Below are 70,310 nucleotides of genomic sequence, written 5' to 3'. Positions count from 1 at the left end.
GATAACCTGACCAAAAGAAACAAACCAAAACAATAAGACTAATAATAAAAATGTCCTGTCTAGCATAAACAAGAAAGAACTGTTCAAAATAAATTGCAGCTCAGCCCTGGTCACACCTTTAACCTTGAACACAAAACACATTGCAGAAGTTACACATTAGCACAGGCGTGGCTCTTTGGAAAGTGGAGATGTGAATCATCCTCTCCCTTAATGGTAGCCACCTTGGCTCCTTCTGTAGGGTGTGGTATTCAAGCTGAATCCAATCATCTTTGAGTTATATATGAGGCACACATATTGCTGCCAGGCACCTTCACTTTCCTTTAACGGAAAGAAACACGTTAGACAGAATGGCACAAAAACCATGACAACAGTTTTAACAGTGTACTCTACCTGTATTGTGGTACTGAGGTATGTTTTAAAGTAGATTATTAATTTTCAAACAAGTGGCCCATTATACAGTTATATTAATTGCCTCTTGCAGAACAGTTTTGGTGTAAATTGGGTCTTTCTGAGTGCACAGTGTGCAAGAGTGCACGAGGGCATGTAAGGGGCATAAATTTCCTTTCTTTTTAAACACTAAACTAAGTTGAACTAAATGCCCGCTGTCAGAGTTGGTTGCCTCTCCAAATGATATGTTCTGGTGCCAAGCTTGTAAGATTTATTCACATTGCTTTTTCCTGTGGCACCACACAACACAAGTTGACAGTTTTGAAAATTGTGACTCCACCAGAATTGGTGATCCTCTCACTTTTCCTTTCCTTTGGCCAGAATGTCTTTTTTTTGTTGTAAGTTCAATACCGACTGCAAAAAGATTACAAACCAAACCAAAACATTTCCTATAGTCAGAGGCCATGTCTAATAGATTTTCCTTTGAAAACGCATCTTTTTCTCTCCGTTTTGGCGTTCCGTCCACACTGAGACTGTGTTTTCGATCAAGGAAAACGGAATGTTTTGAAAACGCCGTTTTCGGGTCGCAGTGTGGCTAGCAAACCCGGAGCCTATTAAACTAAGATAGCGGAGGGCATTATACAGCAGTTGTTTTGTCTGCTCTCAATTTTGACAGCCCCATTAAAGATTAATATCTGTTTGTACATGCTTCATATAGCTTTTCTTCAAATTCTTTCATTCTCACTCGCTTTTGCAACTTTGTGCTTTTGTGTTACTCACAGCAACAACTCCACTTCATTGTTAGTCAATTTAAAAAAACTTGGTGCCTTTCCTCAACATTTTGCTGTGACGTTTCAAAGAGCTGGAAAGTAAATAAACGGCAGACAGAAATGAGGCAGGTCGAATCGCTTTGCGTTTCACACATGCGCAGTACTGGAACATAAGCATTTTCGGACGTTTTTAATGTGAAAACGAATTAAAATGATAGTGTGAACGCAGAGCATCATTTTCAGACGTGTACAAATTTCAAATTTATCCGGGCTAGTGTAGACGTAGCCATGTAGGTCATTTGTTAGCTTTTTGTGTTTGACTGGTTGTTCTAAGTGACAAATGGCACCCTTACCCTTTCACAGTTAAAAGTAACTGTATCACACAGTGTGCTTGATTTTAAACTGACACAAAAAAGAACCATACTTTTAGCTAGCACGCTGCTAAACTGCTAAAAGATAGCTAAAAGCACGCTGACATTATCACTGTGAGCATGTGAGCTTGATGATGGTGGGGATTTATCTCAAATTACCAGTCTCACAGAGCTGCTGGCTCTAGACTTGTTAAGAAATACTTTAACACAGAAAACAGCTTTATGTATATGAACAGGAAGATTGCATATCTTTGGTGCCATGACTAATTAACTCCTGACAGCTGGCGGTGACATAATCCAAACTTGTTCAATTGACTGTACACAAGCATGAGGTTCATGCCAAGAATATATGACGTTAATATTGCTTTGCAAAAAAAGGTCTTCTGTTTGAGAGGCGCGTGGGTGGGCGCGGGGCAGCTTGGAGCGGCAGATGTGGTGTGTGTGAAGGGACGAGTCCAGGCATGCTTATGCAAGTCACCACCACGTAGTTCATTTCATGTTTTGTGCATGTTAGCTTGCTGAAACATTGGAACACATAAAGAAAAGTGCTGTGATTATTTTATACCACCAAATGTTTGCTCTGTCATGTTACTTACAAGTGACTGAAGCAGAAATATGTTGCAAAGTGCAAACAAGTGCAAAACTTTTCATCTTTGCTTTTTAATCTTTCACGCTTTCAGTAAAATGACTTTATTGTTTATGTACTTCATATTGAACTTACTCAACAGTTTTCCTACTGACACCTGAAAACTGAGCTGCTTTAAACCCCTGAGCCGTCAATAGATCGGCTTGGCCCCCCGAGTGCCAGCTACTTTCTGCGATTGTTATTTCCTCTTTTTCTCTCCTCTCCTCTGCGACTGAGGGTGGGACATAACAATTTATTCCTTCGCTAACTGTTGAATCTGATTGTTGGTGACTTGAGTGCCCCAAAGGATCTGAGCAGTCATTTTTAGCTGAAGCATGTTTTTTGCCAGAGAATTACTGTAAACAATCGTTTTCTAATAAGTAACAGACTTGTTTACAGTGTACACACTGACAGGCCTTTATCAAGCTTTATGGATGGGGAAAGAAGTGACCCTCGTACCCTCACATACCCCTGAGGGGATCTCATTAGCTGGTCAAGACCGCTTTTGTCCAGTTGAGCCAAAGGTCTGCCAGAGGCTTAGGAAAGACATTAACATTGTGGTGTACAGTATTTTTCTGTGCACCCTCCTCTTCCGGCTCATGTTTATGCTTTTTAACTGCATGTTGTTGGACTAATGTTTGAATTGAGCAAATAAAAAACTTTTATTAGGTTATTTCTGAATAATTTTAGCATAATTTTATGTTTTGTGCACGGAAATAGCTATGTTAATTGATGGTTTATAATTAAATGTAGTTGCAGTCGGGGGGCCTAAAACCGCTATCAGATTCCTGAGTCGATCAGTGCGTTAGGGCCTGTAAAACTTAGTTAAGCAGTTAAGAATCTAGTCAGGATTCAACACAACAAATAAAATTGTATAGAAGAAGAATAGAAGAAATGTGTATGCCATCCAACACTTTATTTATAATTAAGATATAGATACACTGAAACTGATTGTTTAAGTGGTATAATGTGATTTCTTTTAAATATGTGTCACACCATGTGCTTGTAGGTTATCACTGATCCATTAATTTTTCTTCTTTGTTGGTCACAGGAAATGTAAACTATTAACTTTACACTTGTTTGACACTATCACACATTAATTATGAAGTCATTCTTTTTCCCAGAGGCTGTGCTGTGTGAAATGATGATACAGTTTATGCATTCTCTTCCTTCGAGCTCTCATTTCAAAGAAAATCACATTGTGGGAGAAGAATTGTCTGCAAAAGCTCGATCAGCTCTTTTGTTTTTATTTCCTCTTTCCCACTAAACAGTGCTGGCATGTTCAGGAGGGTACGTTTAATACCAATACACTTCACATCCAGGACAGACAAATCCTACAAGTGCTGTGTCCAAAAAGCATACCTGAGGGAAGGAAAATAAGCCATTGTATTGCAGTCGTATTATTTCCTTAGTGTTTCAAAAATGGATTAATGTATCCTGGTGTTGCTGTATTGTTCTTATCAGGGAGGTGGGGGGGCGGTTACTGACTTTAATGCTGAATTGTAGATTATGTCGCCCAATGTGAGGAAATGCAGACCCGAGTCTTTGGCTCCTGCTTTCCTGCAGTAGCAAGGTTAAAGGAAGCTGAGGGTCTAGTACCAAGAGTATTGTTGGGGTAGTTTGGAAAATGTCTTAATCTTTGGAAAACTGCGGCAATTTCATGTAGAATTAGAAACAATAATGGCATCTTGGAATTTAACCACCTATGTTTACCTTGTAAATGATGCATCATTTAAAAATGACCTACAGTGTAGGTTAATAATAGGGAACCATGGTTTTCCCTCAGAGGATAGAGTATACACAGGTGAAATGTGATATTCTTTAACCCTAAGCCTAATTTAAATGCAAATTGTGTACTCTCCTAAGTACTCAGGCTTTCTTGAGCTTAGCTTAAATGTCCTCAGTACCGGATTGGTTGAGCAACTACACCCAGTTCCTGCTCATTTCCTGCTGTCTTTCTTTAGGGCCTGTGTTCCAGCTTGCTACTGCAGATAAAGGAGATGGAGTAATAAACTAAGCCAAACCACCTGTGCTAAATTAGACTTCTGCTCCCTTGCCTAATTCTCTGGACCACTTAGAGCATACTTACACTATGCTCTCTGTACCAGTGCTCTCAGTACGGTTGACCCCTAAAGTCTAGTTTATTTGACTAGTATGACTACTACACAGTGCCCACAAACCTTACAGTGTTTTCATTGTTTAGCCAATTGTTCATGTAAAAATATGGTAAACGAGGGAGGATGTGAGATGAGATTGTGCTTAAGCAATCAAACAGCTACTCATGCAGTTGCCTGCAATGGAGTATAAGCTCCACTTAAAGGAGTGGTTTTACTATGTTGCATGCATCTCAGAGCTGGAGACACGATGGCTGAGTAGTCATTCCTGTTATTACGCTTTGAAGTCAGCTTGAAGTCCTGACCAAGGATGCACGTCTGTGTTTTCACAAACAAATTATGAGACATGCACAGGGATCCTTGCAGCACCATTATGATCGCCACATCACCCATATTATGTGCAAACAGTGGCATCACCACAACTCTGAATGTACTGTCTACCTTACAATATAAAGCACCAAATCACAACTGTTGTTGTTGAATAAATAAAATTGAATTGAACTGAACGGAACCATTTGTACCAGTGCAGAGGATACCAGCGCCTACTGGAATAATCTCCTGAATGATAGTTATCTCTACTCAGACAAAACCTCCATCCACAAAGCCAAAACAGGAAACAACGAAACTGTATTTTCTGTGTTTATATGTATGTATGCTAAAAAAAAGTCAAAATGATTGTACACCCCTGTTTTCATCAGTGGCACATGTGAGAGGTTAGAATGGCGAGTGTGAAGGGCCGATTACACTCAGTGTGTGATAATAAAACTTATGTGATGTGAACCCAAGTAGATTTAGACTTGCAGATGAAGGTGTATAACTGACAGAATGGTCCAACTAACTAAACTTTGGGGGTCAAACAGATTCAGAGAGCATAATATGAATATGCTCTACTCTTTGTCCTGCAAGACTGATTGCAAATACATAAATATTAAACTTTCTAGTAAAAACAAGAGAATGTAGGAGGACAAGAGGACTATCCCACTTTTCATCCAAGATGCAAGGGTGAGTAAGAAAAGTTTCACTTGTAATTATTCACAGCGCTCTGTGATAGAGCCAAGTAGTGTAAACATGGATCTATACCACCCTAACAGGGATCTTACAGCTGGTAAAACAGAAAGGTGATTTGTTCTGGTACATAAATGATTTGTTGCTCTTTAGCTTTCTTGTTATGTTCCTTAGATGTGTTCTAACAGTGACTCTAGTATCCCAGGTAGAACAGTCAGCAGTTTTAGTTTTACAACCATGCCGAACGGTCTACATGTTCAACAATATACAATAAGGAAACTCAATGCTTCTGATACCTATTACGGATATCAACCTATCAAATCTTCTGACCCAGTAAGTTAAAACACCATTTGGGCCATTTCCTCTGCTACTGCCCGTTAAGCTAATTACACTAATGGTAGCTGTTGAATGGCATTAACAGTTTGTCACTTTTATGTCATCTGCAGCTGCTTCCCAGTATTGTGGTGGCACCCTGGCTACGTAAGCACAATGTGCGGACAGCCAGACGCAGTGGGTCAGTGGTTCTCTGGCCCAGAATGAAGAGTCGTGGGAGGTCCAGACCCCGGTTCTGTTTTTGGACACACAGTCACAAACAGGAAGTCCTTGCAAACCAGTCACACAGCGCCACTTCCTCCTTTTGTTTACAATGGGGGTTGAATTAAATTCCCAAAGACAAAGTTGTACCAGTGTTTGTTGCTCCAGCTCCATTTTGGCCCTGCTGCTTTGACTCTGATTTTTCAGCCTGCTGCCTTTGCTTCACAGTGAATCTTGATTGAATCTTGTTTGTTTTCCTTTACCCATCATCTCTTTTGAAACTCAGGAACCTAGGAATGAATGGGCTGTTTAGTTAAGAACATCAAATTCAAAGTTTTTTTTAAATGGAATAGCTCTTTTTTAAATTAAAAAAAAAATCATTTCTAACTTTACCGATCGATATAGACATAAGCAGAAGATTTTCAGAAACAAATCTAATTTCTTACCTTTATACTTAAAACATTTTAGCAAGTAACCAGTTAGCTCACAACTGTGTTTTTTTATGTAAAACATCACGTGTATTCTGTATACCAGGGGTTTTTCGACTGTTTTTTTTTACCCGTTTCCAATGACTCCCTGTAGGTTTGACAATAAATAGATGAATAAGTATAATGATTGCTTTCATCTGATTCATAAAAGGCTTTCACGTGGTTGCATTGGTAAACATTGTTTATTAGTACTATAATTTCCTAAATACAACAGAAATCTGGTGTTATTGTAATGACAGGAAGTTAAAGCAACAAAATAATGTTGAATAAACATTAATAGCTCACTACGGAGTACCTTTGTGGATCCTTTCCAGATATTCCAGCAGAAAAACCCTACAAACTCCATTACTCCAAATACAGTTAGTGGGGTTAGGTTAACAGGGGATTCTAAATTGGCTCTAGGTGTGAATGTGAGTGCGAAACGTTGTCTGTCTCTCTGTGTTAGCCCATCGACCGGAAAAATGTATAGGGTGTACCCCACCCTATGGAATGGCTCCAGCCCCACTGTGACCCTGAATTAGATATGCAGAAGACGGATGGATGTTTCAGAGCATGGACAGGGAACAAAAGGCATTGTACCAGAGAGAAATGACATCAAAGTATGCTGATTTGAAATCTGCAGAATTATAAATCACTAAAAATGGTGGTAGAAAAACTGAATATAGTGCAAGTCAGCAAACATTTTTAAAATTTTTAATCGATATATCTGATGGCTCTGTTATGTAGGTTTTATATCCAGGTGAAATTATAAAGGAAACTACCCTACACTAAGTGACCAGAGATATTTCCGGAAGGCTGCCAAGCGGTAAGACTTGCTTATGGGACCTCCTCTGCATGCTGTGGGATTTTAATATGGGATGTTTGGGTTACTTGGGTGCCTTTGTTGTGATCCTGAACAGTTTTTGGTGATGAGGCAGGTTTTGGTGATCAGCTACAGGAGGCTGCTGCTACATGAAAGTGCAGCAGCTGTGCTTACAACCATATTTAATATGAGATTTTACGTGTTATGTGACTTTGAAGTAAATGCAGAAACCTGTGGATTCTCACAGAACCTTGCACTGGGACAAGGTGAACAATATTATACACTTCATCTGTCACTTGTGTAAATGTTTTGGCTAATCACTATACATCCAGATGGACCTTATGTAACTGTTGCTTTAATTATGCAGGTGCAGTCAGTGCCATAATGCCCTACACATAGCGAGTCTGTTGGGAGCAACACAGGAAGTTCACTTGATGATCGAGTCACAAAGTCTGCCGAGTGAATAGCTCAGGGACGTGAGTCAATAATATGCCTGACTATAAGAAGCACATTTAATGTTTTATTCTCTGTCTTCAATAAATGTTGATGTTGATACATGGGACCGCGAAGGCTTAAGTAAAGACAGCGCTCACAGCTGCTGCTGAGGTGACAAAACGGGGACTAATTTCTTGGTTGAACACAGTTTGCATTTTACAGATTCTACAGAAAAATGGTGATACCGCTACCACAGTGCAGATTTCTTTCCTTCAGCAGTGCATTTATCTTGTTGTGGCTGAAGACTTGGTATGAGACACCTCTGAGTGTGCTCAGGCAGAAAATACAGTTCCTTTGTTCCCTAAATATCTGATAATTACCGCAGGGAACTCTGCATACCACACTATGCTACCTTTATGGGAAAGGCCTCCACTGTTTACATTGTGTGAAGTCTCTGCAATAATGAGTGAAAAGCATGTAGAATAATGGAAAAAGTAATATCAGAGGCTGTGTTCAGAGGATGCAAAGGCTTCTCAAGGGGATTATATGTTACTTAAAATGTTAACTTCGCAATATTAGTGCAGCCAGAGGGAAAAAACATGCTGTGTTTAAGTGAGTTTGGGAACTGTGTGGCCTTTCGCTTATTAGAATTTCCCAAGGGAGTGAAATTCCACTTCTCCCCCAAACTTCTTCACTTCTTCCGTATTTCTTACTGGGTTTCTCCCCCTCACTTAAAATGTATTTCACCTTTTTTTCTTTCCCTGTCTCTCCTTCTCGTTCTGTCTTTAAGTCTTCCATTCTCTGTTTTCTCCCTTAATATTCCAGCTTTAGCCAGGAGCATGTCACTCCCACACAACACTGGCCATGCCATGTGTCAGAGGTCCAGGCCTGTGAAATTCCCAAAGGTGGTTTAAACAATTGTAAAATGAAACACAAAACTAGTGAAATATATGAATATGTTACAGATGTAGTAGAAGGCCTGTTTTGGTCCTTAAAAATTTCCAAAAAGAGCAGTGACAACGTGCCATTAATATCTCTTGATTATTGTAAAACAAAAGAGCCTTGAAGTCACTTACATGTGCCACACAAAACCCCATTTATTGATGCCAGATTTGACACAATGATGTCACTGAACGGTACCAAAAATCTGCACCATTGAGTCACTTCCTGGAGGAGAACAGCCGCCACCTAACATCACGGTTAGGTGTGTCACCTTTTCCCACTCACAGCCCATTTGGGTTCAGTTTTGGCATTCCCACTCTTCTTTTTATGGAGTTACACAGCCCAACCTCTCTCGTGCTCACATTTCTGAGACATTAAATGGAGAAAGGAAATGGAGCGAAAAAGGTATAGCATGAGTCGCCAGTGAAAGCTCTCTGCCTGAAAGTCAGGGTGTGGTTCATTACTGTAAGTTAAGGACAAATCTGGTCAGAGTGCAACAGCTTTCCTTTTAAAATCGTATACTGCAGTTTTAAAAACGGAGGTTTTAAAAAAGCCTTTTAATTATTAGTATTGCTAAAATGAAAAAGAATGAAAAAATGATGATTATTAGTTCATCAGCGACAGCGCCCCCTAGCAACACCAGTACTTTTTATCTATACCAACTAATAATGAGAGCGTTCATTGTATAAAACTGTATCCAAAAGATGGATGTAGTTTCATGGTGTGACAAATTTAACTAATTAAACTTCAGCCTCCATTTTTCTAGTGTCCACCCAGGGGCGACTCTCTTGTTTAAAAAAAGTCCATTTGTATAGAAGTCTATGCTTCATCCGTAACCTCTGAAAACACTTTACTGTAGGTTTTATGGTTAAGTCCTTCATTGAAAGTGTGACTGACTAAAACAGGATGTTCACTTTGTAATTTATGGTCCTTATGGTCATAAATAACGATAAAGCAAGGTATTCATTCATGTTTTTTTAACATCTGGTTTTAAAGATATACTTTTACTGTAAAACCAGATGTTATATATACAGAATACTCAGCTCGAGGCTTCAAGATCAGATTGTCAGCTGACCTCACAGTGACTACTACATCTTTTATTTACAGTCTATGAATGCAATATGCAGTGCAGTAGGTGTCTTGGGCATTAAATTTTGCTTATAACATTCGAATCAAATAGGCAAAAGCAATGCCTTTAAGGGGAATGATTTCCATAGCAATAGCTATATACACCCAAAGCTATGAAATATATGTGGCATTTGACTTAAAGTAGATTCAGTCATCTGCTGTCATGGAAAATGGTGGTATTCGATGATTAAATGTTGATAAGGAAAATACTGTGTTTCCCCCTTCTTTTTTTGGATAAATGAAAACCATAAATAACACACCAGCTGCATTATTTTGAATGTTTTCCTTCAGTCTGCATCATGCCATCTTTTCTGTCAGCACCTGCCTTCCACTCACTGTCAAATCTGCTCTCTTGTGATGTAACTTTGATAAGAGGGATGTGATGACAGAGGGCAAAGTTGTACCGTGCTGTTGGCACAAACGAGCTCCATGATCCTGTGGGATTGTGGGTAAATATCTGCAGCCCAGTCATGGGAATGAAATTGCTCCATGTCAAGTTTGTGAGCTGGGGTTACTAATATAGATTTAACCAGTGCAAGGTCACTTTGGAGGACCAAGGGACTTTGTACTCCTCTCATCAAGGACTATTTCTTCCCCTGTTTCTAACTCTGTAGAGACAAATTTACTCACTGTGTTCTTTTTACTCCTTTTCCCACTGTATATCTTCATAAGGAAAATATTTTCTTGAAAATAGCTGTTTACACGGAACTTTGATGTGCCCCGGGATTATTATTGTAAGATTTAATGTCTCCAAAAGTCCTCAAAGTTTGGACAACACAGTGGCAAGGAACCAATAACGTGTGTGTGAGTGTGTGAGCTGCTTGTTTGTGAACATAATCACATAATTGTAGTTTGTGTAAGAGAGAAGGAAGGGTGAGGATTAGCGTTCCTCTGTGTGTCGCTGTGTGATGTTTGCATGAGAACACTGTGGAAGCTCGTGACACAGTGCCACACAAAGAGTAAGGAAACCCGCTAGCGTGTGGGACAATGAAGCACCTGAGGAGTTTAGCTCAGCACTTTGGAGGAGGATGTGGCAGTAAGAACAAATTCACACACCTCTCATTTACGTATAACAATGACACTAAAGTTCTCGGGGGTCTTTGTTTCTTTCCTTCTTCTTTTTGTTTATTGGTTTCTGCCATGGAAAAAAAAATTGGAGGATGAAATAAAAACATAATTATTTTTATTCCCCTACAAAAATGTGGCTTGGTTTCACATCATATATTTTTTTCTCCTGTTTATCAGTGCTTAATCAGTGGGAACTCCCCACAATTTGAGAGCAGCTGTGTTAAACAGCAGCACCTTAAACAGTAAAAAGCTATTAAAAAAGAAAAAAAATTCAGCCCTGTGTGTTTTTCATGAGAAATATCTACAATATCTTGCAGCAGCTTGCTTATCCTTGGTAGCTGAAAATAACGGCACACCACAGTCTCTGATGTGTCTCATGCAAATATAGCTAAGCACACAGAATTACAATATTTCTGCTGATGTGTTGCATAAAGATTTTTTGCATGAAGTTATGTCATTCATCTATAAATATAGAGAATATATTTCAGGTTCAGGTTAAGGTTACTTTAGGTTTGGTCTGTAGTAGTGAGTCATGCACCCTTACATTAACATTTTCAGTACAAACAAAGACAGCAGGTTAGCATAATGCAACATACTGAAGAAATAACTAAATAATAACAAAAGAAGATTCAAACACCATCATGCAGGATGGAAAAGCTGTGATTTGTCTGTCAGAGAACTTTTTTTAACCCACACTGTTGTCCACAGCATCATGGTTTTTGCAAAGAAAAACATTATTGTATGTAAAGTTTTGCTGAAAACTGTAACTGAGTTCAATTGTTTCTTTTGGCAAAATGTACAGCAATCAAAAAAGAACCTGCACAAACATGGAGAACATACTGTGCTGCTTTTCCCAGGAGCACGTACACATTTCAGAGGAAGTAAATGTTTTGTTTTCTGTGATTAAGGTCCTTAGCGTCTAGTTATAAACAGGCTTTCTGTTACCGTCTCACCTATACGCCTGCGAGATCAAGGATATCTCTGATTTATGTTCAGAATTCCCCTTTCACTTCCCAAAAAATTTAGAAGGACTTTTTTAAATTACAGGCTCTGTGACTATTTGCTTATCTACTTAATCCCTCTCTTTAAAGAAAACAGCTATTTGAGTCTTCCAGGCAGTTCACAGGCTACTAGAGTATCCCTTCCGTCTAAACAGAGATAAAAACTGTTGTCTTCATATTTAGACCTATGTGTTCCTGACTGGCTCCCATGACAAGACAACGTCACGACGGTGGGAAATTCATTTTCCTGTTCGGCTAAACAATTGGGCGGCATTAATCCTGAAACTGCAGCTGTGAGAAAGTTCTGGAAAAAAAAGAGTTCATTACACCTTCTGACTGATAATAGGTGTGAACTGCTTTTTACTCAACCAAACAAGGAATAATGGGAAAAAAAACAATACAATACATCTTTAAAATCAGGCTCAGACTTCAGGCTCTCATCCTTCATTTCTCACATTCTGAAATCTTTCTTTTCACCGGCTGCTTTGAGTTCAAACACATCGTCAGTTAGAGACTTTAATGGATGCGCTAAGACTTCAAAAGGATGCATTAAATAAGACTGTTAATCCTATTGTTTGAGGTAGGTAGGCTGGAGCCTACATCAGCTACCATAGGGTGAGGGGCAGGGTAAACCCTGGACAGGTTGCCAGCTTGTTGCAAGGTCAACATAGAGAGAGACAAACATTCACACCTATGGGCATTTGGTAACCTAAACCCACTAAGTGTGCCTCTGGACTGTGGAAGGAAGCTGGAATACCTGCAGAGAACACACAGAATAACAGGGGGCACTAACCCAATATTTTTAGTGGCGCCCATATTGCCACCTCTATTAAAAAAATAATAATAATAATTTGGAGGCACCCCTGCATGCAACCCCCCAGCCAGTTGGTGGATTAAAACCCAGGACCTTCTTGCTGTAAAGCAACAGTTCTGACCACCTTGCCACTGTGCTACCCAGCAATTTGTTGATAAAACAAAAACATCTGTGTTGTATATAATGGTAGAAACGTGTCCTTTTCTCTCTGTTTCTACTGGAAGATCATCAAAGTCATCAGTCAAAATTTCCTGTTTGTGAGTGCACTTCACTGCAAACCAATCAAACAACCATTTTTTCCTCCTACAGTCAAAAACCTCTCTCTGTAATGGCTTGATTAAAGGATGAAGCATGAACATAGTATATGGATCTTGTCCCTGGCTGACTAACTGAGTTCACATCACTGGTGCAAAAAGCTGGAGGTGGAAATCAGATGCCTGGGCTGCATGACAGGAAGTGGCCTGTTTTTCCCAGCGCCATAGAGCGCAATACATGTGGAGAGAATTCAGCTTAGGAGGTTCAGTCCAAAATCATTCCAATATATTTGATCTTTTTATGCATCTTTCAAGAATATATTACCAGTTGGAAAGTATCTAATAGTGTGAAATGCAGTCTGCAGGCTTAATATATCAAGACTCCCAACTTCCAGTTCCAGGAAAAGGTGACTGTGAGATATATGCCTATAACAGCTTCACAAACTCTTATCAAGCTGTTCATCAGTTTCCCACACCGTGTCCACAGCAAGCGATGTTCCCTCTCTGAGACTGGTTTGCAAATGCTGATGCTGTGTGATGGAGTATTTCACAGCCCGCATGAAACTAGAAGTTCTCGTTATTTTCTCCAGGTAGACTCAGAGACCGTTTATCTGACACCTGTCATCCTGTTCCATTCCAGCTGACGGTTTGTTTCCCTGCTTCATTCCTGCAGCACAATGGGAAAAAAGCCTGGGGGTTATTGTCTATTGTTTACCAACTAACCCCATATCTTTTACTCTCCCTGCGCACTGTTTTTGGTGAGATTTTCTTTTTTTGAGCGGGAAAAAAAATTCTCTGGAGGCAGCTTGGGGGAAAAAAATAAATAAAGGAAATGATATTGATGTTTGTGTTCACACAGTGGTTTTCCTGATACCCAAAGAGGTTTTACTAGGTTTGGAGTACCACTATTGTCCTCCCGAAATATTTACAGTTCATTTTTTTGCATGACAACAAGCAGATGTTTCACACTGAACAAGATCATATCACGGTTTTTACACAATCCATTACTGTTTCTGCTGGGAAAAAAACCTGTTGACAGTCTCATCAGGCAGCTCGTATCATTTTACATGATCATGTTTATCCTTTTAAGTGTGAGGAAAAGAGGAAAAAACATCAGCAAGAAATTCTGGATAACAGAATTTTTTAAGTGTTCAGCTGTGTAAATATTTAAGTTTTTCTGTGTTTATGAAAGAGCAGAACACACACAAAATTTTTCCAATCTTCCAGATCTCTATTTACAATATAAGCTGCATAACTGTAGGCAAACAAACTCATAAACAAAGAGCTATATTTATCCTGTTTGCTCATTCAGGATCACTCAGCTCTGACGGCAATCTCCAACTGACAGATCCTCTTGCTCTCTGGACCTACACCTCAACTAAGGGAGTTAAAGGCTCAAATGACCGGTTTCATACTACTGAATATAACTACTGTGAAAACTACTGTGAAGTACAAAGCAGTTTATGCTTCTTTGCTGTAGATTCAAATAACTGTTTCCTTCAGCGATTCATTGGGTAGAATTCCCCCTTGGAATAGCAGGAAAATTAACAGTACAACTGGGTTATAATCTATGACTAGTGACCCCCAAAGTGTTTTTTTCATTGAGATAACCATTTTCTATCTTCCATCTATCCATTCTCTGCCACTTGTCCTTTTCAGGGTCGTGAGGGGCTGGAGCCTATCCCAGCTGTCTTAGGGCAAGAGGCAGGGTACAGCCTGGACAGGTCACCAGTGTCTAAAATTGTTGCATACATTCAAAATGACTGAAGAAAACTATTTATATGGATTATTATACGTGGACTAATGTCAACTTGCTAATGTTAAGACCCCAGTTATGGTCTGTTAGATCCACATTGACAATCAAATGTGTTTTTCAAACGACAGTTTTTGGGTGGGTATGAATAGTGCAGCTCAGGGTTATTTCCATAAAGAAGTAAAACATGTAATAAATAATATAGAGCTAGAAGTTCAAGTGACAACGATAGTGATCACAATTGTAAAAGCAGATTGCAAGTTACTGCTTCCTCACATCAGAAAGGTGCAGGGGGAGCAACCGACGTGCAACTCAGACTGAACAAAATACAGCTGATGTTATATTTTTTTACATAATGTTTTATTTTATCCTGTGACCCCAAATCAGATCATTAAAAAAAAGAAATAAATGGATGGATATTTTATTTTGTAGTCCAAACACTGAGTTGAGGTTCTTGGACCGGATGCAATGTTGCATCAGGAATTGGGTGTAAAATCTATGCACAGTGTATGGATCCATCCGGTGTGTCTTTGGGAAATAAGAGAACAATCAAAATTACCTTTTCTTTGGTGTTTTTCTCCTCATGGATACCCTGTAGATAACTAATTCAAGCTTTTGGCCACCAACATCTTGGTGTTTTAAAATCAGACCTCATGAGGACAGACCTGCCTTAGAGGATACCCTGCTTTAGCATCTATCTTAACTCTGTATTTAACAAAATGAAGATCCTGTTTATTGCTTTTTAAGTATTATTAAGTCCATAAACTCATCAGGTGTGGTGCTTACGGAGGTCATGAATCATTCTTTACGGGACTTCTTTTTGCAGCCTTTGTGATTTTTTTTTACTGTTCTCTGAAAATCTATATTCACTCCCTGATCACAAAGTTCAGAAAATATGTGGCTTTTTAGCTGTTAAATACTTACTGTAACTGTGTTCAGTGAAGAGTGTTTCAAATAAAGTATGCATGATCAGCATTGACCAACCTCATTCATGTAACTGACACATTTCATATTTGTCATTAAACAACCAAGGTTCCTATGTAACCTTTTACACATACCGTAGCTAAAAAGCTTCGTTTGAATCAGCTGCAGACAAAAATACCCATTTCACTCAAAGGTTAATCCTTGCGCCTCATAAAAGCTCTGTTTTTCACAGTTCACAGTCCTATTAGATATCTTAAACCCTGTTTAATGTCTAATAGCATTTGGTCACAGTCTCCTTTCAGCTCCAACTGTCATAACCAGTACCATAACTATGAGGGCTTTTGCAGGGCAGCCCTCATATGGTCTGGGTGAACTGGTCATTGCCTCTTTCTGTAGCTGGTCTCCTCTGGGAATAAAGGCTCTTACTGTGTGTGGTTGGACACTGTTGATAACAACGAAGTGTCTGGGTCTGACATAGTCAGGCCAACGGTGACGAGGGCCACACAGGCTCTCGTCCTTTCATCGCAATTATGTGCAGTCCTTCTGCTAATTGCAGAGAGCTGGCTGGAGTGAGGCAAGAACAGGCTGTTGGGATTTTATTGAGCGGAGGGACGGAAGGTGGAAGAGAGGGACGAAGCCGGGTCATGGAGATGGTTGCTCATTAGAGATTGAACAGCTGCCAATCTTCCAGCTGCCTCTGCTCGACACGGGGATTACTGAGGAGGCAGAAATGCAGAACATGCATGTCTGTGGTATACTTTTCCTAACAAGTTTTCTTTACCTTTCTTATTCTTTTTATTCTTTTCTGCTTTCTTTTCTGTAGTTTCACTTTGTTTCTTAAACTCCATCCTTCATGCTTTCTGCTTTAGTTTTGATGGGTTTTTTGGTACCTCTGTTGTGTTTCCCCCCTTTTATCATTTTGCTTGACCCTTCTTTCTGTGTGGGCAAAGAACAGGCAGGAGGACATGACTGAGATCAACTCTGGCTCCGGTATCATTTATCACTGATATCAGCACAAGACCCATCTGCAGAGTGATGCTAATTAACCAAACTTTAAAGAGAGCTTCAATCAGTTCTGATCTCCTGGTAGTCAGCACTGAATCCCAGCAGGTTTGTTAGGGCAGCATGGGAAATAGTGTTTAGCTGCTGTGTCCCCCATTAAAGCCCTGGGAAGTAGGAGACTTTTGGAGGGTGCTGGATTCAATTTGGCAACAAATGAGAGATTTCCTTTATTTTTGTGTGAGGTAATAAAAAGTTAGTAAATGTCACCTATTCCAAAATGAAACACAGGGGGCTACAAGTCATTGAAAGGTCTGGAGATTTTGCAGTAAAGCTGTATCAGCATAAACATGGCCAACAGACTGCTGAATTAAAAAACAAATAAACAGACAATTTATTGTTCTTGTGAGTTTTAAGGTCTTCATTATGTGCACCGTTCAGAATGCAGTTATTCCCAAATAGAGATCCCCAGTCTTTGCTTATTTGTGGTTCTATAACTATATAGTAGTGAATTCACATTTGAACGTTTTGGTTCAAATTATCATCAGTACACATGGAAGAGGTCAGGAGAGAGTTACAACAGTGGGTGGGTACAGCCATCTGTGAAACAGAGTGGAGGCTCTGTCATCATTTGAGCATTTCAGCCATCGTTATTTGGAATCTTGACAAAACTGAAGGGGATTGGAATTATGATCCCCGAAAAGAAGCACCAGATTTTTGCGCAAGACTAACTGAAAAACATCAGTGGCTCCATTTTTCAGCATGGAAATGAGCCCAGACACACTGCCAGAGCAGTCAAAGCCTACCTGGAAAACACACAGCAGAACACTATTAGTCATGGATTGTCCTCCTTAGAGCCTGGATTTCAACATTACTGAATGTGGGATTATTTAAAGGCAGCCAATATTCAAAGAAAAGCTTGAATATCCTTCAAGAACTCTTCCTGAAAACTACAAGAAATTACAAGAAAGCTTGGCACAAAAAGGCAGGGGTTAAAACTGCACACTGTTTTGCAATTCTAACCACTTACTTCAAATGCAATGCCCCTGGAGGCCATTACTAACTGAAATTACTTTGTGAAGTTTGAAAACTGACAAAATAAGTTTTCTTATTTGTTTGAATAAGGTGTTTATTGAGCGAGTCAACTGCATTTAAAAGCCTCTGTGTTTTTGTTGTTATACTTCCACTGATCTACTTCTGGCAATATGTCCATACAATAATAATTACAAAGACTAAAATTATAATAAAAACGAACCTCTTTCAAACAACAAAGTGAAACAAAACTGCATTGAAAAACAAAAATTAACCACAAAATTACAATAACTCTCAAAAGTAGCGAGTACCCACACATTATCATAAACCTAAGGAGAGATAAGAGATAAAATTAGTTAAATACATTATCCTGACAGCTACATAGGTATACCTGTACCTATGTAGCTGTCAGGATAATCTGTGTGTGAACCGGTGGCTGTTTATGATTGTGACCTTAAGGAGACCATTGTTCCTGTAGTGATGAGGTGTCATTCCAGCTCTATTGTCTACATGAGTGCAAATCTCCGGAAAGTATTAAGCTTGTTCCCTCCATTCAGCTTCTGCCAGCCAGAAGGCAGCAAAGTTGATTTCACTACAAAATGCTGGATGACAAACAAATAAACAAGGCAAACAGCTACAGCTGAAGCTGTTTGTACAAGGTCGCTTTTAGTTAAAGTTACAAACAAACAGGTGACCAAAGCTCAGAAGCTCATGTGCTTGCTGGTGCCTGGATGATAAAGTTTATACCCTGGACTATGTTTTTGAAAACACCAACCCTCCATTATAACATAAGCTATATAATATGAAGTCAGATGTTTTTGGATTAATAAAGATTAAAACATCTGTTGACCGTAGATTAGAAGACATACGACAGGAACGAGCAGCCACATATGTGTCCTCTGGCAGACTGACCGAGGATTTGTCCTGATTTGTGCTAAATTGGTTTGGCTGAGCTTTGTATGAGAGCTTGTAACACATTTTAGTGTTAAAGGGTTTAAAGAGAATCAAGTCTTTAAAGTTTTAAATACTTGCAAAAAAATAGAAAGCTACCATCATGTAAAAAATAAAATTAGTTAGTGGACTTAAATTTTTGACAGGACTGCACAGAGCCCTGTGAATCAATACCTTGTGGAACCTCCTTTAGCAGCAATAAGTAACTTGAAGTAACAGTTTTTTGTATTAATTTCAGTCTCTTGCGTCACTGTGGAGGAGTTTTAGTTCACTTCTTGCTTTAGTTAATTGAAGTTTGCAGGCATTCATTTGCACAGCTCGCTTAAGATCTTGCCACAGCGGTGTGGATTTTGACTGAGCCGTTGCAACACCTCGATTCTTTTCTTTCTTAGCTTTCAGTTCAGCTTTAGCTGTCGGACAAATGACTTCACTTTGAGTCTAGAATACCAGAGTACAGTTTTGATTTTGGTCATGTCTGTGCAAAGGACATTGATCCTTGTTGTGATTTGTTAAGATGCAATGCCGCAATCCTAACCTGTGCAAAAATACCTTCTCCCTCTCCAAACATGCTGTACTTGCTCAGTCTTTTTGCACATTGTACTTTAGCATTTAACATGCTAACTTAGCCCTGTATAGTCTAAGATATTCTAAATACTTCTAAATACTGGGTTTTTTTTTTGTAAATTCTCTGAGCAAATGTGCTTAGACATTCATTCCTGGAATTATTCTGGCATTGCATAACACTGAATGACCACAAACTGCTCAAACCTCTGCTTTTATAGAGTTGATCACAGTTTTTTTTATGATCAATTAATCAAGTGCATTTAATTAGCAGGACCTGGCAACACTTTACCCTCTTATTTCTTATGGAAGCAGTAGGGGTATACTCAGTTTTTCACAGGAGTCTTAAAGTCCTGTGAAATCTCCACCAGATTTGCCAAGTCCAATAACAATCCATCTCACAGATACAACTGAAAAGTCTGGAAAATCTACTAAATGGACCTTGAGATATGATATTATATCGGCAACTTTCTAAAATCAAGACTGAGCTTGACCTTAAAAATGTGAGTGATTATGACCATGTGATCCACATGTAGCATGTGGAGTTTTTAGAAGTATATAAGAAAAAATAAAACGTGAAAAAATGAGCTGATAGATTTTCTGCCATGTATTCTGACTGTGTACAGTTCTTTAGTCTTCTTTCTTAGATAAACAGGTTGGTTATCTGAATACAAGCCACACTACGGGGAGCTCTGTGCGACAGGCTGCTACAGTAGTTTATTTTAGGTGTATCTTGAATGTACGAGCCAAGTTTACATGTGCCAGATTTTCTCAGACAAAAAAGAAAAGTATTTGACAGTTACGTTACTTTGTGCTGAACCTCTAAACATCATAAATCTCAGTCTCAAGAAAACAATCCTTAGCAAATATCTAAGCCTTTTGTTGACAGCAAATCACAGATGACTATTCTGGAAACAGACATGTCTGTGACAAAACACACATGTGAGGCATGTGAGGCACTGACAGTTTAATTCCCTGGTGGTGTCGTGGATGAAACCTGAAAACCTGAAACCATGTCAAGTATGCCTCAGCTGCTTGATGTTGAATTGTTGTGGGTCCAAGAGGAAACACAATACGCTTTATGAAATATCAGCTGTGATGGTCTAGCATGAGGTACACAGCGTTGGGCTTGGCACAACACAAAGGCTCCCAAGGCAAGCTGAATTTTGTGGATTATGATGAAAATAAAAAGTGGAACCTTTAGCTGCAAGCTTTTTCTTTGTCAGTTAATTATGAGTCTTATAAGAAACCTCACGGATGGACCCCAACTGAAAGCAACAGTGTTAAATGTTATTGGAACATTTAACACTGGGATTTGGTGCCATATGGATAAAACTGAACTAACTAAAAGTACAAAGGGTGATGACTTTATATCTTGTCCATCCAGTCATTCCGAAACTGCTATCCTTTACTTTTATTTAACTTCATGTTTTCTGTTTCCTTTAAAGGGTGCTCTTTACAGAAAGTCATGTCATTGCATTTGTAGCTATCTGTGGCAATCCTTAAATATCTTCTCCTTTTGTTTTCAGTGTGTTCACCATTTGACCTTAGAACTGAAGAAGCTTCTCGGATGAGAGGTGAAACGTCTTCAAGCAACTTAAAGAAGTCCAGACGCTTTTCTTTGCAAGCTCCTTTGACTACGATGACCTGGATGACTGAGAACCTTCACAGACATACTGTGTTTATTCTTCTTCCCCTCTGTCAGTTTATTCCCTTTTTATTTTGAAAGTTCATGTTTTACTTGCCTCGTTTGCTCTCTCTCGACTAAGTTCGCCCGGGCCTTATTCCCCATCTCCCTGGAGTGTGTCTGTGTTTTCTGCTTCAGCCTTTGTCAGGTCTTTGTCTAATCTCTCACTCGTTTTTCCTTTGAGTCATCTATTGTATTCACTTCCTACTTTTGGTTTACTCTAGTTATCTTGTTGGATTTGGTTTAGTTTGCTGGTTTCCCTCAGAGCAGCACTACTTAGTTTACTGTCAGCTATTCAGTTCCCTCAAAAACTTTCTGAGCTGTAACAAGTTGACTATATTATTTTTATGCTTCATCACAATTTTAAGAAATAGTTTTTCTTTTAACTCTTCTTTGATAAGTACTCTAAAGGATAAAAGACAGTTTGTCCATTGTGCTCAGCATATCCATCCCATATTATAATGATATTTTTGGCTGAAGCGTGAAGTCTGGAATGGGTATTGTTGTAAAAATATTGACACAGTCTAAAAGAACAGCAGTAGTTAGCTGTAAACTTGTGAAGGCTGCTGCACTGCTGTGAGCTTTGGGAGCAGCCGGCTGCTGTGTTTTGGCCGCTGACTGGAAGATGTACATGCTGCCGACAGCTGCTGCACATGCATGCACGCACACTTACTCACAGAAAGCCTTCATAGAGGTCTTTACACACACAGCATGCCATTGTTAACAGCTGGCAGGGGTTTAAGTGCTATTTTACTCTAGACACGCAAAGGAGAGGAGATAATGTGGCATGGTAACCTTGACTGTCAAAACTGGGATGTAAATGTAACACTGTGACACAAATAGCCATTTTGTTCGCAAGTGATTGCGAAACCGTGTAATCCCTGTGTAACTGTGAAGGAATGCTGGGGCACATTCATAACAAACGCGATTATAGTGAAACATCCATAATATTTGTAAAGAAGCCAGTTTGCAAGAAGCCACCTTTGCAATAAACACAGCATCAAATTGTGAGTTTGCGCTTGAATGTCTTAATATACAGAATATGAATAAAGATGTACAGGACACATTTTAATGCATGCAAGGTCAAGCAAATTTAGGTGAATCCATGATGACTCTTAAAAATAGTTGGCCCTCCTATTTTATCTGCTATTAACATCATTATATATCTTTACATGGCTTAGAAAACAATATTTTTCCTTTAAAAAAAAAGAAATTGCACCAACAAATTATTCCTCTGTCTGAGAGCAGGCAGTCAATCTGACGAGTTTGAAACCTGCTTTAATGCTTGTATAAAAAGCTTTAATTTTCCCAGATGGCAATTTCTGGAACTGAAAATTAAAGCCAGCCAGCCAAAACGTCAGTTCTTAAAACTTTCACATGAGACTGGATCTAAAAGCAAGTCAGTTAATGTTAAAATGGTGTTAAAATGGCTAAACCGGCTAGATAGTGCTAGTGCTACTAAGTTTTATTCCTCATGTCTAATTATGGTCATTGACAACTATTAATTTATTTATTGTCTGAAAAAACAGGAGCCAGTTGTGGTGTTTTGTGTATCTGACCAGGATGCCTCTAGGGTACCTCCTGGGTTAGGCGCTCCAAAGACTTCCTCCTGAAATGGAGCCCTGGGGCAGACCCAGGATCTGCTGGGGAGATATATGTCTTGGTTGGATTGATAACACCTTTGTGTGCTCCTGGAAGAGCTGGAGGGGTTGGCCTGGGAGAGGGAGGTTTGGGCGTCTCTGCTCAGTCTGGTGCCCCTGCCACCCAAACTCAGATAAGATAAAGGTTCCAAAAAGGTTCTGCACTGGGCCCACAGTTACACTGGATGTAGCTATGTATATGATGTCACCCAGTGATTTCTGAAACCAAGTTTTGAAGCCTTGAGATGAGCGTTTCCAACACAACCTTGGTTGCAAAAAGTTGCACATGTCAAAAAAAGGGTTAGGTCAAACTGTAAAACTGCACATTCATTAGCTACGGTCTTGTGATCTACAAGAAATCAGCCAATTAACATGCAGTTTCACACCACAGATAATGCTCCATTTTGAAACATAAACTGGATGTCTGACATCTTGCAAGTTTGTCTTCAAAAGAAAATTTGAACTTCAACAACTTTATGTTGCCACATAATGTGCCATCTCCTCTAACTGGATGGGAAAAAAACTCTAACTGAAGCTGCACATATTTGTTTTACACTGGATCAGCTAATGGGTCACATTTAACAACCAAACAGCTGTTTTTAGCTTTGGGTGAAATTCTAATTGTCTATTTTCTGAGTAACACTTTAATTCTCCCAAACTCTTCATTTCTTATGAGCATGTGCATAAAGCTACTGTATGCCACCCATCTAAAGCAAATGGGGAATCAATATAAATGACCACAGGGTGACAATAAATAAGCGTATACCTGCTCCTTGTTTGAACACATGCGTATTGAGTTTCAGATAACGCTATAGTTGTGTTTACAGCTGAACATTAAATCTAAAAGGAGGCCCTTGAACTTGATACAGTGATTTCAAATTCAGTAAAACCAGTAAGAATGAGATCATATGTAACTGTGTATTTATGGGAAGACTGCACTCAGTGTATGCTTGGATTGTGTACAACCATCCTTGATGCCATGACATCTGCAGAGGATGGTGGAGCCACATAGAGAAAGACAGAAAAAGACAACGATTAGGAAGCAGGAAGAATATAAAAAGCAAAGACTGTAGCGTGATGGAGTTAGGGAAATGAGTGGGAGAAGCAGGGGTCCCAGTCAGCCACAGAGAGTCCATGTTCAGTGGCGGGACCAGAGTTGGGGGAGGGTTGGGTGGAGATGTGTGAAGTTCCCATGCCCTGTAGTTCCCTGGGGAGTAGCGGTGGCAGATGTGACGTCTGGAGCCCGGCCTCCCTCCCTTCATCTGTGTCGCTCTTCCTCCCTAGCCTAGATGTTCTGGTTTCTCTGCTGCAAGTCTACTGAAGATAATCAAAATCTGTCACTCTGCCTTCGTTTACTATTTAATTTTTAAAAAGACTAGGCGAGAATTCTTTTTGTGCATTGTTACATGTCCAGTCAGAGATGTTGTGCCAAAGGAATGGACCACAAACGTCTTTTTAATGGTCTTACTGACTTAAATTTGTTATTTTTCAGAAGATGAAATACTTACATTATTATTTTTAAGCACTAAATTCCCAAGAAAGAGACTGGATTCCCATACAAAAGAAATGTTCCTTTTAATTTACAATTTAAGGGATTTAGGAAGTTAATATTTTCAATAAAGTTTGAATTAAGGGGACTGTTTTCATACTGGGATGTGGTACAGAGAGGACCCAAGTGCAAAGATGGAGCGAGTTGGAGTGCAGACAAAATGAAGCGGTTTGTTTAAGCTGATATTGATCCATAGATAAGAAAAGGAAACAAAAGGATAACTATGACAAAAGCAATACTTGGAGACCACTTGGAAGGAGCTTGGGACACACAGGCTGAGTACACAGAGAAGGCAGACACACATCACAACAACGAACAGACAAAAAGCGATGGTTTAACCCTTTACAGCCGATCGGAGCGGGCACGCTCTGTTTTGCGTAACTATTTTTAAATCCCAGTAGCTCTGCAACCACGTAAGCTAGCGCAATAATTTTTTTTGCATATGAAACTGGAGGAGTTGTACTTACATCTTATGCCATCAGCTTGTCCTAGGTCACAGTTTCCTTCCACATATAGCTTTGCAAAAACTGCATAAAAATCACTTGCAGCAACAAAAACATGATATTCCAGAAACACGCTTCGCCGATCCATCAGCTGTTTGTAACACTTCCTACGTCCATCAGCGCGAACTATCACATGACCGCATGACCTGCCCGAAACCGGAAGTGACGTCATTTTGCGGAAATGTAGTTTTTTACGATCGGGGCCTTATGAGCTTGTGTTTTACTTGTTATGTGTTTTAAAAAGTTATGTTTGACTTTATGACTTTCTGTGTCGTTTCTGGGATGCTTAAGACTCATATTGCACTGCTGGAAATAGTTTATTTTGATGCATATGCTGTTATTTTGCAAATTTGCACTATAATATTTATTTTCGTTTTTCCTGCAGTATATAAAAATTGGTGTATTTCAAAAATAAAACTATGAAGACACTCAAAATAAATTTCCTGTGGTGGGAAACTAGTTTGTGTAACTTTTTTGTATTTACAGTTTTGAGGGATAAGCCTCTTAAATTTCTCTAACTAGAAATATATGTTAAAAAAACAAAAACGATTTTCAATTTTTTTGTAGTTTATTGCACTTTTTTGCAATTTATGTAATTACTATGCACCTAATGCAGACATATTATTAAAGTTTGGGCTATAATGGTTGTATTGATGTATAGCAACTTGAAATGGTCCCAAAAATGGCTCCACAGCATGTAAAAATATAATATAAGCTCTGGCGAACTTGGTTCTATGGTAGGTCTTAAAGGGTTAAATACGCACAGATACAAAGGAAATCAGCGAGGAGTGGAAACAGAAAGGTAACACAGCTGAAACTAATCAGAGACAAGACAAATAAAACTAAATATAAAAGCACAAAAGACAAAAAGACATAAAGGCAAATAAAACAGGAACATGAAGACATCAAACAGGAGATGGAAATAAAAAACACAGGGGAGGCAGCCATAAACGGAAACTCCAGGAATAAAATATAAATTAAACTATAACCATGAACAGAAACTATAATGCAGATAACAGCAAAGTGAAAACGTAAGAAAACTGAGAGACTAAACTGGGAATATAATCATAACCAAAATAAACAATACATCAATACAATACAAATCTCAAAAAGGTTTTAAAACATCAAAAACACAAGAATCAGAAAATGAATGCGAAAACTCAAACTTCAGCAGAAAACCCAACAACTGTCATAATGTGTGGCTGCACTGAGAGGTTTGTTGGACAAGGACTGGGGGCAAAAATAGCTCATTGCTTGCAGTTTATGCATCAGAAACTGTGAAATAAATTTAAATTGTTTGCCCTAGTTTTAAGAGATACCTGCAGACTGCGACGTTAAGATAGCAAACACTGCAAACATTGGAGAGTCCAGTTGTTCTTTCTGTTGTATGCTCACCTTATTACTAAATTAGGCAGAGCACTCTGAATTGAATCAGGACATAAAGCACGGTCTTTATGTTGCTTTATTGAACACTGTCCATCTTACAACTAGCCGCTTAACGGGGCTTCCTTCCGACCACATCCGGTTCAAAGGTCATCACCTTAAGACATAGCCATATCAATACATGACATCCCCCTTTTCCTTAGACTCAAACTTTAGTTGTAATAACTTTGATGTCTTTTTTTTTTTTTTTTTCAACACTGAATATTCTTCTTGTCTTACTTTCTAACAAGTATATAATCTAACTGTCTCACCACACATGTACCTTTCTTTTTTCAATATATACATGTCAAAATACACATATGAACTTGAAACTTGCCAACTTTAAGTTACCTCTTCACCTTAACATATTATAGTTCATTTCACCACAAAATCACGAAACCTCTCGGGTATCTTTTTAGCCCTCTGTGATCTACTTGGTCTCTCTGGCCCCTGGGAGCCCTCTTGTGGTGTTGGAGTGAAGGTGTCAGTCTTTGTGGGTGTTTCACCTTCCTCCCTTTCAGGTATTGTGTCATAGTGTCCTTCTCTGGTCTCATTCGTCTCGTATTTCTTCACATGTGTGGTATTCCGGTGATAGCGAGCTCCTGTTGGTGATTCAATAATGACTTGGTTTCCAGTTCTGCTTACAACTTTGTGTGGTGTTGCGTTGAATGGTGTTGTAAACTTGTCCACTTTGTCTTGTTGAACCAGCACTGTGTCTCCCGAGTCAACTTTTGAATACTCAGCTCCCCTTCGTTCATCAGCATAAGTCTTTGATTTTCCCTTCTGTTCAGCGTCTCTGTCACGCACGTCCAACTCCGTTGTTTTTGCCTCACTGATGTTCGGTAACTTTCCTCTCATTTTGTGGTTGAACAGTAGTTCTGCCGGACTTTTACCCGTGGTTGGATGTTCAATGCTGCGATACACTGTTACATATTTTCTTAGCTCTCGCTTCCAGTCAAGTCCTTCGGCTTGTGCGATCCTGATTCTTTTCATCAATGATGCATTTTGCCGTTCCACTTCTCCATTTGCTTGAGCCCATTTTGGTGTAGTTCTTATATGTTTGATTCCATTAGTTTCACAATATTCTCTGAACAGCTCAGATTTGAACTGTGGGCCGTTATCAGATTTGATTGTAACTGGTAGCCCATGTCTGCTAAATATACAGTCAATAGAGTCGATGACTTTTTCAGCAGTTGTAGATGACATTACATCATACTCATAGTACCGACTGTAGTAATCTATCAGTACAAGTATTGAGTGGTTCGAAGGTAGTGGTCCCAGTAAGTCTACCGCCACATCTCGCCATGGTCCATCTGGTAAAAGTGTGTTTCTCAGTGGTTCAGGTGGATCTGGTCTGGCTACTATTTGACATCCGTGACAAGCTTTACAAAACTTTTCTGCAGCTTTGTCCATCCCTGGCCACCAAACTTTTGTTCTGAGATGCTGTTTGGTTCCAACAATTCCTAAATGTCCTTCATGAGCTAGTGACAGTGCTTGAGCTCTGAGGTTTTCTGGCAATACAATGCGAGTTCCCCGCAAAACTATGTAGCCGATGACACACAGTTCATTTGCAATGGGTGCATATGTTTTGCATTTTTCAAAGTGTCCGTTTTCAATAGCTCTTCGCACTTCTGTTAATTCTGAGTCTGTAGCAGAGGCTTCTTCAACCTCTCTTGACGTGAGTGCTTTTGGAGTAGCATTAACTGCAACAAATCTCACGTATTCTTCAGATTCATGCTTATGTATCTCTTTTGACGTGGTGTCAGCCAGCAGTCTTGACAGTGAATCCGCAATGTTTTGCTTTCCCGCAATGTGCACTACTTTAAAGTCATATGGTTGCAGTCTGAGAACCCATCTTTCTATGCGTGCACAAGGTTTAGATTTCTGGCTGTATATGACCTCTAATGGCTTGTGGTCTGTGATGAGGTCAAACTTCCTGCCATACACATATGGATGTAGTCTCTCACATGCCCATACCAGTGCTAGGGCTTCTCTTTCTGTTTGAGAATATCTTCGCTCACAGTCTGTTAAACTCCGACTTACGTAGCACACTGGTACCTCTTCTCCGTTCTGTATTTGTATTAGCACTGCGCCCAAGCCTACAGGGCTTGCATCTGCTATGACTCTGGTTGGGGCTTCTTTGTCAAAATAGGCTAGGGTACCTGCTCTGGCTAACTCAGTCTTTAGTCTTTCAAATGCTTGCTTTTGTTCTGGCCCGAATGTAAACATAGTTTCTTTTCGAGTTAAACGTCTTAGCGGTTCAGAGAGTGTAGCAAACTGTGGTATGAACCTGCTACTGAAGCCTACCAGTCCAAGAAAGCTTCTCACCTCAGTAGCATTCTTCGGTTCTCGGGCTTCCACCACAGCTCTCACTCTTTCTTCAGTCGGGCCGATGCCTTTCTGTGTCAGCAGTATTCCCATGAACACGAGTCTGTTCATGGTGAACTGACACTTCTCTGAGTTTAGTGTCAGGCCACAGTCAGAGAGTCTCTTCATCACAGCATGCAGGCGCTTATCATGTGTTTCTTGGTCTGGCGCGTGTATGATTACGTCATCTGAAATGTTCTCAACTCCTTCAATGCCAGCTAGTGCATTGGCAATCTCATGCTGATATTGCTCACTAGCTGATGAGACTCCAAATATTAGCCTTTTGTACCGGTATACTCCGTTGTGCACTGCAAATGTAGTTATCTCTCTTGACTCCGGGGTAAGCTCTAGTTGATGGTATCCCCACTTGAGATCGAGTTTGGTGAAGATTGCAGAGCCGTTTAGTCCTTGCAAGATTTCATCCACAGTGGGTATGGGGTATCTTTCCCTGATTATTGCCTCATTTGCTTTTCTCATGTCTAAGCACATTCTGATATCTTTGTCACATTTCTTTGGGAGTACCACTACAGGATTTACCCAAGGTGTAGGTCCTTCTACACGTTCTATAATGTCCATGTCAATTAGTTCATTGATCTTTTTCTCCACTGCATCCCTCAAATGATAAGGTATGCGCCTCAGTGGCTGTGCTACTGGTTTCACATTTGGATCAATGTACAGGCTGATCTGTTTGGTGTTTAGTTTTCCTACTCCTTTGAACACTTTTGGATACTTTTCTTTAAGAGTGTGCTTTAAATCTGTGACAGCCGCCACATTTTCACCTATTTTCAACACTCCTAACTTTATGGCAGTCTTTTTCCCCAGGAGTGGTTCACCATTACCTCTAATCACAATAAATTCAGCCTCTTCAGTCCTGTCACCAATCTTGATTTCACATCTGAATGCACCTTTAACCGTGAGTGCCTGTGCTGAGGAATATGCATATAAATTCCTCTGCTCTTTGGGTACATATGAGTGACATTTTATCTTTTCAGCTTTTAGCTTTTCCCATATGTTTTCTCCCATCACATTACTTGTAGCTCCAGAGTCAACTAACATTTTCAACTCTATTCCCCCAACAGAAAAGGTAAGTTTCTCAGGTATATTATCATCATTTACAGTAAATGCATAATCATCTTGTTCAACAGCATTCACATTTTGTTTCTTTTGTCTTTTTGTACGACACATTTTTGAAAAGTGGTCCTTACCATTACACTTGTGACATGTTTGTCCTCGTGCTGGGCATTTGGGATCTTTGCCCATGTGGTCAGTATAACCACACCTGTAACACTGTCTTTCTGTTTTATTATCATCTTTCATTTTTCCTTTTGGTCTGTTGTTCTTCTCTTTCTTTGCTGTAAAAATCCGGCTGACCGTGTCCTCTCCTTTCTTTTCCCCGGTGACGCTCATCGCCGCCATCTGCTCCTCCACACGTTCACAGTGTGAAGCCACCTCTAACGTGCGATTTAGAGTTAAGCCTGGACCCTCCTCAAGCAGCTTTCTCCGTACATATTCAGAAGTGCATTTACTCAGGATAGCGTCCCGTATCTGGTTATCATTGTCAGCTTGAAAGTCACAGTCTTTTGCAGCTCGCCTCAAACGTGTACAAAATTGTTGCACAGTCTCACCTGGTGTTTGGGACAATTTGTGGAAAGTTTGGCGTGCGTATGCTGCATTTACTTGAGGAACAAAGTAAGTGTTGAGCGCAGTCACCGCAGCGCTGTAATCCTTTGCCTCTCCCGTCTGTGGTAGAGTGGAGAAGACGTCCTGCACGTCCTGTCCGGCCATGTGCAGTAGAAGAGCGCGTCTCCGCTGTCTGATCGCGTCTGTAGCATCATCCGTCAAAATAAGACCTTTCCCATCAGCAAACAACTCGAAGGATGTTAACCAGCGCGTCCATCTCGGTCCGAGCGTAGCTGGATCCGTGTAGCAGGCGAACGGTTGAATACCCGACTTTTCCATGTTAGCCCACAAGTTGTTTTTTTTCGCTAACACCGTGCCGCCGCTGGGTCTACTTCTCACAAAAACAAATCCAGGTCCGTGTCGTCCTCGTCGCCATTGTTGTATGCTCACCTTATTACTAAATTAGGCAGAGCACTCTGAATTGAATCAGGACATAAAGCACGGTCTTTATGTTGCTTTATTGAACACTGTCCATCTTACAACTAGCCGCTTAACGGGGCTTCCTTCCGACCACATCCGGTTCAAAGGTCATCACCTTAAGACATAGCCATATCAATACATGACACTTTCTTGTCATTTTTTGGCGGTTATTGTGTGCAACTAGCATTTTCGGTTTGTGTCTTTTTCTGGGTTTTCCCAACTTGCATCACATTTCTGTAAATGCTGACCAAATTAAATTAGAGGAGGATTTAAAAGAGAAGTGAAAGTGATTTTGTTATAAAGCCATAAAATCGCATTATAAAGAAAGTCAAGCTAGATGGATGGGTCAACAAAATTTGGCTCATTAACTCCTAAACAGACATCAGGTAAGCAACAGGCAGCAGAGTTTTAAAGCTGTGCTCTGAGTAGCTCTGAGGCATTTGGATCAAATTTGACTAACTTTGTTTGAAAGCATCATGCCTCACAGTTCAAATTGTGTAAAACATTTAAAAACGTCCGCACCAAAAGAGCAAAAGTTCCTTATCTTGTTCGTAGGTACTTGTTCAATCACTGTTGTTTTGGACATAAGCATTAAAAAAGGTTCTAATTATTGTTTTTTGTAAAAGAGGTGATGGATGTTAAGGGTTTTTCCCAGTGAACAAAGATAGCCAGTGAAGACAAACTGAGATGTCAAAACAGGAAGTAACTAAATAGAGACTCATCACTTATCATTGTACATACAGTTTTTATAACTGTAAGTTCTGTGTCAAAGGTCTTCTAATCTTAGTAACGTAGTTCTTCTAATTCATACTACAGTACCAATACAACCTACTACCCAAAATGCAATTTATCATTAATCTAAAATGAATGTCAGCTTAAATTTTAAAGTAGAAATCCCTGCATACATGCTCCACTGAATTGTAGCACAGAGATTGTGGTTTCACTGTTTGTTAAATCATGTGTCTGAGAAAAACAGAAAAAATGTCTGAGGCTTTGCAGTGAAGTGAACAGTGTTATGAACCACAGCCACAAGGAGACCAATAAGAAGAGAGATTTATGGGTAAAAAGAAGGCCAAGCTTAAGTTTGAAAGGAATTGCAAAGGCTCCAAGGCAGAGACCTGAAGAGGAGATACAGCAGAAAAGAATGAAAAGATCAGTTTCTCCAAGAGTCTGTCAGCATGAGACAGCTGTGAGGAGAGGCCTTTACCTCACTAATGCACTGTATTACAGCAGGCCTCTTGGAAAAAGCCCTGTGCTCTGTGCGGCTTGATGAAAAAGATCCGGATTGGATGCCTCCTTTCTCTGAACAGATTAGGACCCTGTGAGTAGTCACACATCTGTAGCCACCACGTTGCTCTTTGAAGTCCCGCGAGTGGCTGTCGACGCCCATCAAACATGGCAGCAGGAGCACGACCTCTGACGCCTCACTGAGGGACCAAATCTCTGGGTTTGAATACCAGCAGGCAGCTCTCTTTGAGGCTTCTGAAAATAAACATGTTTTAAGACCCTGAGTGATAAGAGAGCGCTCGCTTTGGGCCAGTTTTGCAATGGGAATTAGAAAGAAAAGGAGCAGAGATGATGGAGGCATAACAAATTAAGCGGAGACTTCCTGGATGGTTGGAAAACAAATGCCGGGCCATTCAAGATGAGAGTTTCGGGAATAACAAACAGGATATGACCTCAGATCCTCTGTGAAAGAACGGACACGTTCATGTCCTGAGGGAAACCATCCTTCTAGGACATGAACGTACCGAATGGTGTTTTTTATAATCAAACAGAAACATATCCAACGTTTTTCACACTAATTGATGAGATTTGCACAATAGTGTGATGAAATGTTACAACATAATACAGTTACAGATCAAGGAGCTCATAGACTTGAGCTGGTGGCTCATTGTTTACCAGCCTTTGCTTCACCTCATCAGATAATCTTCATTAGGTTCAAAAGGATCAGTTAAGCTCAAGGGAAGTCCTAGAAGTGCTCACAGTGAAGTTGCCTGATATATATATATTTTTTAAATATCTTGATATCTGATTACATTTATACCTCTTACTGATTGTCAACTGATGGTTAAAATAACTGAAACAAAGCAACTAAGATGACCTTTAATGGAGATCGTTCTGCCAAAGGATTTCTGTAAATACCAAAATTACAATCACAGAAGTTTATTGAGTAATACTGCAAGAAGATGAGTTCATTTTCTTCTGGAGTCAGACCACACATAAAGACATGATAAATGCCATTGCCCCATTGACCATTGACCAATTAATGATGAACTGTGAGAATATTAATTGTAGGGGCAGAACTGAGAGGAGAAAGTGGGGCTGGACAACCTTGACATTATTTGATTCTTAACAGACTTGCGATATTAAGTGTAAGCTAGTATCATTTGGCCAAAAAGGTCAATTCATGTTACCGCCACTAATTACTGCCATTTGCCTGTCTGGCAGATAATCAGTATCACACAGCTGCACAGTCGAGCTATGAGCAGCTGTACAAGGAACTGATCTTTGTATTACTTTTGATATGAATTTACACAAACACACAAATTAAACTTTAACAGCTATGGAGGAAATAAAATGTTGCTGATTATTTTTAGATAATACACATGTTCTCTGTACTACACATTCCTCATGTATCCCCCCCCCCCCAAATGTTCTTTATTCAACTGTGCACCACACAGGGAGAGCTCTTCCCTATTGATCCTTGGGGAAATCCCATCTGTGTGGCACCTGTTACATTTTTCAGAGAGGAGGATGTCCTCTCATCTACTAGCCCCTCACCAGCACATACAATACAGCCAACCCTATACTCCTCCGAAACACAACACATGGATATACAGTGTTAAATATAGGTCTCTCAACATTTGTCCCCGAGGAGCACCAATCTGATACCATTGTCTCTGGGTACATTACACCCCACACTCACACAAAGCTGAATCTATGAGCTCAGCTGGAGGACAAGGTAAAGAGCTAGACAAAGGGCAGTTTATACACCACAGTGCCTTCCTCTCTCCCTATCTGCCTACAGGGCAGAGCTTTCCTGGCACCTGAAGATACCAGAGGAAAGGAGAAAAATCCCGGCGGGGTCTCTGATCTGTTATCAACCAAAGGTCAGAGTTGACTCACGAGTCAGGTTTTGTTTCAAGCTTCATGAAAGAGATCTGGGCAGAGTGCTGTGCAGCATTGTGCAAAGCCAGTAATGGTGCCACTGCCCCCTCCTGGCCAAGTCAATATTGACTAAGAAGAGGCAGTTTGACTTCTTGATGCAGTGCCTGCTGTGTCTGGAGATGCAGAGGTGGTAGCTTTACGGAAGTTAAAGTTATGACACAGCAAAGATCAGGTATTTTGAGTAGAAGTACAGTATATGACAAAATTAAAGGCACTTTCTGCCATGGATGATTTTATACTAATGGATCAGTGTATAAGTAGAATTATAAATAGAATCAGTGTATAATAGAAGTAGACAACTGTCACAGCTCTCATAGCTGTCAAGCTGCACAAGCCAAAAAAGAGAAAAGCTCCTTTCTGTTGAAAACTAAGAGCTCATTTTAAGATGTTATGAAAATTGTTCCACCACTGACAAAAGAGTGACCGTAAAGTCACTGACATTTTCCTTTTCAGGTCAAAGAAAGTTACAGAGACTGTTTTCACACCCTGGGCATGTGCGAGATAATCTTTCCAGTCTCTGTTTTATTTTTTGTGTGAAGCTGTCGGGCTGTCGGGCTGGCGGGCAGCGACGAGGTGCATCCTGAACACGTTAGTTTACGCCCAGACTGCAGCTGTGTCAACAGCATTGCCCACGCAAGATAGTGATAATCTGTCAGTGTATGACTGAGGGCACAGATAAGATGCATAATAAGTTTGCAAACTCTCTTAGACTTTAAAATGTAGAGTTTGACATTTGTGACATTAAAAAAGTGTTAATCTTGATCTTGATCTTTCTCCCACACACTTATGATGACGAATTATACCATCATCATTTACAGCAAAATAAATTCCTATCACCACCAGAAGGTTTGGTATGTTCCACTTATCCAGACTTAAGTAGAGCTCTGAATACATTACTGTAAGTGGCATCTCTCTCTGAATCACCATATGGAACTGATCTGCTGGTTATATTAAAGGGCCTGGGCTCAGGTCAAAGGTTGCTGCAGGTCATTAGGGCCCCATGAGTATCTTCACACCACAACTGCCTGAAGCCAAATCAGCTGCATCTGCCATACAACATGGATGCTGATTTACTGGTTAAAGAGGAGCTTTCTGCATAGAAAACAAAAGCCTGGCCAAAGTCAAAGGTCTGCTTTGTGTTATTAGAGGTCATATGAGGTCATTGAAAGTCTTACAGGGAACACTAAAGCACACTTAACCCTTAACTGGAGTTCACTGCTGTGGAAAACTTGCAGTGAATTGGAATTTCATTTGGTTTTTTTTATTCCAATGACTGAAACATTTTCTCAACAAATGAACTTGAGTGCTGATGTAAAAAGTGTTTACCTCATCAAAGGTCGTAAAGGGCAGAGGTTAATCAGATGAGGGAGTCTCTCAGCTCATAATGAGGCCCTCATTTAAACAAAATAAACATGCAGGTTGAGGTCAAAAGTAAAACATAATGGACACATAAAGAGCTGATATGGCAAAACCTGAATTTCTATTTACACAAATGGTGTTCCTTGTAGAGACAAACCCACGAAGAATGATCACCTCACTCAGTTTGCCCAGCATTTTATAGCATCTGTTTTGTATGGGTCACAAAATAGCCACCACAGACACAGAGTATATGTGGTGAATGATGTTAAGCAGAAAAAGAAACAGATAGTAGCTGATGACATGAATGAAGGTATAAATAGTGCTGAACTTGGATTCAAATTTATTTAATATTAAATAAATGTAACCATTCATAAGGTAAAAACACAGTAAATATTTGAAAACTATCTAATGGGAAGCAAGTTAATTTGCCTTTATATGGCCTTCATAAAAAAATCATTTATGATGATTAAAAAATAACTCAAAAACAAAACAAACACAAACACATAAGAAACCTCAAGCTTATTAAATAACTTTCTCTTGAAGTTTTAACTAACTTGTGGCTCCATTAAAAGGTCAGAGGTCAGAGTTCAATGTTTGACCCAAATACTGCTAACCAGTGCAGCAGGGTGTGTGTGTGTGTGTGTGTGTGTGTGTGTGTGTGTGTGTGTGTGTGTGTGTGTGTGTGTGTGTGTGTGGAGGGATGTAGTATATGCATTAGAACACAATAGTGCATTAGAACACAATGGTCTCAGCTCTCTCTCCCATTACTGCCACATCCACTCTCCATTCACCACTTCCTGGGCATCTGGTTTTACAACAGACTGGAGCGCAGTGTTTGTTTCTCTCCCAAGCCTTCCAACTGCAACAAACACACAGTCAAAGCTGACCTGGACAAATACTCAGAGGGAAACACACAGCGCCAGAGCCCACATTCCTGCTGCAGATCTGGGCCGTTATCAGCGATGCCTGGAAACAGAGGAGGGGAGGCCCAGGAAGTGAGGACAGCGTTGGCACCTTATATATATCTGAGCAAAGTCAGATCCAAGAGAAAGGCAAGAAAATATTCTGTTTCTTTAAAGAGGCTTTATTGTGATTATGCAGTCACACAACAACATTCTGTGCAGTAGTTCACAGCTTAAAACAGACAGTATTTAAAACACAAACACAATGAATAAATATACACAATAGGGAAATATTTAACAGCTGATTTAGTATTTTTGGTAATACTAAAGTTTCAGTTATATTTTCCCCCTGGTGATGCATGCCCAACCCGCAGGGGCTTGTACCCAACCAATGAGCAGGTGGTGGAGGAGGTTGAGGTCAGAATTCTGTTTTTCTTCATCTTTTTTTTCCTTTTTTTTTGTGGTCCTCGCTTTTGCACAAGTTGTAACAGGAAACATTCCTCCCCAAACACCTTTGAAATGTTTGAAAAAATCCTGCTTAGAAGGTGAAAAGCCAAATTTAACAAAAAACGAATGACAGATCCAGCTGTTGCAAGTTGCAAGGGACTATAAAAGTGTGCCGCAAGATGAATATTCTTATAATTATGATGTGATTGCAGAAGTCACTTGCAGATGTGTCTAAAATACATTTTTTACCATACTATAAGGAAACTATGTATCAAAGTCCTATGTATAAAAAGTATCTCTTTGATACATGTGGGAAATACAATGATTCTGTCCCCCAGCCTCCTCTTACAATGGCTAAACAAAGTTGTTGTTCTGTTTTGTTCAAATTGTGTTCATTTATTCCAATTTCAGAATCTTAAGCAGAGTCACAGCCAAACATAAATAACTGGTTAAATATGGCACAAAACTCCTGCCTTTCTATATGTCTCCATCTATGTTGGTGACATAAACACTCCATAGCGTGTTCATAGGGGAACTTTACAGATCACAGAAATCTTGGCCCTTTTACTGTCCATATAAACTATAGAGAAACACAGACCTCAAAGACATTCATAAGGAGTTAACAAAGAGTTCTCCCAACTCTTTTAACTGCTTCGTTGTAGAAAGTTAAACCATCCACTCAACTTTTGACTCTTTTCCAGAAGTTCCACTGTGCTGTTTTTACTTTCACTTATTCTTTTACATTAAACACATTAAAGTTTAAGTGCCGGCAAACTCTGATCCCTTCTGTATAACAGGTGGGCCCATGATCACACCTGCAGTAATATGCCTGAGGCCTGTAACCTGTGCCTGCTGTCTGTTAGCTGGAGATGCTATTATGCGTGATTAATGAACAGCATGTTTGTTGGCACATGTTCTCTCTCTCTCTCTCTCTCTCTCTCTCTCTCTCTCTCTCTGTGTGTGTGTGTGTGTGTGTGTGTGTGTGTGTGTGTGTGTGTGTGTGTGTGTGTTATAGCAGTTAGAGTTGTCACAGCTGTATACTGCCCTAAGGACAAAACCCCTGCACCTGCCTCTGTTTCTTATGGGCTAAACAAAAAGTGTGAGCAGGAGTAAATGGAGTTATTTGTACAGATGAGCTCAAGCTGTCAGGATGTCATGAGGCCATCATACATATGGAGGAAAAATTACACAGTACATCCTCCTCGGCCCTGCCCCCTGGCCCTTTTCTTTTTCTTGTCCTTCTCCTTCTTCACTTTATGCCATTATTCCAACTCCTCTCTTTTGCCAACCTGACCTCCACCTCCTGTCGACATTGTATAACCACACAAATAATAATGTTAATAATAAAGAAAGAAAAGAAAAAGACTAACCAGAGGAGCCTGTAGTATATAGCGCTCACCTTTGCAAAGTTAATGTACAACAGACCGTGATTCTACTTGATAAAATTGTGACACAGTACAGGTTAAACAAATACAAATAAAATAAATACAAAAACACTAAACATTGTTCTCAGAATATATCTAATGGGGTCATTTAGGAGAAGACCTGGAAGAGCTGATGGAGAAGATGTGAAGTGCACCTTGCATGTTGGGGCAAAACATCACCTCAGGAAAAGTTTCAAACTCTGACTCGCTGTTCACTTCATATTCTCAAGACAAGCTAAAGTTTTATATTAACATCAATTCAGCATGATTTTTTTTTTTTTTAAATATATGACTCACAAAAACAGCAAGAAAAAGTATGAAAAAAGCAGAGGGGCCTTGAGCTAAATCGTAAAATACTCACAAAATCAATGCTAACATGAACATGTAACAGTGACTGCCACTCTTTAATGTTTTAACATACTAACATTTACTAATTAATACCACTAAAACCACAAAAGTAAGAAAAATCTAGGTGTCTTCATCTATGTTATTTGGGTTTTATTCCCTCCAAATCCAGGTTGAGTTTCCAGGTGCCGGTGAGTGGAGTTTAAGATTCCTGATCTTTACCTGTCACATCTTTTACTTGTGAATCTCATCTTTTGCTTTTACTTAAGGACCAGCTCCAACGTTTGATCTCCAATAGATTCTCTGCCTCCTTATAGTGGTAATCAGGCTCCTCTATGATTCTCCTGTTGTTTTAAGTTTTTTTGTTTCAGAGAGTTCCCTGTGTGGGGAACTCTCATTCCTGTCCCTGTTGAGCTGGTCTGTACCTTCTTGAATTCTTTCTCAAAAAACTGACAGCTCACCTGCCTGTTGACTTCCCCACTGTGGCAAACAGACCAGTGGCCCACTTCAAGTATGTTTCCCAGAATGATCAAGTAAGCAATCTCATATACAGGGAGTGCAGAATTATTAGGCAAGTTGTATTTTTGAGGAATAATTTTATCATTGAACAACAACCATGTTCTCAATGAACCCAAAAAACTCATTAATATCAAAGCTGAATGTTTTTGGAAGTAGTTTTTAGTTTGTTTTCAGTTTTAGCTATTTTAGGGGGATATCTGTGTGTGCAGGTGACTATTACTGTGCATAATTATTAGGCAACTTAACAAAAAACAAATATATACCCATTTCAATTATTTATTTTTACCAGTGAAACCAATATAACATCTCCGCATTCACAAATATACATTTCTGACATTCAAAAACAAAACAAAAACAAATCAGCGACCAATATAGCCACCTTTCTTTGCAAGGACACTCAAAAGCCTGCCATCCATGGATTCTGTCAGTGTTTGGATCTGTTCACCATCAACATTGCGTGCAGCAGCAACCACAGCCTCCCAGACACTGTTCAGAGAGGTGTACTGTTTTCCCTCCTTGTAAATCTCACATTTGATGATGGACCACAGGTTCTCAATGGGGTTCAGATCAGGTGAACAAGGAGGCCATGTCATTAGTTTGGACGCGTGTGATGGAGCATTGTCCTGCATGAAAATCATGTTTTTCTTGAAGGATGCAGACTTCTTCCTGTACCACTGCTTGAAGAAGGTGTCTTCCAGAAACTGGCAGTAGGACTGGGAGTTGAGCTTGACTCCATCCTCAACCCGAAAAGGCCCCACAAGCTCATCTTTGATGATACCAGCCCAAACCAGTACTCCACCTCCACCTTGCTGGCATCTGAGTCGGACTGGAGCTCTCTGCCCTTTACCAATCCAGCCACGGGCCCATCCATCTGGCCCACCAAGTTTCACTCTCATTTCATCAGTCCATAAAACCTTAGAAAAACCAGTCTTGAGATATTTCTTGGCCCAGTCTTGACGTTTCAGCTTGTGTGTCTTGTTCAGTGGTGGTCGTCTTTCAGCCTTTCTTACCTTGGCCATGTCTCTGAGTATTGCACACCTTGTGCTTTTGGGCACTCCAGTCATGTTGCAGCTCTGAAATATGGCCAAACTGGTGGCAAGTGGCATCTTGGCAGCTGCACGCTTGACTTTTCTCAGTTCATGGGCAGTTATTTTGCGCCTTGGTTTTTCCACACGCTTCTTGCGACCCTGTTGACTATTTTGAATGAAACGCTTGATTGTTCGATGATCACGCTTCATAAGCTTTGCAATTTTGAGACTGCTGCATCCCTCTGCAAGATATCTCACTATTTTTGACTTTTTTGAGCCTGTCAAGTCCTTCTTTTGACCCATTTTGCCAAAGGAAAGGAAGTTGCCTAATAATTATGCACACCTGATATAGGGTGTTGATGTCATTAGACCACACCCCTTCTCATTACAGAGATGCACATCACCTAATATGCTTAATTGGTAGTAGGCTTTCGAGCCTATACAGCTTGGAGTTAGACAACATGCATGAAGAGGATGATGTGGACAAAATACTCATTTGCCTAATAATTCTGCACTCCCTGTAACACTATCTGGAAAAATTCTGTGGAGCTGATGTCAGTGGGCTAACCAAGGCTAGCCTATCTCTCCCCTCTTCTCATGGTCTCCAGTCCTCTGAACTGTCCCCAGGAATTCCCACGACAGAGTTCACCTTCAGTGTCACCATTACTTAAGAAACCTTTTGAACTTGTCTGCACGAGTCCTGCTTTAGAGCACATTTATCATTTTGACAAATTTAGACATAACAATAGCACCAGATGAAGAATCTTATTTTTCTTATAATAGAATCTTATAATTTTATTTGAGATAAATGCTTGTATTATCATACTCACAATGATCTTCTAACCTTTGAGTATACTCAAAGTCTATAGCTTTAAAGAGGCCCTGATTCTAGTAAAAGTCTGTGTTTTCCTATAGATTCAAACTTCAGTACAGCTTGGATGAAACAGAACTCTTCTGCACAAAAAGATTAGATATACTAACAGCCTCATTAACTTTCTATGCTGGTAAAATGCTGCCTGTCCTGCTGATCCTTCTTACTTGGGTCCGTATAACCTTTAGCAGTTTTCACGTTATGGCTGTGCTTGACCCAGGACTCATACAACTCATACAACACGTGGTCAACTTCTCACAGTACATGAAGCCATTAGGAATTGATAGATGCCTTTAAATAAATAAATAAATAAAACATATACACATCTTCCACGAGAAAATAACTAAATACATTTTGGCCGATCCTCTGAAAACATAAAAGGTTAGAACCAAATTTTGGGATAATCCAAACTGGTGAAACTTTTCTTGAAGCCATATTGCTCCACAGGTTAGAAATATGTGTAAAATCAGGCCCGTGGCTCCTTGATGCTGACGTTGTCACTGTACATGAAAACAACTTTCCTTGAGGATTTAGCTAGTTTCTTTTACACAACTACAAAGAGCCCTCATCTGTTTTGCATCATCAAAAATTAACTCCATTCTTTAAAATAACAAAATGCCATGGGTGCATTGTTGGAGAAATCATTTGGATTTTTTTTCATCTCAGGATTTGCTATGCAGAGTGATTTTCTGGGTCTCCACAGGCTTTAATCAGAGAGTAAAAAATGGAAACCTGCCAAACAAGGGGCTCTGATTTTGAGAATGCCGCCTCAGGTTAAGAGGCAACGAACTATACAAGGCTTTGATCTGAGTTCATACCTAGGCAGAATAACGATGATACCTCTGACCAGAGCTATTGACGTCTGCGGAGTGTTAGCATGCTGCAGAGGGGAATTTGTAGCCACACAGGCCCCTTTAATGAGTTTTATTTGTTTTGTTTTATCCCCCTCCACCTCCTATCACCTCAGCACACAGAGTAATGATGAGGGAGGGGTAATACTAGTTAGGAATCAGCCCTCTCCACACCTTCACGGGGCTAATTATCTGACCCTCTTGAGGATCATCTCCTAGCTAAAGGAAGTGAGATTTCTCCTTTTCTCTTGACACATAAGTCCACATTAACCCCCTTTGTTAGAGTAAATTGGAATACTGCATGTTTGTCTCCATGCATATTGTTAGTGTGGAGGGGGCAAATAGTGCCTGGCATTTTCATGATAACTATTCGCATCCACGGGAGTCATAGCATGATATTTTGCTGTACAAACAAAAAGGTAAGATCTCAACAAATGAAACTATTATGAGCAATGTTGCATTTGTTTTACTTATTATTAATTATATTTCCTAATTTTGTGGAATAGGTATAGTTTTCATAGATTATTTCGCTCTTGAAAATAACTTTTTGTAACCCTGCGATAACTTAGAGAAGTAAATTCAGATAACAGAAAGATACCCTGGGTATGTTGAACTCTATTTGTAGCTCAGGGTCTGGAGAGATTTGAATAGAAAACAGTTTGCCCATTTGGACCAGCAGGACAAACTGTAATGGTCCCTGTTTTTTGGACCCTTGGTTACAATCATATGACCCCCCTATTAGCAACTGCTTTGGTGACGGAAAAACACCTGCAGGAAGAAACAGCAGAACCAGGCCATATTTAAAAATGAATCCAAGGCAAAAGTATTATAATTTATTATTAATTCTAATGGCTAGCAGAGGGAAATGTCTCTTGTTGTCTCTTGTTAAAGCCTTGACTCCGCTGAACTATGATCACAGTAAAAGCTTTTCTCATGAGTTCACAGTCTCAGTTGATAGGTTTGACTTTTTATTTAATTTATATGATGTTATTTTTGTAAATTATGGTTTTCATTTGAGTCACAAAGGAGGATAAAGTGGAGCATGCTTTTAAGTCACTATCATATGAATATGCAGTGTTCTCCATTTTTCAGCCAGATCCACCCATTGTTTATCATGTTTCAAAATTTCTAACATGATGACTGTGAAAATGTCCAATTTGAGGAGTTAACAGAGGACCTCAATAAAAAGTAGAGGATGTTTTGGTGGCTATGTCTTTACACATTTACACAGCATTGCTCTCCATGCACTTTACAGAGAGGATTACTGTATTATTATTTCTGCATTGATCAGGCCATGCTAAAGGCTATCACTGATATCTAACATGGATAATATGAGTATGACTCTTTCCAGGTTTTGTGGGCAGAAGTTAGAGTATTTAGAGCTCTTTCAGGTATTCTTTTGTAAGAAACTTTATCTTTACTTAAGTTTTTTTGTCATTGCATTTAGTCATACAATCGTAATAATATTATGTTTCACATGCTTTTGTTTATTTTCGTGTTACGTACACAATACATTTGTGTATTTCTAAGGTGAAACTAGCTTTCCATAGCACGAAGTATATGTAAAACTCCTGTAACTTTTTTGTTAATGCTGCACAAAAGTAAAAACCTCGACTCCGAGTGTCTCCAGGGTTCAGCATGAAACGTTAATCCATCTGTCTCACTTCACAGTAATTTTCACATTCTCAGAAGTCATAATTACTGACACGGATGTTGCCTAGAAAGTGTGTCCTTTAACAGTATCGGTCACAGCACTTCCTCCACACAATACGCTTCCTATCTCGCTGTCAGACGGCAGGTCCCAGTCCATCCTTTCCTCATTAAGCATATGTCTCATTTTCCATTTCAGACAAGAGATAGCATAGAAGTGCTCACAAAAGCACTATTTTCAGGCCCTCGTCTGAAAGTCTAATGAGAGCAGATCAAATATAACTGACACCGAAGGGAGACAAAGGGAGACGTAGCCCTGGGTGAGAGATGAGGCGAAGCAGAACAATGGACCAGAATGTGCTGTCGCTGCGGCGGTACGGAGCAGGACGAGAGAATGCAGATGATTCTGTAATGAGGGATTAAGTGGTGGATTATGGGTCTTTATTAAGATGTTTCTGATCCTCATTAGGCTGAATCTTGTATCAGGGCTTCGATTCCCTGCTTGCTCACTGGATTGGCTGTTCTCTGGAGGAAGAGTGGAAAGGAAAGAAAGAAGAGTGAGAAAGAATGATAGAAAGACATGCACTGCTAATATGCTCCTCGGAGGAATGGGAACTAAAAAAATTACGAGACAGGCAGTGAATTGTGCATATTTCTTTTGTCGTTATTGTTGAGACTTTTATATCACTAATTTAAACGAGGACCCACGCAGGACAATTAACGAAAACAAACCAAAATCTAAATTTTAGTATGTCATCCTCATACAACAGACATTACTTCTCATCACTTTCACAGGATTAAGAGTCTACAGCCATACTGACGGCTCTTTGTGGCTGTCTTTAAGCACCGTAGTAGTTTGAGTTCTGTAATGGTAGACGTACACGTTTTTTAACAGAGGCTATAATAGGGCATCATGGAGGGTGACATTTTTTCTGTAGTATGCAGGTTATGTGCACATTACATCAATATTAAAACAGTCAAAAATTGTTTTCTCTCTCGTCTAAATTAAAACAGTGTCAGAGTTAAAAGTGAAAACTGCTCCGTGAACAGAACCATGAATTAAAAAAAAAGGTGACTTTAAGTCAAACAATAATTTAAGAATCACTTAAAGGGACAGGCTAACTTGTTTTCCAGCTCCATGTTATATTAGGCCTTGGTGCCCCCCTTAGTTTATTCAGTATTCGAATAAACAAGACATCCCTTCATACTGATATCACAAGAGCAGAAATAAACTGTGTTATTTAGAGCTGCCTGAAGCCTGAGCGTTTGGCTCATAAAGATTTCTTCAACATCCTGGCCTCATTATTTGAAGGTTTGACCATATTTAATAGGAGCATCCACCATTGTAACAGAATACACTCACCAGCTACTTTGATCAGCTGTTTGTTAACACAAACATCTAATTAGCTAGACACATTTAGGCATCTAGAGTTAAAATGACCAAGCAACAGATTTAAGTGACTATGAAAGTGGTGTAGCTTGGCAAAAAAGCGCTTACCAGGAGGTGGCTGGAGAAAGAGCCCCCAACAAAGAAAGATTGGATAGGAATAATGGAGGAAATATATAGAATGGAAAAATTTACTTTTTTTTTAACCTCAAAATGGACCAATTTCATAAAAACTGGAGGAAGTGGGAGAGATTTGTTGAAGGTGGTAACGTGGGATGAGATATTCACACAACTACTGGAAGAAGGAAGGTCTGCTAAGGACGTGGTCACGTTTTTTTTTTAGTTTTTTTTTTTTAAGGTAGTTTATAAAAGAGACTGGAAATACCCTTCCGAATATGATCAGGGATGGACTGTAAAGTGCTGAGTGGACAGTAGTAAAAACCTAACGACATGGGACCTGTAAAGAGGTGGAGGGGAGCTCCCCCAGACCGAGCAGATCTGCGGGTTTCACTGTGCCATTATGTCATCGGTAGTGCGTAGTATCTTTGTTTGTTTGGTTGTTATTTTTTTGTTGTTGTTTTTTTTTGGGGGGGGGGGGTGTTTGGGTTTTTTTTTTTTGTTTGTGTGTATTGCTAAATTAAAGTACCTTTTTATAAAAGAAAAAAAAAAGAAAGTGGTGTAGCTGTTGGTGCCAAATGGTCTTGATAGTTGAGAAACTCGTGATCTACTGGGACCACGAAATACAGACTAGACTGCTTTACAACCACAATATGCAGAAGAGCATCTCTGAATGTGCTACACATCAAACTTTGAAGCAGATGGGCCACAGCAAAACTTGACAACAGAAAATTGGGAAAATGTTGCATGGACCTGATGAATCTTGGTGTCTTGTAATTAATTTCTTTGTACTGAAATGATAGAATCAACTGCTGTTAGGCCATGTGAAAATTCAGAAAACATGCACGCCATCACCAAATGTCATGGTTGTTGAGATATATCAATATGTCAGAACAACAAATAGAGAATAAAAACAGACCATGTGCATATTGTTATTATGTAGCTGCTGTATATACACTGTGCTTTCAGGGTGCTTACCTGTATGCCTGCTCTATTCTTTTGCTCTAATGAGAACAGGACTGAGGGAAACAGTCTTGCAGAAACAAACCTAGGTGGTCCAACAATAACATTTGGATCTAATAACAACTCACGCTGAAACCTAACTGGTACAATGTAAATATAATCAGAGAATTTCAGCTATGCAAGTATTTACATGCCATTGTCCAAGTTTACTATAGAAGACTCTAGACACAACTGTTTTAGTTCTACTCAGAGTGAGACTAAACTTCCTTTATTTCAACAATTGCAACTATTGTTTTATAAACAACAAAGCTGCAGATCAGCATCATGTATTATGATTTCTCTGCTATTAAACAAAATGCTTTACAGATAGTTACAGGCCCAGAAATTTACAGTGACTCTAAATGAAGGCCTCCTTCTTACAGCATGCTCAGAAACACTTACTGCTCTTTACAAGCATAAGTACTCAGTGTGTGTTTTGGTTCTGTGGAAAGATAGTCTTCACAAAGGGTGAAGTCTACAAATACTGTAAAAAACTAAAGTATCCTTCTAGAAGAAATCAAAAATGTCATACCAGTAACCTATAAGCCTGTAAGTTAAATCTGTATTCTTTCTAATGGCCAGCAGAGGGCAACTCTTCTGGTTACAAAGAAGACTGTTTACAACCAGAGAAAATGAATGTTCTTACCCTCAATAAACACTTTTCTAAAGTGCTCATGCTCTCAGTCTCTAGCTTGAAGCCTTAATGAATAGAATATGATGTTCATTTTTTTTTTTTTATTTGAGTCCCAGTTAGAGTAGAGGGGTCAAAAAAGCAAACTATGCTTTGGGTCTCTGTTGTATCAAACTGAAATGTCTCAGGGTTTCTCTTATTTAGCCCCCCTGGTGAAAAGGCTAGGCTCAAGACCAGAATATAACTAAACAATAAATGTCTACTTCCATCTTTAATATACAGTCTATGTTTTGGTTTTTTTGGGGTTTGTTTTGCCTTTTAATTTTTAATTTTTTTTTTTTGATAGATGCAGTGAAGAGTGACAGGAAAGCAGAGGGAGAGAGAGGGGAAGACATGTGGCAATGGTCATATTTGAACCTGGGCCTGCCGATTTCAGCCATTTGGCTCATCCCAGTGAGCTAAATTTGGGCCCCACAGTCTATGGCTTTTAATGTAAAAAGATATGAAAAGAAGGTTATAAGAGGTTCACTGTGACAGTGAAGTTGTGGTACATATAAGTGAACATTTTGTGCTAAAAGGTTGCACAAATTTCACTTGTAGTTGATTTTTGAAAGAATGTGGTTTGAAAATAAGAATAAAAAGCAAATGACTTGCTTCTTCTGAATTACTGAAACGTTAGAATTTCTGAATGAACGTAAGTACTCAAAATCTACTCAAAATAATCCATGACTTAAACACACCAGTAGTTCAGTTCATGACAGCTTTATTTAGTGCAAAGACAGCCTAGTAGCAGGAGTCAGTGATGCGCCTCATGCTCATGAACCTCATGCCGCTGAATCCCATGTTCATGAAGCTCCTGTACTCTCCAGGCCTCATGTACATCATTCTGCCTCTGTAGTGGGGCTGCTCGTACATCAGCCAGTGGCCATCCATCACATTGCAGGACATGCAGTTGGACATGCGGTAACGGTCCATGATGTTATCACAGTCGTCCATCAGCTCATACATCTGACCACCAAAGTTCTCTCTCTCGTAGATCCTCATCCTGTAGGATCCCCTGTACTGTGAGGCAGAAGACAAATGGATTTAACTCAGAGTATTTTAATGATGTCATCCAGGGTAAATGACGACTGGCGTAAAATCTTACCATGGGGATCATACGGCAGGACCTGATGCAGTCGTTCATCCCCATCATGCTCATGTAGTCAGAATATTCACCCCTCCTCAGGAAGTACTGGTTGCCCATGTAGTTGGTGCGGTCGTACACCATGAAGCAGCCTCTCTCAACCCTGCAGGAGTGGCACCTGCTCAGGTAGGAGGACATGTCAGGGCAGTCGTTCATGACCTCATAGGAACGACCCAGGAAGTTCCTGTCCTCGTAGAAGATGATCTGAGGAGAGAGAGGAAACGAGCACATGTGAGGCATTTAATTTTTGAAGCTGAAAGAATTGGTGAGTTCAACAGTAGTGCTGTTAAGTAGAAAGTTCAGGTGCAGCTTTAAACTTCTAATGAGGAATAAATCAATTTAGACATTTATACCTTTCTGTTAACTCTTAATGTGTCAGCTCCATGTCTGAATGAGCGATCTATGATTTTTCTATAAAGGTAACTAATCTAGTTTTATCAGGTCAGACCCAGCAGCAGTATAAATCATTTATACAAGACGTGCACACATTTGAATCCACAGAGTCAGATGGGCACTCAAAGCACAGCAAAGTTCTCTTACTGAGCTGTTCAGCTCATGAGAGAAGCTCTTAACAGAAGCTAATATGTACATAGTGACATTTTATCTCGCAAAGTCTGTTTCTATTTTGTTGGCTTAGAATTTTAGAGCTTTTTTACTAGAAGAAATATCTGCAAGCTGTAGTTACTGAACCAAACAAGCACAGGCTCTGGCTGGAAAGCAAAAATAGGACTCAGAGATGCTTTAAAGCGGAGGAAAATTATACGATACACCATTCGTGCCACACCTCATGATTGGTTGCTGTTACAAATATAAATATTATATTTTTATAAACACACGTTTAAGACCTTAAAGGCAATTCTCTTACCCTGCTCATCATGTTCATTCCAGTGGTAGTCATATTGCTGATTATTGGGCTGCTGGCTGAGCTGCTGGTTGAGCTGCTGGTTGCCGCTGATGTTTCTGCTCTTGCACCAAACTGTATCCTACCTGGTTTAACCCTTTCCTTTTATACTAGACCCGACCGCACCAGCCCATTGTCCAAACCTCCTGAGTCAGCAGCTGTGTCATAGACATGCACTGAATATGGAGGGTTTTGTCCACATTTCCAGGGGCCAGCGAGCTTAGAAAATCCATTCAGCTGCGGTTCTCGTACATCACAGGGTCAGGGAATGGGTGAAAGGGTTAACAATCGGAGGTCACACCTTGACATTGTTTATTCAGTGTGACTTACACTGTTTTGTCAGCAGCAGCGTTTTTCTGCCGTTTCTTTGTGCTATTTGTAAAGTGACTGACTTTAACGTGTTGTAGTGAATGGAAAAGCTTTTGTCTTTTCATGAAAACACCCAGACAAGCATTTTTTTTTCAATCAACTGAGCTAAACTAATGACGGCAAAATAAGTTACTTAAAGAACAGAGGATCTTGGATATTAGCAATGTAGTGCACAATAATATTGAGCGATTGAGTAAATAAAAGTCAGAAGTTTAAGTTCAGAGTCCATAAACGTAATTCTTTATCATCTGACTAAGGCCAAATAACTAGTAAATGTATCTGACTGGATTATAATTTAAAGCATTATAATTTATAGCCCCATAGTATGTTTCTTTAAAAAAATCTTTGTAAGCTGACTAATACTTTTAAATACATCATTCAAATATATACTGGAGATATATATATATATATATATATACTGGATATATATATATATATATATATATATATATATATATATATATATATATATATATATATATATATATAAAAACACCCAGCACGCCCCTGCGGGCGGTTTATCCTTCAAGCTCGGGTCCTCTACCAGAGGCCTGGGAGCTTGAGGGTCCTGCGCAGTATCTTAGCTGTTCCCAGGACTGCGCTCTTCTGGACAGAGATCTCCGATGTTGTTCCTGGGATCTGCTGGAGCCACTCGCCTAGCTTGGGAGTCACCGCACCTAGTGCTCCGATTACCACGGGGACCACCGTTACCTTCACCCTCCACATCCTCTCGAGCTCTTCTCTGAGCCCTTGGTATATATATCTATATATATCTATATATATCTATCTATATATATATCCAGTATATATATATATATATATATATATATATATATATATATATATATATATATATATATATATATATATATATATATATATATATATATATATATATATATGATCTAAGCTTTGATCTGAGCAGATCAAAGCTTAGGTCATCTTTAGGTCTACTCGCTGAGAACAAAGGCTATGCTCTTGATTGTGATGTGAGGCAAAGTGGACAAATTGTAAGAGAATTAGAAATTAAATTGTAGCTGCAAATATCTACTCAATCGTATTACACTACACTGATTAAAATAGGCATGTTTTATGACATTTTGATGAGGGGTGGGCATGTTACTTGTGCTTCCTGACCTTTGTTCTCTGTCATTTTTATAAAACACCCATGAGTCTTTTGATGTCAATTATATAACATTTTTTTCTTGGCATTTTAAATGATATATTTAGAGAGCCAAAGCAAAAAAAGTGGTGCTCAAAAGAGGAAGGGAGTAGGAGCGCAGGATGGACTTTGGATTTGAGCAGTGTTGTCAATAACTTTGGTGATGTTCTGAGAGGTGAGTTGCCTTGTCTTTTTGTTTTTTAAGTATTACTAATACTTATCTTTTGAAAATGTGCACTCACAGTGTTACAGAGTTCTTATGCCAGCACATTGAGCTACAGTGTAAATTTAGTAAAAATTAGCCTCTTAGTAGGCTAATTTAGGTCAGATGTCTGTTGCCTGGAGTCCTCTCTCCTCGTATAAGAAGAAGCTCCCTGGAAATTATTCGAAGATGTGTAAGCTGCAGAAATGAGAAAGCAGGTGGTTATCCTAGTAGTTGACGCACAGGTATGGAAGTAATACCCCTTCTTAGCACACAGGGGCGCTGTGATACATGCTGAGTTCAGACTGCGACTCTCTTGGTAACAGAAATCTGTGTTGTCAAGCGTTGCTAAGGAAGTCACGGAGCTACTTTTAGTCAGTCTCCCTGACACCAACAGTGCACAAAAGGTAGCTTTACTTTCAGCCTGATAAAAGAGACATAAATTGTTAGTGCAAACGACAGAAACTACCAAAGTTATCCGTTTGTTAATGTGGTCACAGAAACGTACGCTTTAGGCAATAGTTAGCACAGCTTTAGCATTTTAGCTTTGTTAGCTGCAGCTGCAGGTTGTTATCCAGTGAAGAGAAAAGCTTAACAGATGACATTGTTGTGTATGTAAACGTGATTTAGATGATGGCTTAAGTAGAATTGTTAAAGTAGACTTTAACGGGACTTTTCGTTCAGCATTAAAGTTGTTGAAACAAGCAGTAATTGCGTTAGCTCATGTGCTTTGTCTTTTTTAGCTACAGCTCTTGCTTTTAATTGCTTGAAATCAAAAATGTTTGTTGTTTCCACTGATTGGGTATTTGATGCAGTAACCCTCTGCCGTGGCTGATATCAGAACGTATATCAGACAGTAAAGTGATCGTTTGAAGGCCATGTCAGTAAAACAAACTCCGCCGTGTGTCTGAACAGGTCTTGTGCCACTTGAAAATGAGAGCGCTTCATCCACCTCACCACAGCTGGACTCAGACATGAGAAGAGGATGACTGAGGATGGAGAGGACGGCCCCCTCCATCACTCCTGTGAGGCTCCTGGTAAAGGAGACTCAATTGCCAATGACAGCAGCAAACTCAATACCTCCATAGTAGATGTAAAATCCACCAACGGGCACAAGGATGACCTTAGGCTTAGAAACACAGGGGAAGGGATCAGTCCGTATCAGCCCCGCCCCCCCTTGCTACCCAGACTGTCGAAGTCCAGCAAAAGCATTTCATTGGAGGAGACTGTGAGAACCAGGAGGCTGAGAAACAGCCAAGAGAGTCTGAGCGACCCAGCTGAGACCGGCTCCTCCACAGACTCGCTTAAAGAGGATGAAACTGTTGTAGCTCCAAGTGGGTTCGTTATCCAGGGTACAGCTGCAGTGAGGAATGAGCGGGATCCCAGTGCGAGACCCCATTCTGCTGTTCCAACTGGATCCCCAGCCTTCCGGGACAGAGGGAGTAGTCTTTCTGACTATGAAAGGAGACCCCGCAGCCAGCAGAGCGACCTTACAGTCCAGCAGTGGAGGGCCGCCAAGGTGCGCCTGTCTCCGGTGCAACCCACCGGACCACTGCCTGCTCTGGAGAAGAGCTTTGCGTCAGCCACTTTGAGGGCAGCTAATAGGATTGACAGGGATTGTTTGGATTATGCCATGCCGGCCAGAGAGAAGCTTGGAGAAAGGCTCCACAGGAACCTGAGCGACAGCCGGCTTTTGGAGAACATGGGGTCGGATAGTGCCTCTGTCAACTCCATGAGGTCCACCTACAGCGTACTCAGCCCCATCAGACCGCAGGATATGAGGAACAGGTAGGTTTAGCAGGTAATATAAAGATGCACCTGTAGTCATCATCCTTGTGCTGGATTTGAAGGCTCTATTGTAAGATGTCCTGTAGATTAAAGTAACTGCACTCAGCTTCCTGTTAAACTGTAGTTACTTACCAGTCTCTTTCAAGGGTATTAAGCTAGTGACACTTAAAAACAAAAGAAGTAAGATGGGGTGTGTTTTTGTTTTGTTTTTGTTTTTTTGTCTGGATGAGCCCTTTCTAAGCTCACCCACTTTATACTCATATTACCCTTCTATTTTTCCTTTATTACAGTACACTTTAGCTCCAAAACCCCCACGCTCCCCTGCAAGCTGTGTTAGATTTAATTCATCTTTCATCATTCATCTTTCATTCCTCTTTCCAAACTAAATTTGAAATGTTTACACGTTAGTCTGCGATACTTTGTGGTAAAGAAATCAACATCTGAGCTGCTTTAGCTAAAAATGCACAAATAAGAATAAACAGCCTCCATTACTGGAGCAAAGAAGAACATAGGTGTGAGGAGATTCAGCAGGGTTTTTGACAGGATGAGTGGTAAAATGGTTCTTAGTCCACTGCTTTAATACTTATAAAGATAAATTATTGACCTGACCTCAGAGATAGCAGCCTTACAGCTGTGATTAAACTCGATATATGTGCTGATTTTACTTTTCGTCATCCAGGAGTTTTATGGAGGGCAGCGTGCTGGGTAGTGGTGCCTTGCTTGGGGCTGAGGAGCTGGACCGCCTCTTCCCCGACAGGAGAGTTGGCATCTACATCGCCACTTGGAACATGCAAGGAGAGAAGGTGGGAGGATGTTGTGACCTGCAGCATCTCTCACAAAGGTTTTTCTGATGGAGAAACTGAATCATAACCAAATTCCTGCCATTTTCAGGGCCTTCCAGTCAACTTAGATGATCTCCTCCTTCCAACAGACTCTGAATTTGCACAAGACTTTTATGTTATTGGGGTCCAGGAGGGCTGTCCTGACAGGTGGATCATTTAATGTTTTAAATAAAAGCCGGTTATTATGATGAATTACTCCGTAATGGCTTTCATTTTCTGCTTACTAATATGTAACTTTGTTTGTGTGCAGGAGGGAGTGGGAGACCAGACTTCAGGAGAGTCTGGGACCTTACTATGTCATGTTATATGCAGCTTCACATGGTGTTTTATATCTCACTGTATTTGTCAGAAGAGACCTCATCTGGTTCTGCTCAGGTCTGTCCTACTCTACGTATTAGTTCAGGAGGGATGGTGATTATGAAATGATATTTCTAAATTGCTCATATTTCTGTGGTGACTTTTGTATTTAATAGCATGTTGTCTTAAAGACAGGGTTTCTGGAGGTATTAAATGATTCAAATTGATTTCTTGTTCCTCAAAACAGGCTTTAAAAGGTTTAAATAGTCTTTAATTCAGATAGGTCTTTTATACTGTTGAATTAATTTTCTTAACTAATCAATTATTTGAGCTTTAAAATCTGAAAAAAATAATCAAAGCTAAGCTGTGAATGTTTAGTTTTCTAGATTAAACCTTTCTATAATATACTTAAAATGCTGTTTACAAGTCGATATGAATATCAAAACACTTGAAAAGATCCTTTAGTTTCAACTTACAACTCTCGACTGATATCCTTGTTGCTTTGGATGAAATGCTCCACCTACTATAACTGGCCAGAGGATTGTGACAAGGATTTTGTTGTAGTGACATGTTGATTTGTGTGCACAGACATGAACCACCTGAAAAGCGCTATACAAATACACGCCATTTACCTTTCTTCTTCTTTATTTTTTTGCACAGAGGCGGAGCACGCCACAGTCACAACGAGGATCATCTCGCAGATCAAGACCAAAGGCGCAGTGGGGATTGCCTTCACCTTTTTTGGCACTTCTTTCCTTTTCGTTACTTCCCATTTTACCTGTTAGTAGCAGCTTTTCCAAGTCAGAGAAGCTTTTTTTTACACTGCACATTAGTGTATTGCATTTAAACCCTACAGCCGGCCAATGTTGCACATTTCTAATGTGTTTTTCTGTTTTTCTCCCAGCCGGTGATGCCAAAGTCTACGAGAGAATACTTGATTACAACAAGATTGTCGAGGCTCTAGCTCTTCCAAAAGGCCTTCCAGATACCAACCCGTACCGCTCCACACCATGTAAGACTCTCTGAAGCTACTTTGTGTGAATAATTTAAAATGTTAAAGCTATTTGGATGGTTTATGCATCAGAATACTTAATCTTTTAAAGATGTAACAGTATAAAAGTGGCATGCATTCATTCTGATAAGACAAATAATCTTAAAACATTGCATTCATTTTCTAATTGTCCTTCTTTTTCAATCAAATCACAACATGATTGATTGCAACAACTGTAATTAGATTAAACATTCCTAGACACCTAGGTTTAGGATTATTTGCAGGAGGAAGGAATAAGCGGTCTGGCTAATGTACAGGAAGGTTTTTCTCTATAAATATAACAATCTATTTTTGTATTTGTTTCCATGGCCATCTTTGTACCAGCAGTTACTGATGATCTATATGTGGTTAAAATCTTAGTGCTTATAACACTAATTGCCAGTATTCAGTGAAAATTGATGGAATATAATTTTTCACTGCAGCTGACGTCACTACAAGATTCGATCAGGTCTTCTGGTTTGGAGACTTTAACTTTCGGCTGGATAAAGACCGGAGTGAGGTGGAGGCCATCATAAGCTCCACAGTAGGTGGCGATATGAGCCCTCTGCTGGAGCACGATCAGCTCTCCAAGGAAATGAAGGAAGGTATGCACATAGGAAGCCAAAGCGTCAACATTTGCAAAAACTCAGAAAGTTGATTTTGTTCATCTGGACGTCGTGCTTTCAGTGGGAGAAACATTTTGTCACTTCAGACTGAAAAAGTGGCTTGGCTGAGTGATGAAAATGATTTTCCCACAGGAAATGCAACGACTGGATGAGCAGAACCAACTTTCTTGGATTTTCTTCCCTACATGATTTTTTATGCATCTAAACAGTTGCAAAAGTTTTTATAGAAATAGGTTGTTGTTTTCCATTGATTCTTATCCTGTGAGTTGTTTGTCCCTCCAGGGTCAATCTTTAAAGGTTTCCAAGAGGCATCAATACACTTCTTACCCACGTACAAATTTGACATTGGTCGCGATGTCTATGACACCACTTCTAAACAGAGAACACCTTCATACACAGTAAGTAGAACAAAGACGTGTCGCACATGACAAAAGATAAACGCCTTAAGTTTTTTAAAAACACTTTGTTATTTCTATTAAAGTGGCTCTCAAACACATAGAACCTCTCTGTGTTCACAGGACAGGATCCTATTCAGGAGCAGGCAGGCTAATGACATAAAAACACTCATGTATACCAGCTGCTCAAACATCAAGACCTCGGACCACCGGCCTGTCATTGGTGTCTTTCAGGTCAAACTCAGGCCAGGAAGAGACAAGTGAGTCCCACTAACATTCACACATACACCTTAGTGCTGTAGTCCTTTTCAATTAAATTTAATTTCACATAAAGTTGGAATTTAATAGCCTGAAAGAAGGCATAAGTAAAAGTTGCCTTTTACTATGACCTATTTGACTGAGAGCCTTCACTCTCAGCGGTGTCACGTTTGGGCCTAGCACTTGTTTCTAGAGAGTCACTGGTGTAGGCATGTGTGGAGACTTATTGAGATTAGGCGCTGGCACAGGGTCTAGGGAAAAGAGATAAGAGCTTTTTTTTGGTTCCCACTCCTGTTATCCCATTCAAGTTTTCAACAAGTAACACAATTTATGAAGTAATATGTTAGATCAGATTCAGATGGGTTTTTTAGTGACACCAAATCACAGTAGTAGTCAGTCTCAAGCTCTTTGTATTGTAAGGTTAAGAGCTCTGCATCAGTAGAAACCCAAGAATCTCCTTTGACTAAGCATTTAGAAAATAAAGGAAGAAAAAGTCATCCCCAAGCAGAAGCAGCCTTGAGAAGACAGAACAGAGTAGAATAGAGAGAGAATGAAACACAAACAGGATGAAACTACGTGCAGCAGTGACATATAAAGGGGGAGAGTAAGAGAGTCCCCCAGAGGCTCCAGGCTTTAGTGATGTAATAAACTGTGCTGTCGTGGATTTTCGTAGGTAGTGCAAAGGTTATCATTGTGAAAGAATCCTGACAATCTTTAGCTGTGGTCACAAAACAGTAGCTCTGTGTCATACAAATTTGATGGCCTACCCAGGTTTATTAAGTTCATGTTGCACTGTGTGGGTTGCAGTTAAATTAAAGTCCATCCATCCATCCATCTTCATCCGCTTTGTCCGGGGCCGGGTCGCGGGGGCAGCAGCCTAAGCAAAGGGTTAAATTAAAGTGTTGCTGAAATATTACAATGCAAAAATCCATGCCTTAAATGATGGTTCTTTTTCACTGGACTGCAATTGATCATTTGGTAAACGATCAGTTGTGCTTTATGCATTTTGACTTTCTAACACCTGTAATGTTGTATTTGCTTGTATTTTTGTCAGCATTCCTCTGTGTGCCGGACAGTTTGACCGAAGCTTGTACTTGGAAGGTATCAGGAGGAGGCGGATCACCAGAGAAATAAAGACAAAGGAGGCCATGAAGAACCAAAGCAGCACGATCTGCACCATCTCTTAAAACCCATTAAGGAACACTCTGGACCAGATCAGGCTGGATTGGATCAGACCTGTGCCAGAAACAGGAAGGCCAGAAAGGACAAAAAGGAAAAACCAAAGTTGTCTTAACTACACAAATCCCAGCTGTGGTCGAGGTAACTGAGGTGCAGCTGTGTCCCGAAGAAGCTGGCTAGACTCGAGGGCAGGGATCTCGAGGTCATGCAGATATCAGCATTCTGGCCTTTATTTATTCTGCCCCCTGTACTCAAACATAACTAGGGAAGGGGGGTCTCCCTTTGTGGCTTAAAGTTCAGTCACATGCTCCAGTGTGGACTGATAAGACCTTACAGACAGTAACAATACCTATTTTCTCTCTATTTTTTGTAGCCGTTTAAGAAGCATCATATACTATAATACTCTGTTTTTCTGAATGCTATACCAGTGTTCAAATGCCTTGTGATTTTTGTCATGAAGTAATGTACTAAACATAACTACAGCACACTTTTAGGTGTCCGTTTTGTGGGGGAGTTTTGAGGATCAGGTCAAATATAGACTCTGAAGAGCATGTTGCACCTTGTTAAGAGCTACTGTTAAATTCAGGGAAATTACAGTTATTTGATGCTTTTATTCAATATTTCTTAAAGGAACTCACTTGCTATAAAAAAAACGTTTGAGCATTTTAATGATATTACTACTATATTACTACCATTATTGCTACCTTTTGTGTGATTAGGCCAAGTGAACCTTTGCAACACTAAACGCAATGCCTTACCTCTCATCTTATTACTGTGTAAACTGTCCATGTACTGTATGTAGCAGCACATTAATCATCTGCATTCCCAGCATGAAGAGCATTCTGTTTTTAAAAAAAAAGTGCCTGTGGGTATTGTTTTTACATCATCGGGACCTCTTATCCATAACTGTATCTTTTTATGTCACCTGATGTAACATCCCATAATAAAGGTTTGAAAACACCTTTGTTTGTTGGATACATTTTGCCCATAACAGATGTATTTAAGTGTGGGGGAGCACAATGTGTTGCAATGTTATCAACTTAATATAGTAGTTATAATACTGTGTTAAATCTAAGGTGAAGCTGAGCACCAGCTTCCAGAGCTTAAAGATGAAGCCTGTGTGGGAATCCCCAAAACTGCAGTTTCTCCAATGGCCACTTGAGGGTGCTTCTTAAACTGAGTCAAAAATAGTTGTCCCTTTGTCACTAACAAAGGTTAAAGTTAGGGGCATGATGTACAGGCTTACAGCCTCTTGTCAACAATCACGTAGTAAAAAGAAAGTGTGAAATAACTCATGTTTTATAGTCTAGATTCTTCAAAATAGCTATTCTTTTCTTTGATTACTGCTCTGCACACTCTTGGCATTCTCTCGACGAGCTTCATGTGATAGTCAGCTGAAATGGTTTTCCACTTGTTGGCCCTTTTCCCGTCACTCTGCAGTCCATCAGATCCCAACCCATCTAGACTGGGTTTAGGTCAGGTGACTGTAAAGGCCAAGCCATTTGGTGCAGCACTCCATCACTTTCCTTCTTGGTCAAATAGCCCTTACGCAGCCCATAGGTGTGTTTGGGGTGACTGTCCTGTTGAAAAATAAATGATGGTCCAACTAAACGCAAACCTGAGATGGGATGGCATGTTGCTACAAAATGCTGTGGTAGCCAATCTGGTTCAACGTACCTTCAGCTTTGAAAAAATCCCCAACAGTGTACCAGCAAAGCACCTCCAATCCATCACACCTCCTCCACGCTTCACAGTGGGAACCATGCATGTAGAGACCATCTTTTGATCTTTTCTGTGTCGCAGAAAGACACAGCAGGTGTAACCAAAGATCTCAGATTTGGACTCGAGCAGTCTCCTCTGAACAGTTAATGTAGAGATGTGTCTTCCACTGACTCTGTGAGGCATTTATCTGGGCTCTAATTTGAGGTGCTGTTAACATGATTTTCTGAGGCTGGTGACGCAAATGAATTTATCCTCAGGAGCAGAGGTGACTCTTGGTCTTCCTTTCCTGGGGTGGTCCTCAAGAGTTTCATCGTAGCGCTTGGTTTTTGCGACTGCACTTGGGGACACATTCAAAGTTTTAGCAATTTTTCGTACTCACTGACCTTCAGTTCTTAAAGTAATGATGGACTGTTGTTTCTCTTTACTTAGCTGACTGGTTCTTGCCATATTATGAATTTTAAGTTGTCACAGCTGTTAGCTGTGTACAAACCTTACTTCTGCACAACACAACTGATGGTCCCAAACCCACTGAGAAGGCAAGAAATTACACAAATGAACCCTGACAAGGCACACCTGTGAAGTGAAAACTATTTCAGGTGACTACATCATGAAGCTTATTGAGAGAAGGCCAAGGTTTGCAGTGTTGTCAACAAAGAAAAGGGTGACTACTTTGAGGAATTAGGGTGACCAACCATCCTCCTTTTTTGCACTTGTTGACTTGTAAAAGCCTATATGATATTTTTTATTTTACCATTCATTAACGGCACAGAGAAGGCATTGTTTTCTTTAAACAAACAGTATTATTAAAGTTCTTCATGACTGGGCCAAGTGTCCACTTTTTGGGAAACCAAAATATGGTCACCCTACTAAAATATAAAACATATTTAGAGTTAATTATCTGCATTTCTTTGCTTCATAATTCCATATATTTTGTTTTATATATTTGATGTCTTCAATGTGTATCTACAATATAGAAAGTAGTAAGAACAAAAAAAAAACATTAAATGAGAGGTTGTGTTCAAAGTTTTGACTCTTAGATTGTGCGTTTCTGTGAGAATATCCATGAAACACAGACAAAAAAATAATCAAGTCAACATATGTAGACAATCACTGCAGGTCAAACACTCAGACTATAACCTGCTTTTTCTATTCTTTGCCCTTATGTGGTCGTCACACAGCTGTGGCTCTTCATAACCAATGTGATTTGCAAAGCATTCAGCGTAACAGTAAAAACAAACACCACACTTGTTTAACCATCTTTTTACTGTACAATACACGAATCACAATTTCAGTCTGGAGGACAAGCAGTCAAGTCAGTGACTGATCCAAAAATCTCCATTTTGTTTTTAATCATATATTATGTAACTTTCTGCTGTCTCTGTACCTATAAAAGGACATTATGAAGTCTTGTCGTATAAATAACAGTTTAATCCACTGACTCTGGAATAAAGAATTTTTAGAGAGCTGCGATCTGCAAAGAAAGTAATGGTGGAATAAAAAAAACGAAAGAGTTTTAGGGGCATCCAGAACACAGTCTACTCTGAGTGGCTCTGTGACACTGATGGGGTTTTTAAATGGGAACCTTACATGATAATTTTGTGTTTCTTTAAAAGCAAACTCCTGCAAACCTCCCATAAAAATAATGAATTATTGACTTCCTGGCAACAAAACAAAAATACAGTTGTATACAGACTAGGATTACTGTAGAGTACAATGTGTCATTTCTTTAAAATCACCCCTTCTCTCAGAGGTATTTGTCACCCTTCACAGTAAGCTGTGGTGATTTCCGTGTTCGGAGGGAAGACTAGTGTAATCTTCAAGTCCAGTTTATGTAAAGTGATGATGCGGGTCTATCTGAAGAGGCGGTATGTGCGGGGCAGACGTCCGTCCTTGCTGGACAAGGCGGCCTGGATGTGTTCGTACGAGGGCAGCTCCATGAGATCTCCAAGCGCTGCGACAGCTGGCTTACTGCGCAGCATCTTGGTGGTCACTCTTTTAATGTCACCAGGTGTCACGCTGCCTGAAAATTATTTGAATATTATCGTCACACAAATTTAGATGACTTGCAAAGAAAATAACACAAAAATCCTTCCAGTACTCACTTATTAGATGACAGAGCTCATGTGGCAGCTTTCTCTTTCCTGTGGAGAGAACCTGACGACCAACGTCTTCAAAAATAACCGGCCGTGATTCAAGGTTCATCATCAACATGGACTTAAGCTGAGTCTTTGCCCTCTCCAGCTCCATCTGGGCACATAAGGGAAATTTATTAAAAGAACTGTGTAATTTTTATTCTGCTAAATGATGATGACAAAGCTTGTGGCGATCATTACCTCTCCTGCACTGCCGCCCATCTGAATGAACTCTCTGGTGATTATTTCCATCATTTCTCTCACCTGGAAATGAATAAATGAAATAAGAAATAAGAAAAAGAACCACAAAAAACATGACAAACTATTCACTGGAGGTGAACTTTTCCCAAATATACACTCAGCTCCTTACAGGGAGAAAAAAGCAAGAGCACATTACCCATTCATCCTCTCTTTACTGGCTTCCTGCCACTTTTAGAATTTAGTTTTAGATTTTCACGGAGAAGCTGCATTCAGCTTTTATGCTCCTTATATCTGGAACAAACTCCCAGAAAGCCTCAGATCAGCTGAAACACTCAGTTTATTTAAATCCAGGTTGAAGACTCACCTGTTCTCAGCTGCATTTGAATAAAGCACCAAATCCACACTTTAAGCTTAAATTTCAAAACTTACATTTAACTACTGATTTTATCTACTGTTCTGATTTTATCTGTTTTGATTTTATATACTGTTGTTTGTTTGTTTGTTTGTTTGTTAATTAGTTAGTTAGTTTATTTGCTTGTTTTAATCAATTTTAAATCATGCTTTTTATTTGTTCTTGTTTCTAATGTCTCTGTAAAGCACTTTGAATCACCTTGTTGTTGAATTGTGCTATACAAATAAACTTGCCTTGCCTTGCCTTTATTGCTTGTTCTTAAGTCTTTGACCTTTGCCCCCTTTTTTATCTAAGCCTTTAAGCATCCACCCTCAAGTTAGGGCACTAAGGTTTTCTAATCAGAGGATTCTGGATGTTCCCAGGACAAGGTCAAAAACAGAGGGGATCGGGCCTTTCCAGTTGTAGGCCGTGTCCTGTGAAACCACCTACCCCAGAGCACCAGAGCTGCCAAAGCCTCATCAGAAAAAGTTTCAAAATTTAATTGAGAAATTTGTTACAGAATCCTAACAGATACTCTGCAGCTGTCCTGTATTGAGACTGTACCAACCTGTCTGGGGTCTGCACTAGCATGGATACACAGTAGGCCGCTGTCCTCGTAGCTATGATGGTAGGAGGTGGCGTTGTACATCCAATGATGTCTACAACAGATAACAAAAATTTAACAGTCGGTGACGACTAATTGGAATAGTTTTAGTACAATTTTCTTGTGAGACGCTCACCTGTTAAGGACGTTCAGGTACAGTCGGGTAAACATGCCTTTCCCGGGTCCTCCTGCAGAGAAGGAGCCGCCTCCACCCATCATCATGTTGAGCACAGCGAATGGGATAAAGTCATCCTCCTGTAAAGGGAACATTTTTACCCTTTAACATGTCTCAGGCCCCTGATTGGAGACTTTCCAAGACACTGCAAACACCCACCAGGTAGGAGCAGCTCTCCAGGCCGATCATGATGTGGGTAAGTTCTGGGATGGGGGTGGGGCCGAGGCTCACGTCTGACATATCCTTCTCCATCTAACAGAATAAAACACAATGTCCAACTTTTAAAGATCCGTTAAAAAGATCATTTGCTTTCTCCAGCAGAACGGAGGAATAATAACAAAAACAGGTATCTGCCAAACTTTGATTTTAAACAGAGCCTGGTTAATCACCTTGACGATGCCACCAGTGTACTGTGCTACAGAGAGGTCCACGTTGGGCGCTGAACTCGTTCCCCACACTGGTTTTACGTCCAGCAGGTATTTCCTGGCACTTTCGACCAGCTGCTCGTGCTCGATGCCCACTCCTGCCAGCACCATGCGCTCTGGACGGTAATAGTTACGCAGGTAACTGTGAAGCACATTCTTGTCAATCTTATCCACATTATCTGCAGGACAAAAACGAGGCAGTCCGACTGTGTTGCCTCGATACGCAGCCTGGAAACAAAACAACAAAGAAGGGTCACATATAGATTTAAAGATGAAAACAAACTAGGACTACTCGCCATTGAGTTTGACATTAATGAGGTCAGAATATCTAAAAGTAATCCCTCTAACCCAATCAGACTTCAAATTACTCCAAACACTCATTTTCATAATTTTTGCCACTCCTGACTCTGTATGATATCAACAAGAGCGAAGCTCCTTAATGTGATTAACCCTGACATACAGAAGCCTTTTTCACTCCTTGTTCAAATCTTCTGTTTGCACGAGGCCTCCAATAAGAAGAAATTTGGCTTAAAGGAAGGGTGGACTCAAAGAGGGAAGAAGCAAAACAGCTTGGTTCAGACTGTGAGTGAATGGAGAGGCTGCACAAAAGCTCAGCTAAGGCAAATGGATCATTTTGGACTGTGAATCATGCAAAGTTACTCTATCAGAGTAGAAATGAGCATTGAAATTTTGACAGTGGATTTTGGTTTCATTAGTAATTCACTGATTAATAATAAAATGGGATGAATGGCTGGATGGACTAGCTAAGGAATAATGAGGCATAACTCACAGCATGGATCATCTCAGTGAGTAATGGCTCAGGATCTGGCCTCATGTTGAGATCTTCTAACTCAAAGCGCACCGCCATTCTGGTCATCTCGAGCTCTTCATCTGCACACAAAGAAACAGTTTGTATTACCGGTGGAGACTCTTGGACCGTTTGTGAGGACTGACCCTAAATTATATGTCCTTACCCAGCAGGCGAGGCTGCAGAACAGCATCAGACAGAAGACTGACCACTGTGTCCAGACCTTTCACTTCAGCAGACACTGCATACATTGTGGTGTCTCTGCAAAGCAAAACAACCAATCAACACACCTCAAATCAGCTGTGTGTTGTTTGCGTTTATCATTACATCATTCCACACTGAGACGGGAACTGTGTTAAATACCTGGATGTCTGGCAGTCACAGATCCCCCCGTGTTTCTCTAACGTAAGAAGGATTTCATCTTTACTCCCATACTGTGCAGTGGACTAAAGACATAAATGTTGTTGTCAGGTTTATTGCTCGCACCTCCACCTTTTTGGTCTTTTTCATTGGATTTTATTTAATACTTACAGAAAATGCAAGTTTTTCTAAGAAGTGTGCAATCCCACTTGGATACTTTGCTTCATGTCTGGATCCCGAATTAACCAAAACTAACAAAAGGAAGAAAGAGAGAGAATCTCACTTTATCCAGTTCTTGCAGGTGACAAAGAACTGTGAATATATCAGCACATCAAAGACACAACTTACCTCCAACTGTGCAGAATTCACCAAACTTGTTTTGGGAAGCAACTTTGAGGCCATTTTCTAGAGTGGTAATCTTGGTCTCATATTTTTCCTGACCATCCACTGAAGCGAACACTGGTTTGGGGATCCCAGGCAACGGTGTAGAGAGGGAGATATTTGGGTATCCGCCACCACTGCTGTATTTCCGGTAAGCTGCTATCCCATACCTTGGATGACAATAAAACAACTGCTATAAAAAAAAAAAAAAAACCTCATCGACTTTTAAAAGCTGAATTTCAAAAGCCAACTTTTGAAAAAACTGCAGCTTATACAACATGACCAATAAATATTAACATTGCTGGGTTTAATTTTTGTACAACCTTTACATTGTACATAGCCCTTCTAGCCACAGCTACTTTAAAGACCTCACCAATTGGTCTTCTGACAAACAATGTGCCAATACAAAAATAAAAACAAACAGTACAACAAACAGCAATGAAAGAAGAAGAAGAAGAAAGTGTACTTTATTGGTCCCCGTGGGGAAAAAGAATAAAAAAGGAAAAGAAAATCCAGCTTGCATGTTTTCCATACTCTTCAGAGGGAAACAGCCATTTTGCAAAGACATACTATTGTCTGCAGACTTTTTGGTCAGTAGGTGGTGATTTCATTACTGCTGATCTCTAGTCTGGACCAGGTTAGCTTTGCAGCATATTTTACCCAGTAAGAAAATGAAAATCGAATTACTTGATGAATTGTTGCAGCCCTAAATTCTAACAGCTGTAATCCTTTCAGTTTATGCATTTAACCCCCTCAAATATTACAATTTACACCAATTAAGTGAACACACAGGGAAAACTTTCGGTTAACTTAGCCAGCTGAAAACAAGCTTGACATGACTGCTTATCATGATTGCCAGTGTTAGGGTAAATGAATCCAGATAACATCACTTGAGTATACTGAAGTGGCTTCGTAGTACAGAGCCCTGGCCATGGTTAAGCTCCTCTCTAGCTGTGAGAAAACTCTGTTCTGATTGGCTGTCCATCATAAAAAGAACAGTGTGGGTTTTGTGTTTACAGCCACGCAACAGGGGATCAGCATATTCACTGACATCATATAGCACCAAAAGTACGTAAAAACTCTCTGAAAATGACTATTTTCGCCTTTTGACTCAAACAGATTAGGTGCACATAGATACTATTATCGACTTCATTGTCCAAACGTGTTTGGAGCTTAAAAGTTTAACATTCCTCTTATAGCACTTCTATAATATCAGAATCTCAGCCACACAGTGATAAATTCAAAGTCAGCACGTATAATCCTCCACCATCCTCAGGCAAACGCACATTATTAAGTCCAGCAATCTATTCTCTTTTACCCAAATATGTCTCTTCGTATTCAAATTCTCAACAAAAACAGCCTAACTAGCACGTCTATTTAAAATATATTAAAACAAAGTAGAACAATTCTTTATCTCGGACATTACAGAAAGCCGCTAAAATAATGCCAAAGCTTAAGCGAGAGGAGCATTTTTAGCTTCATTAACGGGTTATGATGTAACTTAGCATCATGCTAGCTGCTAATTAACGGTGACGAGGACGTAGAGAATTTCTAAACCCGCAGGGATGAGCGGAGACGTCAGGTGGGAGACAGTGGGTGTATCGGTGCTGCTGCAGTCTGTTCGCGTTAAACTCCACATTAGCGACACTGTAAGAGCGTTTATTTAAAACGTGTTACCTCTGAACCCGACTCCAGGTTCTGCACCTCGACATGTGAGTCGCCATCCTGGATCCTCTGTGACGGAGATCAACCCGGATGACGACGAAAGCTACTCGAAGCACTTCCGCTTTCAACCAGCTGACGGTTGTTGAACATGCACCCCAGGGGCCAAAACCACACGATGTTACTGAATAATAAGAACATCACAGTGAAGTCATTAATAATTATTTAATAATCAGTTATAATTGTTAAATAAAAAACACTGCAATTTCAGCTAAGGGGGACAAACACATGTTTTAGGTTATTGCCATCCAAGTACATGACCCGTCCATTACCTCCTCAGTGTGGTGAAGTCACCCTGCAACCTTAACAGAAAAACAGCCCCGAAGCGTCATGTTTCCACCTCTGTGCTTGAGTGTGGGAATGGTGTGCTTTGGAAAATATTAAGCATTTCTCTTCCTCCAAACACGACAGGTCAAGCTGATGCCAGATAGTTTCATTTGACTACAGAACTTTCTTCCATGCTTTCTCTAAATCCTTTAGGTGTTCATTAAGTGTTTGTTGGGAAACTTAAGATTACCCTGTATATGTCCCTTCTTGGGCAGGTAGACCTTTGGTTGATATTCTGTTTTTCTCCATTAAAATGAAACAACCATAAAAATTACACTTAAAAATTCAACAAACTCAAATCAACATTGAGCAGAAATCCATTTTGAAAATTTATAGCACACCCCTGATCTAGAAGATTGACAGTACCTGTCTGGGGAGATAGTAACCCAGATTATTTTTTCTCTATGTACATTTTATAGATGTTCTGTAAATGCATCACACACAGGCAGTCATAAAGCAGAGTTTTGAAAACAGAACAGCTCCAAGTGTCGGCCGCCTCACAGGGCAGTCACAGCTGGCAGATCTGGGGTTGCAGCTTTCTCAAGAATTATCCATCCATCCATCCATCCATCCATCCATCCATCCATCCATCCATCCATCCATCCATCCATCCATCCATCCATTTTATGACAGCCTATCCATTGTCTTCCACTGGGTAGCAGCCAGAGGATGCACCACCCACCTCCTCCAGCTTGTCCAGGGGAACACCATGGTGTTCCCAGGCCAGCCAGGAGATATAGTCTGTGTGCCCTCGGCCTATCCCGATGGGACATGCTAAGAACACCTCAACTAGAGGTGTCCAAGAGGCATCCTAGTCAGAAGCCTGAAACACCTCAACTGGCTCCTATCGATGTGGAGGAATAGTGGCTCTACTCTGAGCCCCGTCTGGCTGGCCGAACTCACCTTATCTCTAAAGGAGAGAGTCCAGCCACACATCAGTGGCACGAGAAAGCTCATTTTGCTGCTCGTATCTGCGATCTCGTTCTTTCGGTCACTACACAAAGCTTGATTGACCATTTGATTTACCATCAAATGGTAAATCGAGAGCTTCACTTTTACGCTCAGCCCTCTCTTTTCCATGATGGGCTGGTACAGCGTCCGCATCATTGCAGCTGCAGCACAAGCCGTCAGTTAATTTCACACTCCACTCTCCCCTCACTTGTGAACAAAACCCCGAGATACTTAAACTCCTCCATTTGGGGCAATAACTCAAACCTTTTTCAGCTGAGGACCATGGCATCAGACTCAAAGGTTCTGATTCTCATTCCCGCAGCTTCACGCTCAGCTGTGAACCACTCCAGTGCAAGCTGGAGGCCACAACCTGATGAAGCCAACAGAACCACATCAGGTGAGAAAAGCAGAGACGAGATTCGGAGACCACCCAAGTGGAAGCCTTCCGCCACTTGGTTACGTCTAAAAATTCTGCCCATAAAAATTAGAAACACAATTGGTGACAAAGGGCAGCCCTGGCAGAGTCCAACACCCACCAGGAACACGTCCAACTTATTGCCACTGCCTGGGCAGTGTTCCGCTTGGCCTGTTGGTATATATCGGCTGCCTGCGAAGTTCTGCAGGCTAACCAAGCCCAATAGGACTCATTCTTCAGCCTGATGGTTCCCTTTACCTCTGGTGTCCACCATCTGGTTTGGGGGTTACCCCCAGGACAGGCATCAACCACCTTGTGGCCACAGCTCAGTGCAGCGTACCTAAATAGCATAAGTAAATAAAAAGTATTTTATTTATTTACAGGAAACCAAAAGCAACAAATACATAAATAAATAATCATTTGAGAACCAGTTTAGTTTTAGGCAAGCAAAGTAATGAAGAATTGTGAAAGAATTGTCTTTTTGGGGTGAAGGGACAAGTTAAAATTACATTTATGTTAGGGTAAGATAAAGGGTTGGGCACTTAGCTGTAAAAGTTACAAATATAGCTAATGAGAACCCACAAATCTCACAAAGATAGCCAAATAAAGGAAGACACATTTAAAAGACCCCAAGAATACACTTGCCAAGTTTAAAGTGGATGGGACGAACTGTCATATAGACACAGAGATTTGTCTGACTATTAGTAGGTTTAAGGAGATAACTACTTACTGACTTAATTTCTTCAGTGCACTGCTCAAATTCACAGGTGCTTTTTGTTTTTTTGTTTTTTTGTTTGTTTGGTTTTTTTGCTTTAGGATGAAGGTTTATTAACTCCAAACCAGCTCTATCCGTGTCTGTAATTTGGGCTCTAAGATCCAAAACAGAACAATTGATCCATTTGAGTGGGTAAGCGGGCCAAGAGCATTTAACTACCCATCAGTGAATCAATTCTGACACAGAAACAAGTCAGCTCCTCAATAACATTAACACTTCCACCTGACTTTAAAGCACTCTGCAGCTGAAGAGAGATTCAGCAGGACTGTGACCAGCAACAGCACATTTATTATTTGCCACAATGTTCTCCATTATGCATGTCACCGCAGTGCTTTGGATAATTTCTCTGTTTTCACACTCCGGCTCAGCTTACGAGCTCCAGGATACCATCCACACTCTGAAAGAAGAAAACCTCCACCTGCAGCACCAACTGGAGAACCTCACCAGGGCTCTCAGGGATTTGAAACATCTTCTGATTGAGCACTCCAAAGGTAAAAACAGAGCTTTCTTGTTACAAGTGGATAGAGTTTCAAAAATACAAAGTCTTAATAGATACTTTTATCAAATTTGAATATAGCTACTGGTGGGGAGCATGACCCTGAATATCTGCACGCCTGGAAGGAGTGGTCCCAACATGGTGAGCTCTCCAATTCTGGTTTTCAGAGCAGACTTTGTTGTAGCACTTAGTTGTCTCTATCCCAACAAAAAAACTCTGTACTGTGTCCTTTAGGGATAAGTGCTGAGACCCACCAAATGCTGGAGCAGGCCCTGTGTTTAAACGAGCTCCACGATGCAGCGGATCACATCTTCATCACTCCGGTTTTCCTCCTCCTCTCACCTGTTATGTTTCTGGCACTGCTGTCATGACTTTGACCAACAACCCAACAAACATATTAAACTTTCACACAGATATGACACCTTATAATAAGAAAATTTTCCTACATTGAAGTTCAGGATCAAAAATCAGATTGACTTTTAGATCTAAAATTGGACATAAATGAAATAAAGGTAGCCCTTGAGGATATATATGAATGCCTTGTACTAAGATGAATGGACAAATAACCATCTTATTCAACAACCTACACACATCTGCAGATTTACTCAGCTCAGGCTTTAACGACCAAAACAAAAGTCAAATGATGAAAAAAGGGATACCATGGTAACACAGTTAAAGCAGCATAAAAATGATAAGATAAATTTTGATAGATCTAATTTTAGATCTATCTACTGGGTCACACCCCTTTTGGCCTTAGATAAATCTAAAGATTTTAGTTTTAAGGTCATATTTCATCCTCCTGTATTTTTATATAGAAGCAGAGAAAGGGTACTGCACAGGTTGTATTTATTTATTGGTATATTTATTGTGTTTACAAACAGAAAATTACTTAAGAATGATGTGGAAATTTGTTTGGATAACATTTTAGACTAGATACAATCCCCTGCAATGAGTGGTATTTATTTTCTTGCAAATCTAATTGTCATTTGTTTGTGCTATTGTGCCCTTTTGTGTTTTGCAAAACAGTAACTTATGCACTGAAACAATATGGTTTATTATGCAGGTAATATGTGTTGTGAAATGTAATGTGATGTTCTATAGTTGTACTAAATGTAAAAAATACATTAAAAAAATATTAGAATTAATATGTATACAATACAAATTCTATATCTTGTTTGTGCAGACATGCAGTTTGGAAAGAAGAAATCCATCATCCTTCAGTCCTAAGGAAATACAATATATACAATACTTAAGTCAATAGCTCATGTATCAATATGTCATCACTTCAACTGTTATCAACATTTTTGCTCAGTGTTGAGCAAAGTCAGAGTGTCTTTTAGAATCTACATTAAACACAGTTCTGCCACAGTGGGAAAACTGGGACTATGAGAGTCTTTGGTGGATTTATGTGTTTGATGTTGTCCTGAATCCAACAGTGTTACATTTCACCCGCTAGGTCTGCTTTGTCTGCTTAATTAAAATGACCCCTCCTGCATAGATTATAAATCGGTGCATTTGTACTTTCATTTCCATTTGATTATGCTGAATGGATTGCCAATTTACATTTGCAAGGACTTCATCTGGACCCAGTATTTGGCTGTAGACATGTCCTTGTGAATAAATGAGACAGAAGCCACCATATGGACAGTTTCTGTGTTGTTCTCCTTTTTTAATATAAAATATTGGTCACTTTGTGGATTAGGCAACATTAATAGTCTAAAGCTATGTTAGCAACTCTTAAGACATAAGTATCCTTTCAGGCTACTTATTCTTTTAAGTTTGAAGTTTAGCTGTTCACCACCTTAGTTTGGCCTGTTAGCATGCTAATTAGCACCAAATTTAAAGCTAAGGGTGATGAAAATGCATTTCCTGACGTATACCACTAAAAACATCAGGCAAATTCAAGGGATTACACACATAGTTAGGACTCAATTCCTTCCAGCTCCAAAATTTGTCTTTAAATCTTGAGTCCATCAAACAATCTGAGCATGTCTCACCAAATGGCAGAACTAATCATTTTAAAGCCATTTTTTGCATATAATATATGGTTGACTAAAATCAAAGGGAATTATTTCCTAAGTACTCAGATCCTCTACATAGGTTGATTGCATTCTGTTGCAACAGCCATTATCATTCCCATTAACCTACATTTAAGAGGGAGCAGTTCAACCACCTCTTGCATGTTAAACGAGCTAAATAGTGCTCTTTATTAAGTGTTGCTGTGACGTCAGCTTAGACAACATTGTGCCAGCAATGCTCA

The 70,310-nt window shown here is 39.9% G+C and overlaps 3 protein-coding genes across 3 annotated transcripts; 1 reads left to right on the top strand and 2 right to left on the bottom strand.

Annotated features, from left to right (window-relative positions):
- Window positions 1–46,659: 46,659 nt before the first annotated feature.
- LOC146657868 (gamma-crystallin M2-like) lies at window positions 46,660–48,136 on the bottom strand. The gene is made up of 3 exons (XM_085426227.1): window positions 47,982–48,136; window positions 47,078–47,320; window positions 46,660–46,992 (listed from the first exon to the last, which is right to left on the bottom strand). The coding sequence occupies exons 1-3, from the start codon at window positions 48,012–48,014 to the stop codon at window positions 46,714–46,716; spliced, it is 555 nt and encodes a 184-aa protein (XP_085282353.1). The 5' UTR covers window positions 48,015–48,136; the 3' UTR covers window positions 46,660–46,713.
- A 1,928-nt stretch (window positions 48,137–50,064) lies between these two features.
- inpp5e (inositol polyphosphate-5-phosphatase E) lies at window positions 50,065–56,358 on the top strand. Its single transcript, XM_085426226.1, has 11 exons — window positions 50,065–50,157; window positions 50,666–51,538; window positions 52,218–52,341; window positions 52,430–52,527; window positions 52,631–52,755; window positions 53,338–53,457; window positions 53,582–53,689; window positions 54,151–54,312; window positions 54,616–54,731; window positions 54,852–54,988; window positions 56,041–56,358. Exons 2-11 carry the CDS (start codon window positions 50,736–50,738, stop codon window positions 56,171–56,173), a joined length of 1,926 nt encoding a protein of 641 aa, XP_085282352.1. The 5' UTR covers window positions 50,065–50,157; window positions 50,666–50,735; the 3' UTR covers window positions 56,174–56,358.
- A 2,773-nt stretch (window positions 56,359–59,131) lies between these two features.
- Window positions 59,132–65,126, bottom strand: pmpca (peptidase, mitochondrial processing subunit alpha). The gene is made up of 13 exons (XM_085426225.1): window positions 65,042–65,126; window positions 63,332–63,534; window positions 63,155–63,234; window positions 62,987–63,069; window positions 62,790–62,884; window positions 62,606–62,706; window positions 61,780–62,043; window positions 61,550–61,642; window positions 61,352–61,470; window positions 61,180–61,270; window positions 60,221–60,283; window positions 59,990–60,134; window positions 59,132–59,907 (listed from the first exon to the last, which is right to left on the bottom strand). The coding sequence occupies exons 1-13, from the start codon at window positions 65,086–65,088 to the stop codon at window positions 59,738–59,740; spliced, it is 1,554 nt and encodes a 517-aa protein (XP_085282351.1). The 5' UTR covers window positions 65,089–65,126; the 3' UTR covers window positions 59,132–59,737.
- Between the last annotated feature and the right edge of the window lie 5,184 nt (window positions 65,127–70,310).

The sequence above is a fragment of the Rhamphochromis longiceps genome, linkage group LG12 (genome assembly GCF_057381845.1).
Source record: "Rhamphochromis longiceps isolate RC_006_pf linkage group LG12, R_longiceps_female_GT1.1, whole genome shotgun sequence".
Classification (NCBI taxonomy): Eukaryota; Metazoa; Chordata; class Actinopteri; order Cichliformes; family Cichlidae; genus Rhamphochromis; species Rhamphochromis longiceps.
This window is presented reverse-complemented; position numbering and strand designations above follow the sequence as displayed.

Bases quoted from the DNA above. Each gene is read 5' to 3' on its own strand.
- pmpca (XM_085426225.1), bottom strand. From the start codon at position 65,088: ATGGCGACTCACATGTCGAGGTGCAGAACCTGGAGTCGGGTTCAGAG. The intron at 62,885-62,986 runs GTATTTAACACA...TTTGCTTTGCAG, and splicing joins TGTGACTGCCAGACATCCAG to AGACACCACAATGTATGCAG. The intron at 62,707-62,789 runs GTAAGGACATAT...CTTTGTGTGCAG, and splicing joins TCTGCAGCCTCGCCTGCTGG to ATGAAGAGCTCGAGATGACC.
- LOC146657868 (XM_085426227.1), bottom strand. From the start codon at position 48,014: ATGACTACCACTGGAATGAACATGATGAGCAGG. The intron at 47,321-47,981 runs GTAAGAGAATTG...CTCTCTCCTCAG, and splicing joins GAATGAACATGATGAGCAGG to ATCATCTTCTACGAGGACAG. The intron at 46,993-47,077 runs GTAAGATTTTAC...TCTGCCTCACAG, and splicing joins CCTGCCGTATGATCCCCATG to TACAGGGGATCCTACAGGAT.
- inpp5e (XM_085426226.1), top strand. From the start codon at position 50,736: ATGACTGAGGATGGAGAGGACGGCCCCCTCCATCACTCCTGTGAGGCT. The intron at 52,342-52,429 runs GTGGGAGGATGT...TGCCATTTTCAG, and splicing joins GGAACATGCAAGGAGAGAAG to GGCCTTCCAGTCAACTTAGA. The intron at 52,528-52,630 runs GTGGATCATTTA...GTTTGTGTGCAG, and splicing joins CAGGAGGGCTGTCCTGACAG to GAGGGAGTGGGAGACCAGAC.